This window comes from Chenopodium album, chromosome 4, assembly GCF_948465745.1.
Source record: "Chenopodium album chromosome 4, dcCheAlbu1.1, whole genome shotgun sequence".
Taxonomy (NCBI): domain Eukaryota; kingdom Viridiplantae; phylum Streptophyta; class Magnoliopsida; order Caryophyllales; family Amaranthaceae; genus Chenopodium; species Chenopodium album.
The window spans coordinates 55,869,239-55,941,327 of NC_137837.1; the positions used below are offsets into that span (position 1 = coordinate 55,869,239).

The 72,089-nt window shown below is 36.2% G+C and overlaps 3 protein-coding genes across 5 annotated transcripts; 2 read left to right on the top strand and 1 right to left on the bottom strand.

The window, feature by feature from the left end:
• The first annotated feature begins 9,648 nt into the window (after positions 1-9,648).
• LOC145629143 (ubiquitin carboxyl-terminal hydrolase 25-like) lies at positions 9,649-34,251 on the top strand. Of its 2 annotated transcripts, XM_081681675.1 has the most exons (9): positions 9,649-10,134; positions 10,657-11,146; positions 11,231-11,306; positions 11,401-11,493; positions 19,038-19,124; positions 19,236-20,095; positions 20,795-20,920; positions 33,649-33,792; positions 33,914-34,251. In XM_081681675.1, the coding sequence occupies exons 1-8, from the start codon at positions 9,957-9,959 to the stop codon at positions 33,752-33,754; spliced, it is 2,016 nt and encodes a 671-aa protein (XP_081537801.1). In that variant the 5' UTR covers positions 9,649-9,956; the 3' UTR covers positions 33,755-33,792; positions 33,914-34,251. The 2 variants fall into 2 exon arrangements, with proteins under 2 accessions (XP_081537801.1, XP_081537800.1); XM_081681674.1 differs by having other exon boundaries at positions 33,649-34,251.
• A 972-nt stretch (positions 34,252-35,223) lies between these two features.
• LOC145629144 (glutathione S-transferase U19-like) lies at positions 35,224-50,957 on the top strand. 2 transcript variants are annotated; one of them, XM_081681677.1, is made up of 3 exons: positions 35,224-35,718; positions 36,081-36,134; positions 50,297-50,957. In XM_081681677.1, the coding sequence occupies exons 1-3, from the start codon at positions 35,404-35,406 to the stop codon at positions 50,591-50,593; spliced, it is 666 nt and encodes a 221-aa protein (XP_081537803.1). In that variant the 5' UTR covers positions 35,224-35,403; the 3' UTR covers positions 50,594-50,957. The 2 variants fall into 2 exon arrangements, with proteins under 2 accessions (XP_081537803.1, XP_081537802.1); XM_081681676.1 differs by lacking the exons at positions 35,224-35,718; positions 36,081-36,134 and adding an exon at positions 48,771-49,178 and having other exon boundaries at positions 50,249-50,957.
• LOC145627015 (glutathione S-transferase U25-like) lies at positions 41,423-43,168 on the bottom strand. The gene is made up of 2 exons (XM_081679429.1): positions 42,795-43,168; positions 41,423-41,867 (listed from the first exon to the last, which is right to left on the bottom strand). The coding sequence occupies exons 1-2, from the start codon at positions 43,119-43,121 to the stop codon at positions 41,517-41,519; spliced, it is 678 nt and encodes a 225-aa protein (XP_081535555.1). The 5' UTR covers positions 43,122-43,168; the 3' UTR covers positions 41,423-41,516.
• Positions 50,958-72,089: the final 21,132 nt, after the last annotated feature.

The following is a 72,089-nucleotide window of genomic DNA, read 5'->3' on the forward strand; positions in this document are numbered from 1 at the left end:
CGACCCCTATGCTTGCCTTATACTCGTATTAGGTTTGTTTAGGTTGTATAAATTGTATTTGATCTAGGGATAGACAATTGACGACGCGTTTATTCCCTTGTCAAATTGGCGCCGTTGCCGGGGAACGGCTTCCATTACCGTCATGTTATCTTATTGAGACTAGTCCATTGTTTATATTTTCTTTTGATTTGTTTTTGTTCTCTTTGTTTTGTTTGAGAAAAAATGGCTTATATTTTTATTCCTCAATTTGATAATGAACCGTTTTGGGTGTATTTCAATAGACTTGAGGATTTCCTAGATGGTGTTAAAGGTTTAACCAAGGGTGATTATTGTGAAATCATCAATTTGGGATTAAATGAGAATTTTAGAGGAGTAGTTGATAATATGTTAAATGGTAAATTTCAAGACATGTCTTCGGATGAAGCTTGGGATTTCTATTCATGGTTAGCTAGGGATAATTATGATTGGGAGAGGGCCAATCATGAGACTTATGTTCGGGATTCTCATGCTTTTAATGTTGATGCTAATTGTCATGATTTGTCTAATATGAATTCCCATGATGTGCTTGATGCTCCCCATAGTGACCATATAATGCATGATTTCAACTCCCCTCTCTCTATAGCTCAATGTAATGAGGTACATTCTAATGATGATGAAGTGCATGCTCTTTCTCATTTTGCATCCGATTTTTGCATGAATTCTAAAGGTGTGCCCCATAGTCCCCTAGATGATTCCAATGAGCAAGCTTTTGACTCGTCTATCCATGATGATTTGGACTCATTTGAGATTATGGCCCAAATATTTCTTGAGTTTCAAACGGTAGCCCATAACCTTATGAGTGAGTTCATTGATAAGGCTTCATTAGAAAGAGATGAGTTTGAGAGAAATTTGCCCCCATTCACTCTTGATTTTGAGATAGTAGAAGGAAAGGATGTTTATTGTGTTGAAAAGGAGGATAAGGTTGATTACCTTGGAGTTTTTGAGCTTGAGGGAGATGTAGAACATGAGGGTTCTTCATTTGAGGATTCCATGATTGATTTTCATTCCCTCATTAGTGATGTGAAATCTTGTGATGAGGGATTAGCTACCCCTTTTTGCCTTTCTCATACACCTTTTTCCCAAAGGTTTAACCATATCTCCTACTATCCTATGTTCCTCCCTTCTTTTCTCAAAGAACCTCTTAGGGATCCTCTTCCTTTTCATGCTTCCGAAGCCCCAAACTCTTTCATTGTTGATGAGGAAAAGAGTTATAATGGCAACCAAAAAGATTTTTGTGAGGATTTTTCTTTTTCTTCTTCTACTTTTTCTTCTTATTTTCTTTATTTTTCTTTTGATTCTTTTACTTTTTCTTTTCTCCCTTCTCTCAAGCATAAAGTCTCCTTGTGCTTTATGTTTGCTTGTCATATGAGCATCGCGTATGCTCTATTTCTTTATATGTTTGCCGGTGCATATGACAAGCTATTGCGTTCTTTGTCGGGTTATTTACTAGATTGGTCATGCTTGGACGTTAAGCAAGCCTTTGCGGGAAGTAACCCGTGTTTTATTGCTTTCTTTTTCTTTCTTTTGTATTTCTCATTTTTGTTTACTCTCTTGTCTATGTGTATAGGTACTCGATGCATATACTCATGTGCAAGGATTTTGGATTGAGCTCCTTGAGAAGAAGCACACCAATGATTGCTTGCATTTGGAAAAGCAACAAAGACGAGGAATTAGATGAAATTGTGGACAATGTGCTCAATTGCGGGTTTCAACACCCACCTCACATTTGGTTTACTCTTTCCTTCTTCCCTCATCTTGGATTCGCTTTCTTAATTGCATTTGGATTGAATGATTATGAATTGTTGTGTGAATGAGTTTTCTTCCTTCCCCTCCCACCCACCCTTTGTGCCTTTATTTTGAGCATTGAGGACAATGCTCCATTCTAGCTTGGGGGAGTAGCTATTCGCTAGCTTGGGGGGGTTATCTATATCTCTTGGTGGTTTCTTAATCCATAGTCTCATGATTGCTTGATTTATTTCTCTCATACTTGCCAAAGTCTATTATTGAGATTGGTTTTCTATGTTTGGATGGCCATGAGCGCCTTATTGAGTTGACTTTTGGTATATGTAGTTTTGATTGATCATGCTTTCATATTGCACTATTGTATATGCATTCTTGAGTATTGTTGGTTTTGTGAATATTTGTGTGTATAGTGTCTTTCCATGGCATTCAAGGCAAGTTTCAAAATGTTTTGTTTTAAACTTGGACATAATTGGGCTTTAGCACCTAGAATACCCTCTTTTTAAATTTAGAGGGTAGTTTTTTTGATAAATTTTTTTAGTGGGTAGTTGTTTCCAAATACCCCTATTTAACAAGTAGTTCCTGACAATTTTTCCTTTCAAAAACAGAGAGAACGAAAAAAATTAAAACTAACCGCGACACTAGACTTTCCACACTTTCACTTCATTCGGTTATGATTCGACGTGAAAGGTATTCATCACTGGGTTTGGTTTTGGGGAGACACAAATGGGTGTCTACATCATGGTATTAGCTTACAACCAACTATGAATCAGAGAAAGCGCCAATTTTTGTTACCCCTACCGCCTTACACATGCAGATACCGGCTAGCAGGGCTTCATATTCTGTCTCGTTGTTTGAGGCTTGGAACTTGAACCATAGTGCATACTCATATTTGTCCCTCTTATGAGACTGATATATTATGCTTACACCATAGCCGTTCATAGTAGAGTTCCTGTCTACATACACTTTCCAAACCTTATCAATATTGTCCGATGCAACCGGCCTTGTCATTTTGACAATGAAGTCGGCGAACGCCTAACCATTCACTGCCTTTCTCTGTTCGAAAGTGATTTTAAAACTTTGAATTTCAATAGTTCATTTGAGCATCCTACCAGATGACTCCAAGGTTGTCATTGACTTCTTGAGAGTTTGGTCTGTGTAGACCACAACCGAATGTGCCAAGAAGTAAGGTTTCAACTTCTTAATAGCCATGTAAAGAGTTAGGCCAAAAATTTCAACCATAGGGTACAACAATTTAGCACTTTTGAGTACATGGCTAATAAAATAGACCGGGAGCTGAATGTCATCTCTTTCAGCAAGGAGAACAACACTGAGGGCATGATCTGAGATGGCTAAGTACATGTAAAGCGTCTCTTTGGGCAGAAGGCTAACAAGCCTTGGCAAAAAGTGTAAATGTTCTTTTAGTGTCTGAAAAGCCGCCTCAGCATCATCCCCCCATTCAAACCTTATCTTCTTTCTGATCACCCTGGAAGAAATAAAGGCACTGTCACCTGACCGGTTGAGGAATCTCCCCAAAGCCTCCAGACAATCGGTAAGTTTCTGAACTTTCCTTACAGTACGGGCTGACTTCATGTCTATCAGCGCCTGTATCTTTTCTGGGTTAGCCTCTATCCCCCTTTAATCAATAAGGTTTCCGATAAACTTCCCAGACTCAACACCAAAGATACACCAAAGGTTTCTAGGAGGTTAGCAAGATAATCCATATGTTGCTTGGAATTCACTATCATGTCATCAATGTACGCCTCTGCATTCCTCCCAATCTGGTTAATGAAAACAGTACTAATCATCCGTTAGAAAGTAGCAAGCTCATTCTTCAAGCCAAACGACATCACAATATAACAGAATAACCCCATATCAGTGACGAAAGTCATCTTCTCTTGACCATTTTTCCACATGGGTATCTGGTGGAAACCTGAGTAACCATCCATAAAACTCATCAAGGCATGCCCGGCTATAGAGTTAACCAAGTTGTCGATATTTGGAAGCGGGTAACTGTCCTTTGGACATGCCTTGTTCAAGTTAGTGTAATCTAGACACATGCGCTAGATACCATTCGACTTATTTATAAGCACAATGTTGGCAACCCAATCAGGAAAGTTACATGGCCGAATGAACCCAGCACCTAGCAGTTTTTAACCTCGGCAGCTGCTGCCTGACTTCTCTCCTCGCCGTGATTTCTTTTCTTCTACCAGATGGACTTCTTCTTAGGATCAACGACGAGTTTGTGGAAAGCAAGATCCGGGCTGATGCCTGACATCTCTTTCACTTCAAAGGCAAAAATGTCTTTGAATTCCTTCAGCATAAGGTACAAGTATGCACCCAATTTTTCAAAGGCAACTGTCCCCACTTTAATAGTTTGCTCTAGACGACTGTCATCCAAAGGAATATCAATGTGATCACCAATTGGCTGGGGATAGAGTTCATCTAACCGTTCCCCGGTCAGTGATTGTTATTTCTTCTCTTTCTTTACCTCCTTGGCCACTCGTTGATAAGATTTTCTTTTCTTTTTGGCCGCTGGTGGGGCTGGGTCCAAGTCCTTGACATCGTTAAGGTCTATTGGCTCATTTCCTGGCCTGACTACTGCAGCCGTGGGCTTAACGTATGAGAGATAACACTCCCTAGCCGTCTTCTAATCCCATTTCAGGGAGCCAACATAGCTATCATCCCTTTCATATTTTAACAACATGAGAGCTGGGATGATGATGGCTTTGTACTCATTCAGCATGAGGCGGCCTAGAATAATGTAGTAGGAGGTCAACTCTTTAACCACCAAAAATCGGACGACCATATGTCGCCCTTTTCCCTTCTCACCCAGCTGGATGGGTAAGTCAATTTGTCCGACTGGGTGCACGACCCCTCCCCTAAAACTAACAAGAGGGTAGGAGACATCGTGCAGGTTATCCAGCTTGTACTTCATCTTGGACAGACACTTATAGCTAATGAGGTTAGAGGAGCTGCCCATGTCTATAAGGATCCGACCAACTAGTTAGTTGGCGATCTTACATTCAATGACAACCAGGTCGTCATGGGCCGGAGGACTTTGCCCCGATCCCACTCAATAATAACAACCTCTGGGAAGGTGCTGTCGGCTAACGCCTTCCCCTCATTAACTGAATTGACCATCTTTTTTAGGTGGTCTTTGGTGCCACGAATGATCGGGCCACCTCCAGCAAACCCGCCTGCTATGGTGTAGACCGACTCTTTGTCAGTGTCCGAGCTACTAGCAGGCTCGACAGTCTTGGATGACTGTCGAGGGTTAGTCTTGACAGTCACTTTGTACTTTATGATGTACGACTTCAGAACCCCCTTGTCAGCTAGACGGTCCAGCGTCCGCTTGAGGCTATGGCAGTCGATGGTGTCATGGTCGACTTCTTCATGGAAGTGATAGTATAAAAAGGAAGAAAATGCCTGCAGGAAGAATCGAACCTCAATCCTTTCCCTTAGACCTTGTAAATAATATATTGCTCTTCAGTGGCAGAGCCAGGAATTTTAAACCGGGGGGACAAATGAAAATCATAGTTTAGTTTGACAAAAGTATTATATTAGAGCAAAAATCTACTTAAATATTTTTTACAACATAAGAATATATAGTATGAGTACTTAGTTAAAAAATCAACATCACGTATCATTTTTTTCTCCATAAAGGAAGAAAATGCCTGCAGGAAGAATCAAACCTCAATCCCTTCCCTTAGACCACAAACACATGCAATTCACATTGACCGCTGCGCTAACTCCATTGATGTATTGCTAATTGTACAAAATATTGGATTTAAACAATTTTTCGTTTTGGGAAGTGGGTGGACAGCTGTCCCCCCGTGTCCCACGTTGGCTCCGCCAGTGCATGTGCATAAGGTTCATTGGTGTAGGGTTGGTGGTACCATCATAAGCACCAACCAAGACATTCTTAACCTTGGCCGGCTATGCCGCCTCGATTATTTCCCTAGTAAACGCAGAGGTTTGTTCACCAAGTCTGAGCAACCGGAGCTGCCAGTCTAGGGGCTGGACATTATATGCCGCCTGGCCTCAGAAAAGGGTCGGCTGCATGAATTGTGGGGCATATTGCCTGTATAGCATATGCGGCACATACGGGGCAGACCCGATCATTTGAGGGCCAGTATGGACGGGCTTGCCGCCTATATGGCTCTCATGGAAGGATTGAGAATTCCTTGCGGATGTGTTTTTAAAACTGTTTGGAAAGATCAATGTAGAGGCTGACTCAGACAGTTGCTGGCTCCGGTTGTGCTCGATGATGTGTCGAGCATCGGAGAAGGTTTTCTTGCTGCCATCCGGCTGAACTGCCCGGATAACTTTCCTTTTTCCCGTTGAGGCAGAAAGATTTTGGACCTGTCAATGGCAGGGGTGGCCGCCTTATCCTTTGGACGTGGAGTGGGCTGACTATCTCTAATTGGCTTTCTCCTCACAGCTTGAGGAGTCTTCTTCGCCGACTGACCCTTTCTAAAGCCGACCGTCCTTTTGTTGACCGGGCGTTGAATTCACCTTTGAAGCTTATCATGAAGTTTTATGAGTTTGTCTCGGGTGATAGGAGCCTGACCCCTTGCCGTTTGGGTGTTCCTAGGCAGTGGTCCAACAGGCTTATTGGGACCCGCTTCATTGTTGCCCCGTTCTAGCTTGCCTCTAGGACGGAGGCACTTTGAGATGAGTGACCCATCAGGGGCCACATATGTTTCGACTTCGTGGTAGTTATCTAAATCATGGTCCGTATGGGCCTCCCTGTTGGCCGTAGGCCGGTTAGGTTCAGGTGGCGGTACATAATCTTGAACCATCTTAGAGGTGCTCTCCCTACTAACGGCGCCAAATGTTTTGGGTGTTTTTGGTCCATCGGGAGAGACGTCACCAAGACTGGTCCGACGCGATCTGTATCTACAAAGCACGGAAACTCTTGTTGGTAGGAGCTCCGCCTCCGACGATCAAGTTAGTATTGGTCGTAGGAGATGAAAAGGTGCGGAAAAGGTAAAAGTGAGATCTTCTTGGATTCCGAGATTGGGTGTTTTTCTCTAATGTGAGAGAATGATGTAGGGTTGTTGTAATAATTGTATGTGTCCCAAAAATGGGGGGAATCTCCCGATTTATAGGGTCATTAGTAAATGTACCCCTGATTAGGTCACTCTGACCTAAACCTGATGGGCTGCGCCGCATTGCGGCTTTCTCGGGATTTGGGCCCTAAAGGTCGTCTTTTCTCCTGAACTCTGTGAGTGCCACATGTCAAACAGGGATAGGTCCACTTTGGCCTTATTTTGGGCTGACACGTGCCGCCTGCTGGCTGGACCACGTGGCATGGGTAATTTTACCCAAAACAGAAAAGAATTACAATATTTTGCTTCGGCATGAGTTGCAATTTGTTGGTGAGGTTCAGCTTCCAATTAGGTGTAAATAACAAAAAAAAAAGAGAAAAAAAAAAGAAATGAATGCTTGAAAATCATAGTTAAAGCCTGAATAGTACACACATGTTTCATTTTACAAAAAAATGCAAGTTGGTGGTTTATGTTTGCAAAAAACGCTTTAAAAGGTTTTTTTTCCGTAAAATGATGCTTTTAAAAGTTTTTTTTTTCTTTACTAATTTTCCGAAACAAAATTTCTTTATAAAATTAAAATTGTTTTTTCTCCTCCTATATAAATTCAAAAAAATAAGAAAAAAAAATTAGAAAATAACACCTAAAAAAAACCTAATTTTTTATTATAACACCACAAAAACCTAATTTTTTTATTATAACACCACAAAAAAACTTTTATTATAACATCGCAAAAAAAATCCCAAAAATTGATTTCACCACCACTTAACGGTTTTTTTTTTTTATAAAACTGTTAATGAGGCCCTTGAAGACATGTGTCAAGTGTCTAATGGTTTAAATAAATTATTAAAAAAAAAAGAAAAAAAAAACTATAACTCCTTACCCAGCCAGCCCACCACCCCACACCACCTCAGCCGCGTCTACTGCCAGCATCCCTTGCCCTCAAACCGTCGAAAACCACCCCTTCAACCACCGCTTCACCTCTTCCCCCCTTCCCCCTCCCCAAAATCCACCCAGGCCCTTTAAACTACCGCAAAATCCATACATAACTGCAATGAAATCCACCACCATTTCTTAAAGTGCTGCAAAATACACAGCCATTTCCCACATTTTTGCGAAATCGGCGGCCGAAATCGACTAATCAAGGGTTTCATGGTCGAGTTCGACCGTTTGAGGGTGAAAGGTAAGGGAGGGTGGTTTTCAGGGTTGATGTTGTTGTGGTAGATGGTAAATTGCTGTGGGTAGGTGGTGATTTCTAGAGGTTAGGCAGGGTTGGGGTGATTTTTGGGGAGGGGGAAGAGGGGAAGGGGGGGTTTCACAACTTTTCGTGGGGGCAGGGATTGACGACGACTTAGGTTAGGCTGTCGGCGCGGCGGGTGAAGGTGGTGCTGTTGATGGTGGGGCTGGCTAGGTTTGAGTTAGGATTTTTTTTAATTTTGTTTTTTTATGGCCCCATTAATGGATTCCATCAAAAAATTTGCAACTAAATCTGTAACTAGGTGGTGAAATCAAATTTTTTAGGACTTGTTTGACATCGTTTTTTGTTTTCAGTTTTCTGTTATTTAAAACAAAAAACCAAAATTAGGAAACAAAAAAAGGGTGTTTTTACTTTTCTGTTGTCAGTTTTTAAAATTACCCGAGTTTAATAAATTTGAGTATTTTATATTCATTATATGACATATATCATAAAGTTTTGAAAAACAAAAAACTAAAAACACAAAACGTGAGTGATGCCAAACAAACCCTTAGAGCAACTCCAATGGTAAGCTAATTGTGAAATTAGCTTGCCATGCCACCTAGGATTGCAAAGCTAATCTACCTTGTAGCTAATTAATCCCACAATGGTTAAGCTAATTTTCAATAATTTTTTTTATTTATTTAATTTTTTTTAATTCCCACAATTTGCTAAGCTAATTAAGCTTAGAGCAACTCCAACAGTGTAAAATTAGGACTAGCTTGCAATTTATGAAACTAATAAATAATTAGCTTAACCATTGGAATTGCATTACCAAATTAGCTGGGCAAAGCTATTTGCTTAGTTAAGCTAATTAGCTTAGCAAATTGTGGGAATTAAAAAAAATTAAATAAATAAAAAAAATTATTGAAAATTAGCTTAACCATTGTGGGATTAATTAGCTACAAGGTAGATTAGCTTTGTAATCCTAGGTGGCATGACAAGCTAATTTCATAATTAGCTTACCATTGGAGTTGCTCTAAGAGCAACTCCAACAGTGTAAAATTAGGACTAGCTTGCAATTTATGAAACTAATAAATAATTAGCTTAACCATTGGAATTGCATTACCAAATTAGCTGGGCAAAGCTATTTGCTTAGTTAAGCTAATTAGCTTAGCAAATTGTGGGAATTAAAAAAAATTAAATAAATAAAAAAAATTATTGAAAATTAGCTTAACCATTGTGGGATTAATTAGCTACAAGGTAGATTAGCTTTGTAATCCTAGGTGGCATGACAAGCTAATTTCATAATTAGCTTACCATTGGAGTTGCTCTAAGAGCAACTCCAACAGTGTAAAATTAGGACTAGCTTGCAATTTATGAAACTAATAAATAATTAGCTTAACCATTGGAATTGCATTACCAAATTAGCTGGGCAAAGCTATTTGCTTAGCTATAGTTTTTTGTGGTGTTACAATAAAAGTTATATATATATATATATTTTTTTGAATCCAACGTTTTTTTTTATTTTGTAGTGTTATAATCAAAATTTGGTTTTTTTACGGTGTAATTTTATAATTTTTCCAAAAGTGATAAAACTTCACACATAAACACATTCTTAAAAAAAAAAAAAAAAACAAACAAACAAAAAGCACAACCTCAACAACAAAACAGAAAGAGAGGAAAAAAAGAAGGGGAGAGACGAAGACGAAGACGAAGAGTGTATAACGGCAGAAGCTACTGCTGTATTCGACCACCACTATCACACGGCCAACCCCACATAATCACACGGCCTTACCTTATTTCAATTCGGATGCGCACGGGCGAATCTACGGTGGCGAAGCCGAAAGTAGAAATTGAAGATCAATGAGGGGCGAAGACGCGACAACGAAGACGAGAAAGAGTTTGAGTTTATCTTTCTTCGATGGTGGTTGTAGTCATATTGTTATTAGATGGCTGGCTTGCAAATGAGTTGGCAGCCAAGTCTTGTTCACCAAAAACGCAAAAATGGCGGCCCTTTAGGGTTGAAGAATCTCGGCAATTCCTGTTACCTTAATTCTGTTCTTCAGTGTCTTACTTATACCCCTCCTCTTGCCAATTTTTGCCTCAAGAATCAACATTCTTCTCATTGTATGTCTTTCTATATCTTTGGTTTCGAGTTTTATTGTGGTTAATTTTTGAATTTGTTGTGTTGATTGTTTTCATCCATTAATTGTTGAATTTGGTATGATTGCATCAGTTATTAATTTGATATGGTTTTATTAGGTTTATTATTTGCCACCATTAGTTTATTGGATTTGTTTTATGCTTGTGTTAAATTTCTCTGTTATTGTCTTATTGAGCTTATCTAGAGAATAATTTGGCAAATTCCTGTTCTTGAACACAATTCGAAATCGATTGTATAAGTTATATGGTGGGTGATTTCTCATATTAGGTAATTCAATGAAGATCTTTATGTGTTAATTGTTTGGACTTGTTGATTTGTAATTTAGCTAATTATTAGAATTTTTGAATGTTTTTCTGTGATATTTTTCAATATAAGCTTTAGCAAGGGTTAAAGTTGCTACAATTTATTGTTTAGTTCATTGGATTTAGTCGAATTAGCTGCCGGAATTCTTTATGGAATTGATGGGTTAAATATCATATGTGCAGGTGATTCTTCATCTGAGCCTGATAGAAAACGAGACTGCCCGTTCTGTATATTAGAGAAAAGGATTGTTCGGTCATTGAGCCTTGATTTAGCACTTGACGCACCATCAAAGATTGTGAGCTGCCTCAGGTTGTTTGCAGAGCACTTTAAGTGTGGTAGGCAGGAAGATGCTCATGAGTTCCTCCGCTATGTCATTGATGCTTGCCACAACACGTGCCTTCGCTTGAAGAAATTGCAACAGCAGCGTGCTAGGAAAGTTTCCAATGGAAGCGGAGGAGAGAGTTTTGTTGGGGCTTCCATTGTGAAGGAGATATTTGGGGGTTCTCTGCAAAGTCAGGTGAAATGCCTTTCTTGTGGAACTGAGTCAAATAAGGTCGATGAGATCATGGATATTTGCCTTGAAATATCTAACTGCAGTTCACTTAAAGATGCCATGAAAAGATTTTTTCAGGCTGAAATTTTAGATGGTAATAATAAATACAAATGTGAGAGGTGAGCTATTTCCTTCACTTAACTTATATTCATAAATATCATCGATTTCTTCTCTGTTTATGTAATTTACTTTTGCCTGTTTAGATGCAAGAAACTAGTGGCTGCTAAGAAACAAATGTCCATTCTTCAAGCACCAAATGTACTTGTAGTCCAGCTTAAGGTGGGTTGATTATGCTTCATTTCCCTTTTCACTTCAAATGTTTATTTGGATACTAGTAAATGATAATGAGCTGTGCTGTGTTTTGAATGGGCAGAGATTTGAGGGAATTTTTGGCGGAAAGATAGATAGGGTGATTGCATTTGAAGAAATTTTGGTTCTTTCAAGCTTCATGTGCAAAGCAAGTCAGGTGAGCTTATATCCTTCGCTTTTCTTACTAAATACGACTTAGTTTTGTCACCTCTTTTGTAGAATAGGCTAGTAATTAAATTCTTGTCACCTGCATGCCTATTGCTTAGTGTTTCAGAGGTTGGAGATTGGTTTGGTGTTAATTAATTTCAAAGCAAGTCAATGATTTCGAACATTAAAATACGTATTTCAGTTGCAATTGTGGGAGTACATGCCTATCAAAAAGATGTTTGTATGTACAAAATTTGGAGTATTCAAATACATTATTCAGTTGCGATTGTGGGAATAGTTGTGGCATCTCGGGAGATGTGTTGATCATATCATGGTTGTGGTGATGCTAATTTCATTTCCAAGTCTTTTTAAGATTTCATAATAATTGTATGTTGTTGGATAGAGTAGAAAAGTGGAGGATTGGAGTCATTAGTGGGGTGACATGTGGAATCATTCACTTCATCAGAAGTAATATTGAGGGAATCATGGTATGTACTATGTGGCAATCAGTGCAGGGTGATCTGGTTAGGCAGGTAGGAGGCGAGTCACATAAAATATCTTTTTCAATTTCACTATTCTCCCTATAATAATCAAACAAGAAGTAGCCCATGGCGCACATTTTGTGTGTTCCCAAAAGCGACCCGAGCACTACTCACAACACCTTTTGTAAGTCGCTTTGCCTAGTTACTTTGATGCGTTTTTCCTTTCGCGCCTTAAGAACACTTCACATGTAATGATGCATAAAATGAAAATATGGAACATGTTTCATAAGAGTCAAACTTAAGAGTTGGCCAAATAAGTTGTTATTGAAAACAAAGGGCCAACCCATCTAAGGCAAGTTAGTTATAGTTAGATGCAACAAATACTTTATAAATGTTTTAATTTGCTTACCTGTAATTTACTTATGGACATGAAGGAGCTAGTTAGAAGTCTTCCAATCTTAGCTATCCTTTTTTAGTCCACACAAATATATCCAAGTTGGAATTAGGGAGTATTATTTTATACAAATTTACTTCGTTCTGAATATTTCTTATCTTATATTCTAATTACCACTAGGTATTGATTGCAAGACATTTTCCATCTGTTTATCTAAGTAGTCGTTTCTAATAATAATTATTTTTAAAGGACACAACACACAAGCCAAGTTGAATTACATATAGATTTATATGATGGTTATAACAAAATAATTAACAGCCAAATACTACAATACAATGTTTAATATGATCATTGCGATATTGCTAGGCCACATATTAGCTGTTTCTTGAAAACATGAGCTCTGGCATATGTGATTTTTTAAAGCGTTTTAATATTAAGAATTGCAAGCGCATGAACTCTCTAAGAATTCCTTCTTTTTTCTTTTTTATTTATTTATTTATATTTATTTTTAAATTTTAAGTATTTAACTATCATCCTTATTCTAGTACCATATCTTTATATACCTAGGTCCTTCCTGGATTATAGAAGGTAAAATTTAAAGGGGTAATAGTTATGGGCTTGTAACCTTGGACTGGATTGAGTTTAATCTTTTGGCCTTGTAAAAATTTCTTCTCAAATGAGGGTAATATATTACTCCCCCCCCCCCCCCCCCTCCCCAAAGAGTAACAATTACCCGGTCAAATTCTAACTTACCCATTTTCTTTGTTTCCCCCTTTTTCCAATCTGTTCCCAAATTCTCTATCTCCTCTATCCATAGCCATGAAATTGCAATATAAATTCAGTTTGTTTTCAGAAATGGTATGTATTGTGATTTTTTTTTTTTTTAAATTCAATAATTTATTAATTTCAATTTTCATTTATTATAAGTACTCTAATTTTGACCTTGATTTTCAGTTATAAAAAAAATTGTTGACTTGATTTTCAATAATCAGTTTATTTTTAAAAAATTTAACTTCAATTTTTAACTTGATTTCTTCAAAACAAATTTTTTTTCTTATAAATTTCGATGATGGTCCGAATTGAATTTTGAACTATTCTTCTTTTTTCCCCTCTCTTTTGACGAGATTTTTTTGTGAGATTTTTTTTTTCGTTTTTGTTTTTCAGATTACTATTGTATAAATGTACCATAAATTTAATTATACTCATAATTTTTGGACGAGAATTTTTTAAGTGATTTTGTTGAAAAAATGTAAAAATGTGATTTGTTTGTTTTGACTTAATAATATTGTGATATTTAAATGATTTTAAGGAAACAAAAATAATTATAGAAGAAGAATGTGCAGCAGGAAGTAGCAGGACTAGCAGCTAGTGATTGCTCCATATAATGCCAACCACAAGAATAAGTTTCCCTAGTAGTAAGTTATCTTGTGCCAAACTTACTTTAAATGAGTCCCCTTAACAGTTTCCCTTCGTTAATTACTCCCCCCTAACAAATTCCCTCCTAATCATTATCCTCCTAACAACTCCCTTAAATCTAGGCAAGCCTCTAATCTCATAAAATTAACCCCCACCATATTGTTGTCCGCACTTACACTCCATGTTCGTCTTCTCCAACCCTTCACCATCATGCTCATGTTTTCCAACTTTCCATTCAAACTTCAATGTTAAAAAGAAATTAAAAAAATCAGGCAACCATCTATATTATCTCCACCTGAACCTCTCTTCACCACCCCCTAAGTAGGGATGAGCAAAAGGCAGGGTACCAGGAATGGGAAGGAACCAAAACCATCAAACTTGGTTATGGCCCTTGTGGGTAACAAAATGGGCAATGTGTTGCAACAGGTTCCGGAAGTCGAGTGCCCAAAAATTGGAATCACAACTGGAATTTGCTATTTAAACCCAAGTCATAAATTAATGCCAGCCCATTCCTAAATAAAAAAAAAGAAGATAGAATCACAATATAGGCTCAAATCATATAATAATATCTATGCTCAAACTATGTAATACATTGTTTTAATGAGATGACTATTCAAGTTTATGAAATGACATGGTATCTTGAATCTTAATCTAAATCAGGTGGTTCCAATTCTGGTTCTGCTTTTGAGGAACCCGTTGCAACTATTCAGATTTAGGAAAATTTTGACTGTGCGGTTCACCCTTAGAAATAAGAACATCCATCACAATGGCACCTGAATATTTTGAAGGTAAGATATAAAGACAACTTATCCCTGAAAGGGTAGACGTAACTAATCGATTATTGGGCAAAATATGGCCACTGGAAAATTAACAAGCTCCCATTCACTCTTTCCCCTCTCGATTATCTCCACCTGAACCTCTCTTCACCACCCCCTCTTCTATAGCACTACAGCAATGAGGTCGAAATAAGTAGGGATGAGCAAAAGGCAGGGTACCAGGAATGGGAAGGAACCAAAACCATCAAACTTGGTTATGGCCCTTGTGGGTAACAAAATGGGCAGTGTGTTGCAACAGGTTCCGGAAGTCGAGTGCCCAAAAATTGGAATCACAACCGGAATTTGCTATTTAAACCCAAGTCATATATTAATGCAAGCCCATTCCTAATAAAAAAAAGAAGATAGAATAACAATATAGGCTCAAATCATATATAATATCTATGCTCAAACTATGTAATACATTGTTTTAATGAAATGACTATTCAAGTTTATGAAATGACATGGTATCTTGAATCTTAATCTAAATCAGGGGTTCCAATTCTGGTTCTGCTTTAGGAACCCGTTGCAACTATTCAGATTTAGGAAAATTTTGACTGTGCTGTTCACCCTTAGAAATAAGAACATCCATCACCTAGGTTGCACAGAAACGGATATGGGTACAAAAACGGGTACGGATACGGGGACGAAAAACGGCAAAATAAAAATTCTAAAAAACGGGTACGGCGAGGATACGGCAAAAAAAAAAATCAGAAAAATTAAAATTCAGAAAAATGATTATAAAAAAACCCAACTGATATATTTTTTTTTGAGGAAACCCACGCCTTAGTTTAAAAAAGCGCGCCTGAGGCGCGCCTAGGCGCAAGGCGCAGCTAGGCGCCAGTTTTGGGGCTTTTTTCAGGCGAGGCGCAGGGTCCCCTGGAAGGCGCTCCAAATGCGCGCTTTTGTGCGCTTTTTTGTCAGGCGCAAGGCGCAGCTAAGGCGCGTTTTATTGACTTGAGGTGCAAGTCAGTTTTAAAATTCAAAAAAAAAAAAAAAGAAAGGTCACGTGATATATAGAAGAAGAAGATAGAAACTTATAGAAGAAGATAGAAATAATAATTAAAATAAAAAATAGAAAGTAAAAGAAGATAGAAGAAGGGAAATAGATCGACATTTGAAAGAAGAGAGAGAAGTCAGAGAACTTGAGAAGCAAACCCTACCTTGGCTGCCATCTCCACTCGCTAGCAGATCTGCCGGAGCTTCTGCCGCCACCTATCACCGGTAAGTTTCTCTTCTTTTTCCTTCTCTCCTTTTTTTTTCCTTTCTTTTTTCCCTCTTCTTTTTACTGTTCTTCTGCACTTCTTCTCTGTTTCACGTTTTTTTTTTCTCCCTCTTTTCTTTCTATTCTTCTTTTCTTCAATATTTTTGATGTCAAAGTTTAAAAGTCATTTAATTTGTTGAACTTTTGCACTTTTGCGTGTGATTACTAGATCATCAAGGAGAGATACCTCGGGAACTTCAAGAGTTGATAAAGGAAAAGGAAAAGCAAGTGCTAGTTCTACTCCAAGTGTTCCTCCTAGATCTATGGGGTTAGATGATGATGATGATGATGATGATGATGAAGTGGAGGAAGACATAGGTGGCGATCAAGATTATTTGGGAGATGAGGATGACAATGAGTATAATGAGGGTGATGAGTATGATTTGGATTAGGTTATTAGGATTATTCTAGTACTTAGGGGCTTAGGGCAAAAAAAGAAGAGCTTGGAGGACCAAGTTTGCATTTCTTACCCTCTTTTCTTTTCATTATGTCATGTTTTAGACTATTACCGTCTTTTTTAATATGAACTATGCTTTATTATGTCATTTATGCATTTATAATATGATTATATGTTATTTTGAATATTATATATGATCTAGTTTTCAAAAATGAAAGTTTTAGAAAATTTAGTGCGCCTCACCACCTCAAGGCGTGCGCCTTCGCCTTGCGCCTTGCGCCTAGGCTCCGGGGACATAATGCGCCTCGGTGCGCCTTGCGCCTCTTAAAACTAAGACCCACGCAATGTTTTTAAAAACTACTGAGTACGAATCGTAGTAATACTGTAGATAAGTAAGACTAAAAAAAATTTTAAAAAAAAGGAGAGTGAAAAAAGTTAGAGAATTACAGCTAATTTACCCTTTTTATTTAATTACAATTACTGCAACTTTACCTTTTACCTATTGAAATGTTAGATAATTAAAAAAAAAAAAAAACCATCTTCTTCCTCATCTTCTCGAAGGTTCAGAAATGGCTGCTTGTAGATCGCCAACCACTAGTGTCATCTGCAAGTGGTAGCCTCCAAGGAATCGTGGGGCGCAATATTGTAGGTGGCTTCTTCAATTTTTAGGGTTTTCAAGAAATCAAAATCAGGCAAGTAAAATTGGGGTGTTTTAAAAAAAAAGTGGGTTGGGCTTCAATTGGGGACGTCAGAAATGGAGGTGATCCGTCCCCGAAACGTTTTCGAAGCTGCTCCAAGCTGTCCCCAAATTTTCTCACCGTAAAACTTTTCAAGGGTACGCCTTGGGGACGTATCCGGGCCGTACCCGTCCCCAATACGTCCCCGGTATGGGAAACGGCAGGAGGTTGGCGTACCCGTGCATCATAGTCCATCACAATGGCACTTGATTATTTTGAAGGTAAGATAAAAAGACAACTTATCCCTGAAAGGGTAGACATAATGAATTGATTATTGGGCAAAATATGGCCACTGGAAAATTAACAAGCTCCCAATCACTCTTTCCCCTCTCGATTATCTATTTTTCCCTTGTCCCTTAATTTTTGTTCAATTTACTCACTCTATCAGTCTACTTTAGGTTACTTGACCCGGGGGGGGGGGGGTTGGGTGGGTGAGTTAGTGGGTGGTGGTGTTAGGGTTTATGATGGGTTTTGATGGGGTGGTGGTGACTACCAGTGGTGATAATGGTGGGGGCAATGGGTTGGCAGTGGAATTTGGTGGGTAAGTGGTGCAAAAATGGATGTGATGATGGGGTTGATGAGGTTTTGTTGGTGGTGGGGCATTGGTGATGGTGTTGGTTGGTGGTGGGAAGTCTGTTGGAGGTGCTACTGGGGCAATGGGTCGTGTTTGGATTGTGGCAGTGATATGGGGTGGGTTGCCAGACTGCCTTTCCTCTAATCACGTGGACGATAACGTAATTAAGTCCTTGCATATAATCCCTTGCAATTTCTTTATGTTTCATCTAATAAGAGGAAGTACAATTTATGTATTAGATCAATTTCTATCTATGGTGCTCAGGGACCTATTTAAAAGTTTTACTACTTTATAGTTTCAATTGTGTAATATAGACAAATTCCCTACTTAGTTACTTTTTAGACTTTCTGTTTAAAGGTTTGCATGTCATGAAGAGAAGTACTAGCACTCAAGGAAGCCTAACTATCTCATAACCTTCAGCTGTAAAAGTTATTTATTTATTTTTAATATTTATCACCCCATCTTATTATTTGCACAACAATTAACCTTGTTTCTATGTGTAAATACCTCAACATGTGGTCCCTGTACCTTTTTTTTTTGTAGTTTGTAGGCTGAGATGGTTGTGTGGAAACACCTTAATCAATATAATTAAGAGTGAAGATATTAGGAGGATAGTTGGAGTTTGGTTTGGGCATGTGAGAGTAAGACTTAGAAGATGTGCTGGTGGGGAAAGTAGAGGGTTTGGATCATGGGGGTCTTAGAAGAAGAAGATGGAAACCAAAGGTGACTTCTATGGAAGATTAGAATAGATACTAAGAGTTTGGGTTTATAAGTCTTATACGAACTTGATAGGAAGGAATGGAGGGATGATCATAGCAGCTCACTATAGGAGAATAAGAAGATACAATAATGTCTCATGTAGCCGACCCCATCATTCTGGTTAAGGCTTTTATTGCTGTTGTGGGGTTAATATTTTTGAATTGTAAATAGTATATCTTGTACTTTCTGTGTAACTGTCATATTTCAAAGTAGCTGTGGGTCTTTTTTGTGGTTCTCAACTTCTCATCACTCTCCATTTAAGGTTAGATTATTCTGGTTATACACTTTATTCCAATTTTGGCATACTATGTTAACCACCACACTCCTCTTACCCTGCAATCTTTACCCCTTCCACAACCTCCTCCTTACTATATCTTACACTCATACTATTTTTGACACTCTCTTACTTTATCTTATGTTCACCTACTTTCTTACACACAATCTCCAACTTTTTCTTACACCCACTCATCTCTTTCATCGTTTTCTTAAATTACGTATATTTAGTGAGTTGATAAAAAATACAGAGGTAGTATTCACTGTGAGTTGATCATGGGGGTCTTGCTTTTGGTGCTTGTTTAGTGGTCGATGTCAATTTTTTGTATGTTTTAAGAATTGTTACTTTTTGGTCTAGTTGGGGGACAGGAGATTGCATCAAAATTGACCGTGTAACTTATACTGTTTCTATTATTTGTTATATAATCTGTATGTGAATTTTGCAGGATCCTCAGCCTGAGTATAGTCTTTTTGCTACCATTGTGCATTCAGGATTTTCACCTGAGTCTGGACATTATTATTCATACATTAAGGTTCACTTTTGACCTTGTACATGCATTATTTGCGGACTTAATGAATGGATCTTTCATTGGTTGCGTATTATCTTTTTATTTGGTTTTCCTTTCTTTTTATAATATATGCAGGATGTTATGGGTCGTTGGTATTGCTGCAATGATTCTTATGTGACATTATCAACTTTGCAAGAAGTACTTTCTGAGAAAGCTTATATTCTTTTTTTCACCCGGAATGGCCAGAGACCTGTTGCTGTTGATAATACTGCTGTGTTGAATGGAGTGAAGCCTTATGGGATTAATGGCAGCAACATGCCTGAATCTCCGAGGAGCTCTATTCCTGCAAAAGCAATGAACATGAAATCATCTAATGCACCTTCCCTCGTTAAAAGATTTCCATTTGCCAGTAAGAATGTTGATGCTTCTGCTATTCTACAAAATAAATTAAGTGGCATCACAAATTCAATTGCTAAAAGAGTTTCTGGTCGTGATAATGGGACAGTTGATGTTCAGAAAAAAGAAGCTATGAGAAGTAATGGAAAACCAAACCATTCTGTTTGTAAGCAGATGAATGGAAACAATGTGCATTCAATGCAAGATAACAATGGAAAGTGTAGGAATGGTGAACATAATGCCGTTACAAGTAGCCAGGTTTGGATAAATGGTGATACTCATCTCAAGAATGGGAATCTTGGTCCTGTAAAAGGAAGTCTTTGTGAAGACAATGGCTTAAAAAACAAAGAGACTACCAAGAAGGTGATTGATAATGGCGTCATCCATAATGGTCAAAGAAATGAGCGCAGTGATCTCTCTGGCCTGAGAAAGCTGGAAAACGGAGAGAATGCAGGGAAGATGCTCGACAATGGTGCCTGTCATAATGGTCAGAGTTATAATTCCTTAGGCTCCAAGAGAAATTTGGAAGACAGGGACTCATGCATTTTGTTAGCCAAAGATGCCAAATCGCGGGCTAAAGTTGAAGAATTTAAGGAACTGTATGTGTTTTTATTCACAACGCTCTCTTCTTCTTCCATCCCAAACTCATTAGTAGGATGTGTAAACAAACAAAGGAGAGTCAAGTTTCCCTGCAATCCCCCCCCCCCTTCCCCACAACCCAACATAAGAAGTGGATTTATGCCCCCCTCCCCCCCCCCCCCCCCCAAATTGTAGAATTTCTTACGTCATAGAACATGTGGAATGATTCTCCTGACCAACACACTCCTTTTTATTTAATGTGATAGCTACTTTCGAGTTACGAAACAACGTTCGTAAATAAAAACAGAAATATATGAATATTAATTGGTGATGAATAAGAAGAAAAGGATGATATGCTTATTTACAACTGAGATTGTTATAAGTTTGTGCTTGTTGCACTCTTTGTTACTATTGTATCTTTGTTTTGACATGATGTCTTTTGAATTTATTTAGGTTTGAGCTGAATATAATAGTGTATAGATGATAAGATATATTATATAATTTGTTTAGGTGATTATTACATGATATCCATATCATATGATGCTTATTCAGATTTACTTCCAAGTCGAGTAGAGTTATGTTTTCTTGTCAATTTCATGTAAGAGATTGCTAGTAGTAATTCTAGCTGAATAGCATATGCTTTTGTCCACCAGTTTACTTAAATGCTGAATTTATTTCTCAAGAGTTTTTCTTATGTTGATATTTTACTAAATCTCCAGTCTTCAAAAGGAGGCTGCATTTGCTCTGCAAACATGTGGCTGGTCTGATAAGGTTTATGAATACATGAGATCAAAGAAGAGGGTGTGTGTGGATGCTTGCAGCTCAACAGATAACAAAGAGCCAAAGTAAGTCTTACAATTTTAAAACTAGATCAGTATTCTTATCTTGAACAAGATTGGTCAAAATTGCAAAGTTATTTTATATTGAATTGAATTGGGTGAAATGCTGAACATTTACTTTTACACTGGTTATTTTTACATAACTTGAACAAAGCTGTTTGCTCTGCAGTCAAAGCTTTGCATCACACATTGTTTTTAATTTGAATGAAAGTACAAAGTGTTGCATCTCACATTGTTTTTAACTTGAATGAAAATACGACTCTCTAATATTGGGCAGAGTTAAGTTGTTAGGTTTGACTCTTATAGAAGGGGAGGGCATGGTCATGAATATTGCATTGTAAATTGAAGAACAAAGGAGGCTCGTAGATAAGCGACGAGAAGGAAAGATCTCAAATTTGACAGTTAGTGGCAGTAGTTCTTAGATTGTAGACAGTTCTCTTTAGTGATTTACTAAGAGGCTTGCATATGCTCCTGTGCCTTCTTCAAGAGAACTAGTGTTCACTAGAAACCCCGATATTGTTACACTGATATATTTATGTTCATCCTCGACAAACACCTGGATACAGTGATACACAATAATTCCACCTTTGACGCGTCTGAGATATGAAAATTTTCCCTTAAGTTCTGCCGCTAGTGTATTGAAATGCTATCTTCTTCATAGAAGACTCATCTTCACCTTTAGGGCTGGAACCTTGTGCTTCATTACTCTTGTTTTGGGTAACCCGGTAAAACTTAGTATGTGTAATTACCGTATTAAGAAGACGTTTGGTATGACTGATGGATATGGAGTGGAAAGGAAACAAAAAAGTGGGAGGAAATGAATCATTTAACTCATACCGTTTGGTTTAATCATGGAAAGTAATCACTTAAACCTATCTTCCTTTATTTTTGTTTGAGGAGGGTAAGGGTAATTGTTACCTTAGGTTTTAGAGAGGTAACAATTGGGTGGAAAACATTAGGCTTGAGTAATGGTAATTGTTACCCAAACCTTCCAACCAAACACTTGGTAACGGTAATGGTTTATTTAAATCCGTTTCCAATCAAAAAACACTCTAACCAAACATGCTCTCATTGTTTTATATGCACTCCTCTTTAAAGCAAGTGCACCTAATTGGAAAATAGAATAATGTTGAGATATTAAATTTAGTATGGACTATGAAGATTATTACAATACAATATGCACTCCTGTTTTTTTACCTATTCTCCCTTTCATTTTTTGTCTAAATATCATCTCCTATTCTACCCCCTCCCCCCCCCCCCCCCCCCCCCCCAACTTTTGTCCTCTTATCTTCTCTTCAATGCTTCTAGTTTCATTATTACTATCTCCGGCCATTATTTTTTCCATTGACAATAAGCCCTTGCCCACTAACACTTTATCTTTCTAGCTGTCTAAGGCCTAAATTTGTAGAGTTGATGTGTTTGAATATCACCATAGATCTATATATATACTGGCTGGCAAAGACTGGCGATGAAATCGATTAGAGTTTTGAAGATAGAGGAAAATTAGTGCTGCTCCATCTATATCTTCCCTACCCAAGTTGTGACACGCAGACAAGGTTACAAAACGTTGACTACCTAGTCATACATGCTTTAGTGAGCATAGCACAATGTCTGTGATTTCCCAAGGCGGTTTACAGCTTTAGTACCATATTCTTCTTTATAAGACAGACAGGAAGAATTATCTGCTTTTCAACAGCTTTTTTCTGAGTTCTTTTCATGGTGAACTTAACAATAGTCTTGGTATCCTAAGGGGCCTCTAACTAGGAAATCCAGTCTCACCAACTTTCTTTATGTTACTTCAGCTGTTCTCAGAAGTGTAGGCTGACTGACTGAATGCCACCTGTGAGTGGCTCTTAAACAATATATACTCTTTCTACCTGATAAGAGAGTAATGTTAAGGTTTTTTTTTTTTTTTTTTTTTTGGTAAATAGGAATTTTATTACCAAAAGAAGAATTACAACTTACAATAAAGCTAAGCTGTAACACCCAAGCACTACAAACCCAGCAAAGCCAACAAAACAAGTAAAAACTAGAATCCAGTTTAGCCTAGCCACCTTCTAGGAAGGGTTCTAGGCAGAACCAGAAACACTACCTGGACTCAAGACTTAGCCACCTTCTAGGAAGGGTACTAAGGGCAAGGACCAGGACAACAAAACTAGACAGAATACATCATATACCTATCACTGCAAGCAACAAGAAAGATTATATCCTTTGCAGCCATATATTGTAAAAGAAGCACATGACAATAAGTTTACTTCTAACATCAGTCTTCCTGCAATACTTTGAAATCCAAGCCAACTCAGCAGAAAAACTTAGCAAGTCAAAAAACAAGTGGCTCACAGTTTCATTTGCACTATTGCAGAAGAAACAACAAGGATCACATTGAATTTGCTAGGCCAACAGCCTATCTTTAGTAACCAGTCTACCCAATACAGCAAGCCAAGTGATAAAAATGCTTTTTGGAGAAGCTTGATTATTACAAATGATTCTCTTCCAGGGAACCTTAGGACCATGAGGTTTGATGATACTGTAAAGCTTCTTAATCTGCATTTTACCATTTACAGTAACATTTGACCATCCACCTATGCTGTTCACAATATCTCTAGAAGCAAGGATCTTTTTCAAGATCCAAGAAGCTTTTTTGGGAATAGGAGCAGTCCACAAATTTTTTCCAGCAAAGTAGTATATGTGAACCCATTTAACCCATAGATTGTTAGCTTTACTAGCAAGATCCCAAAGTATCTTGGTAATAGCAGCCTTGTTCCATTCTTCTAAAGAAGTTAAGTTCCCGCCACCACAAGACTTAGGCAAGCACATAAATCTCCAAGCCACTAAAGCTTTCTTTGTGGGGTTACCTTTCCCAGTCCATAAAAAACATCTAAATCCGGACTCAATTTCCTTGATAATTTTCTTTGGCAACACAAAAATTTGAGCCCAAAAAGCTTGGATTCCAAACAAAACACTTTTAACCAATTGAAATCTTCCAGCATAAGATAAGTGTTTAGTAGCCAAGTGTCAATTCTGCCTGTAACCTTTTCAATTAAATGCCTACAATCAGAGATAGTGAGCTTTTTAGAAGAGAGAGGTACACCAAGGTACCTAAAAGGCAAAGAGCCATTAGCCATCCCAAGAACCCGCTGAAGCTCAACTCTCTCTTGATCTAAGATACCTCCAAAATAGGCATCACTTTTATCCAGGTTTGCCTGCAAACCTGAAGCCATAGAAAATATCTGAAAAGCCTTGAAAAGAAGCTGAACAGAACACAAATCAGCTCTAGCAAACAACAAAAGATCATCTGCAAACATCAAATGGGTAATCCCAAGTTTTTCACACCTAGGATGAAAGTTAAAATTTGGATTCTTAGTCATGTCCTGCAGACACCTAGAAAGATATTCCATACACAGAGCAAAGAGGAAAGGGGACATGGGATCACCTTGCCTTAGCCCTTTCCTTGCCTGAAAGGGAGCAGAAGGGTAACCATTGATCATAACTGAATAAGAAACAAAAGTAATGCACCCCATAATCCAGTTAATAACCTTGTTAGGAAAACCAAGTTCACCCAGCATAGTATTAAGGAAGCTCCACTCCACAGAGTCATAAGCTTTCCTTAAGTCTATCTTCAACATACATCTAGGGGTAACATATTTATGAGAATACCCTTTAATCAATTCTGTAGCAAGCATAATGTTGTCACCAATATGCTTCCCAGGGAGCATCATTCACAACTGACCCAACCACTTTTGCTAATCTAGCAGTAATGACCTTAGAGATCAATTTATAAACTAGAGTACAGCAAGCTATAGGTCTGTAATCTTTTGCATAGGAAGGGTTCTGAATTTTTGGGACCAAAGTGAGAGTAGTACAACTCCAAGACTTCTCTATCACACCAGTGTCAAAGAAATGCAGACAGCTTTGTAAATATCAGTTTTCACATGATTCCAAGTTTTCCTGAAAAACACAGCATTGAACCCATCTATACCAGGAGCTTTATCATCTCCAATACTAGCCAAAGCATGATCAATATCAGAGTGAGAAACAGGAGAAGAAAGATTAGCAATATCCTCAGAAGTAAGATGTTTCCCAGCCATAACCACAACAATATCAAGTGCTAGCAGCAGACCAGCAACTTCTTATAAAAGCCAATGATTTCATCTTGCACCATAACAGGATCCTTAAGCAGAATATCATCTGTATTATAAATGGAGGCAATTCTATTCCTGTTTTGCCTTTGCTTAAGAACAGAAAAGAAATAATGAGAATTAGAGTCTCCAAGCTTGATCCAATCCACCCTAGATTTCTGCTTTAAAATACTCTCATAAGTATTCATCCAATATTTCACTTCTTCAATTTTAGTAATTTTAGTAGCTTCCTGAGCTTGGAGAGAAATATTAGTACTGCTAGGGACTGAATCTCAGCTAAAGAGAGTCTAGCTTCTTCTAGTCTATCAGTAACTTTAGCAAAATACTTAGTGTTTAGACTCTTAAGGCCAGTTTTGCCATATCCCAATGAGAAGACACAACTGCAAGAAACAGGGCCCTGATCTGAAAGAGAGGGAGGAAGGTAAATTGCCTCTGACCATAAGCCAACAACCAAGCCTCATTGACCAACCCTCTGTCAATTCTAGAAGCAGTTCTATCCATACCATGACCCTTATTATTCCAAGAATAGAAGGAGCCCTTGCTCTTAATTTCAACAAGCTCCAAAGTCAAGCACAAAGCCCTTGAAATCCTTAACTTCATAATCAGTGACTGGATTACCATTAAACCTATCTTCTGAAGAGAGGATAGAATTATAATCACCAATACAAATCCAGGGTAACTGAATATTACCTAGAGCTTTGATTCCAGTCCACATAGAGGACCTATGCTGAATGGAATGCAGGCCATAGACAAAGGTGCAACAACCTGATGCTGTAGATCTTTAGTAGTGATAACTGTATGAATGAATTGTTCATCAACTGCATGAATATCCAGAGACACAACATCTGGTTTCTAGCCAACCCAGATCCTACCCTAGAGTAAGTATAATTACAAACCCACTCCAAAGCTCTTCCAAATTTCTTTTTCAGAGCTTCAAACTTCTGCAACTTAACTTTAGTTTCAAGAATAGCCATAACATCAATAGAATGATCCTTAAGTAACTGCTTAACAGGAGTCACCTAATTAGGGTCATTTAGACCCCTAATATTCCAGGTTGTAATAATCATGGCACAAGAGAGGGATTACCATCACCCCCGTTAGGAATTATTTCAGCAATCTCATCTTCCAGCAGAGTAAGCATTATTAGTTCTAGGAGCATTCTGATGAGTAGCTACAGCATGAGACCTAGCTCTTTTGCTTACCACTCTCCAATCAGCATCCGAAAAAGCAGCAAAAGAGGTATGAGCAGGAGTAATAATAGGCTGAACATCAGCAGTTTGATCCTTTCCCTGATCCTGTTCTGCAGCAGGAACTGGAACAGGTTGCTTCTGAACCCAGATCTTCTCCTGTGTGGGCTTAACTGGTTGAGCTACAGCTTGTTTATGAATAGGCTTAGCCTTAGGAGCAGCACAGTTATGCCCCACTTTGTCACACTTCTTACAAAATGGTGGAGACCATTCAAAATGAACTTTCAACTCAAGTGTTTCACCCACGGGGCTTTAAACAGTGACACTGGTAGGGAGTGGCCTAGTTATATCAACTTCTATAAGCACTCTAGCAAAGGAAACTCTGAGTTGCCTAGTAGTACATTCATCAGCAAACAAGGGCACCCCAATTGTACTACCAATTCTACTTAAAGTATCAGCTCCCCAGCAATTCAATGAAAATTGGGAAACCTAACCCATAAAGGCACAGTTCTAAGTATCTCAGCTTGAAAATTGAACTTATCAGTCCATGGCTTAACAATAGCAGGGTTATTATTAAACATATGAGGTCCTGAACTTAGAACAACATTCTTATCATCACTTGAACACAGATTGATTATAAAATAACCATCATCATGCCAAAAAATTTCCGGCTTAGCAAAATTACTCCAGTTTTGGGCAATGAATTTATGAACAGCAGCAATTGTGGGATAAAAACCAACAAGATAGAAAATAATTGCATTGCACCACTTAGAGTTACCTGTTGAATCTCCTCTGCCTGTATTTGAGCTACAGGTTTGCCACTCTTCAAAATAGGCGCCACAAAGTTCAGAGTAGCACCCTTAGCAGTCAGTTTACCTCGAAACAAACTCGACCAGTTCTCAGAATTCTTGGCTTGATTTGATGATCCAGGGTGTTCAGGATGACAAGTAGACCCAGAAACAACCGGAATCGCATCATTTGGTTGCACACTCGTAGCTTCAGGCAATGGAACAGTAACCGGGTAAACCCTAGGAACCACTTCATTGGATTTCTGCAACTGAGTAGCAGCAAAGGAATCCTCAAGAATCTTTAGTTCAGCCTTAGTAATCCTTCCTCCTGATGGATGGACTAGATGAGCTGGTGAGAAACCAGCTCAGTTTCATCTTCAACCTCAGGGATAGTGTTCACATTCAAGTTCTTCAATCGATTGAGATCAGTAGGGGAGAGAGATCCAAAAGCAGGAGATCGAGGGAGTGGAGTAGCTTGTTTCTTCTTCTTAGCCATGATAATCAGAGCTGAGTGAGAAACCAACCTCAGATCAGACTACCATGCAGATCACAGATCACAGATCAGAGCTTCTCTCTCTAAAAAGATTTGAGTAATGTTAAGGTTTGAAGTATGTTACCTGTTTAGACTTTAGAAAGACTGGTTTAGATCCCGTACATGGACGGATATTACTCAGATCCATTTTTACTTATAATTCAAAATATATTATAATAAGAAATGCAACAAAAACAATTGACGTATGATTATGCCTCACATTTTGTGCATGAAAAAAAAATTGAATTAGTAATTGTATACAAATAAGAAATTATAGGTCTCAAAATGATATTAGTTTATACATTTTTTGTTTTGTTTTGATGATTAAGAGTTTTTATAAATGTTTATTGTCTAAAATTATTTTTCCATAACTTTAGATTTGTTTAAATATAATTGAGTTCCTTATTGTTGATGATTTATAAATTAACATGGACATGTTTTCTTTTATTTACTAAAATAAAATATATTATTTGATTCACGACAAAAATGGTAATTTAAGATATGTTAGATTTTGTAATAATAAATAAAATAATAAAAAGAATAAAATTGCAAAACAATAAATTGGAGGGAAAACTTCTTATCAGAAAATGTGTCATTCTAAGCAGCACGGAAACAGATATGGGCACAAAAACGGGTACGAGTACGGGAACGGGATACGACAAAATCAAAATTTCAAAAAAGAGTACGACAAAAAAAGAAATCAGCAAAATATAAATCCATGAAATGTAAAAAAAAAAAAATTAAAAATAATCCATAGAACACAAATTATAGTACGAAGTACCATTTAAAACCAAAAAGGTAAAATAAATAAATAAATTGATTTTCACACCACTATAAACAGTGACCTCAAATTAAAATAAAAAAAAAAAAAAAAAAAAAGAATCACATGCTACTGTTTGTAACATACTCCATACTAACCAATAATTAATCACATTATTCACATAAATAACCAACAAAATAAATAAAATAAAATAAAAAAAAAGAAAACAGAAGGTGCGAAGAAAGAGAAAAAAAAGAGCTAGAAGAAAGAGGAAGAGTAACAAGTCGAAGCCTCGCCGGTCGGAGTGATCGCCAGTGGTCTCCAGTCACCGCAGAGGATTGAATTAAGTTGCACCTCTAAGGTAATCGCTACTCGCAATTGTTAGGGTTTTTGAGGATTGGGGGAAATAAAAAATTAGGTTAGTACTTCAATAATCTGGTTTTTTTTTTTTTTTTTTTTTTTTTGAAAATATGGGCTGAAAATCTAAGGAAACATCAGAAAATGAGCCAAGTCGTCCTCGATACGTATCCGAGCAAGAGGCTAGCCGTTCCCAAATTGGCTTTCCGTACCACTTTCGAAGGAAACGTTTCCGGTACGGGAGACGGCTACCATCTGACGAATCCGTGCATCCTTGTTTCATTCTTGAAGTGTTGTGGCTTGTGAGGCTCTTTGTAATAAATTAGTCGTTGAGGTTGAGGTCTGTATATATACCAATTTATCATCACTTTTACGGTTCTTCATATTCTCTCTTTTTCTGTCCTTTTGGTTTTTGTGATATTAGAATCACCACAGTGATTTTAAGAAGGCCTTATGACCTATGTTTCCTAGAACAAGTTTTTTTGCTGCTGCATGTGTGTCAATATGACACATAAGAATGAGGATTTATAAGAACTTGACCTTTAAATTGGATACTTTTGCTGCTATGAATCACAAACAAAATATGGTAGGGAGGTTGAGATCATAAAGAAGACTAGAAGAAGCAATCTCTCTCTTATCTTGGCCTCTAGGTTATAAGGTTATTGTTCTCGTAAGTTTGAGTGGTTTTAATGTAACTAAATGTGGGTCAAATAAAGCTTCAATTAAAGTAGCTGACAGTGATTAAAAATATAATTGTTTGGATTTTGTATTTTAAGTTTCCTTGGAAAAATTTCTTTGGCCCTCTTTTCCTTCAATCTAGTTGCATGTTTACATATTTGATAAAAAAATTGTTTGTAGAATGTAAAATGTTGTGCCCTATTTTTTGTGCCCTGATTGAGAAGAGTGTCTTCCTGTTTTTATTTTGCGCCATGCTATTTAAAAGGATAGTATTTTGTAGAATTTTTTCCCATATTTGACATTCATGCCAAATCTTTATTATATGGTTTGACAATGGGAACCTGGATAATTTAATTTCATAAGCTCTATTTGGATTGATAGGTCATAGGTTTGATGTATCATGTTGCTTCAAGGTTGTATTGGCTCGTGTCTGGTCCGTCCTTGAAGTTGGGCTTTTTAGTGATGTGAGAGTTACATATATTGAACAGTCTATCCTTGTAGGTTGAGATCTTCCCTTTTACACAAGAGTTGTACAGTATGCCCTTGAAATTTATTTTTGCAATTTTTTTTTTTGCCAAATTTGCTACTGAATTATCATGGACACGCTAGAGGGATTTATTTGGTATCAGAGATGTGGGTGGTGGGGGAGAGCTATGTATCTAATGATCCATAAATTTGCCATTTCATATGATGAATTATAGTATCCAAAAAGTCATGGTTGTGCTATGTAATACCTCATGTCCTCGTGTATCTGAATTTCCTATGTTGGCTCTTAGGATGTACCTGTCACTAAAACTATCACCCTAATATGATCTCTAAGGATGATGTTGCCATAATGTTGGTTTTGGGTTGATGTACCACTTGTCTCGAGCGCTAAAGGAGTGATGGGTTACCTTGCACTTTGTTGTGACAACTAATGGTAGATTCTATTTTAAGGCTCCCAGTAATGTTCAGCTAGTCGTCTAATCCAGTTACAGACTCAGTTTCTGATTTTATTACATGAGTTGTTGGAGCATAAGGATGTTAATGTTTGTGGTACTAGTGATATATTTCTATGAGTTGGTTTGAACTAAATGAAAGGATTTATTGGATTGGGTGGGCTAGTCTTATGTTCTTTAGTTCCCCCTCTTCAGCTCTCCCTATTCTTTCTTCTTTCTTTTTTGGTTGGTATTTAGGAGTGAAGGACACAATCTTGTTAGCTTCTAGCTACACTGATGCTCACTAGGCATTCCCTAATTTATTTCAAATAGATTTAACATGTGACTGGAACTTTTTTCATCCCTCACATATTTGTAATTTTGCCGAAATATTGATTCTATCTAGTTCTAAATTCATTCCTTAATGGCACTAATCTAATTCAGGATAGGGCTGTGCTTTTTGGTTTGATATCGTATTTTTTTTCTGTTTTGATTGAAGTTATAACTGTGATACAATATAAATATGTAAAGGTATTGTTATTTGAAAAATCAATGAAAGGTGATAAACTCTGTCATCTAGAGGTGCTGGACAATGAAAAATTTTGTTATACTGGAAATTTTATTAGTGTAGCTTCATGAGTTGGATACTCTGATGATAGAGGGAAGTGGGTAAAATCAATGAGCTCTCTGCTACCTTTATTATATGCTGTGTGTTTCTTTCTGAGTTAGCGTGTATTTAAGAGTACCACGGGTTGTTCAAAGGCCAGTCAAAAGATATTTTAGATTTTGTGCCATTGTCTAACTAGTTAAATTGCTGGAGAACAGCCTATTTCCCTTATTTCTCTTTGCTGTTGTATCTTTCAGTGGACATGACTAAGAATATCCATGCATTATACCTTGTGATTTGAGGATTGGGTAGATAGGACTCGTAGGAGGGAAATTTCTGAGCTGAGGTTTGGTCTGTGCACCAGAGGATTTCCATGTTAAAAAGTGTTGCTTGAAACATTTTTTTGATTGTGAAATGTGTTGGATTTTGGAATTTTCTTCCATTCCTCTTTGGAGCCAATTTAGTGCGACACCAGGGGGTCGGGACGTGAGATCATCTGCAGCCTGTACTCCTTAGAATAGGGATTAGCTGTTTTGGGATAATGCTTCTCAGTGTATGTTTCCTGTGCACCTTAATTCCTCTGTCAAAGTGTACTAAAAATGGGATCAATACTATTCTTGTGGGAGGATTTTGAATGTCTTATTGATTTCACTTAACTTGGTGCACCTACCTCCACTTAAGCTTAGAACTGCCATGCCGGTCAATATGGATGTTACTTTTTGGTTTTGGGTTTATGAATATGCACATACAATATGGATCTTGTTCAACCGGGGTAAAATAACTGGTCAAATGTGGTTTTTTAATTTTTTTTTTTTTTTTAAAAAATTCCTTTTTTGACATGTTATTTCAGGATTGGGCACGTTTAATTTGGGTTATGTATATTGAGGTCTGGTCTTTTTTGGGTTCATGCCGGCTTTCAAAATTATCACATTTGGGTTGAGATATGATCAGTTCTCATCCACTTAAGCTTAGATCTGCCATACTGGTCAATTTGGGTGTTACCTTTTGGTTTTGGGATGATGAATATGCACATACAACAAGAATCTTGTTCAACCTGGGTGAAATAATTGGTCAAATGTGCTTTTTCTTTTTTTTTTTTTGGTAAAATCCTTTTTTGACATGTTATTTCAGGGTTGGATGAGTTTAATTTGGTTCATGTATATTTAGGTCTGGTCTTTTTTTGGTTCATGCCGGCTTTCAAAATTATCACATTTGGGGTTGAGATATGATCAGTTCTCATCTCCTCAAGCTTTATTAATTTTTGGTTCATGTTCAGATTGACTTGTCTCTGATTTGCGTAGTCTTATTGCAATTGCATATCACTTACCGTGAAGTCAAGTTCTTATTTATTCCTTTATTTAGAAACCCTGGGCCGTGTAAGTTGTGAACATATAGTTTAGGCAACAAGTTTATAAAAAGAAGACAATACTTCCTCCATTCCCTGCAACATGGGAAGGGAGCATGGATTTTAAGAAGAGGAGAGAGGTAGAGAGGGATAAAGATAGGAACCCATGTGATGATGAGAGAGAAAGAGAGAAAACATGTGCAAATAGGGAAATGTTGCAATATGTGAAACTTTCTAAAATGGTAATTGTTGCAATATTTGTGGAACGGAGGAAATACTATGCTAGGTTGCAATTATGGGGAACAACTAAACACATAAGTCTAATATGTTTGTAAATTGTAATTGGTATTTAAAAAAGTGGGCACTTGACTTGTTTTCTGCATCTTCCTGCAAACTATATTTAATCCAGCTGTTTTGACAAGTCTACTCATAGCTTAGTAGACTGCAGCATGCGTATGCTAAAGTTAAGAGATCTGAGATGTCTATAAGTTACTTTGTTTGTTGGCATATTGCTGAAAAGAGATTATATAATTAGTCTTTGCTAGTAGATCGCTGGCTATTTGGTTGGAATATGGGGGAAGTAATTTTCCTTGGTCACTTTAGGGTACTGAACAGTTTGATTTTGTTGGGTTTTAAAAGCATCCGCTGTTGAAGCTCTCTGTAGTATCTCTATTTTATGGCAATCTGGAGGAACTTTGGTGGTTACTCAGATATATTCCAAAAGCATTTAAGTTAATGCTAATTGGCTGTAGATGGTTCTCTTTTTCTCCCCCTCAATCAAGCCAAGCATTTGGCCAAAGCCCTAGTTGACCTTTGTGAGTCTTAGATACAAGTGTTTTTCACACAGTTAAACTAAATGTTGCTTGTAAGGTGGCATCTTATCTGTGAAGATGCAGAGTTGTTAGCAAAAGGTGAATATAGTTCTAGATGTTTTGTGTAGGCCAATTTTTTGGCATATTTACATGTTAAAACATAGGTTTTAGGAAAAACAAGGAGCTAGGGTTCTGCATAACTTTGTAAACATTTTGGTGTATTTGACTTAATTTAACAATAACATCCAAGCCCATGCTTCTTTCCCATGGAGAATAAAATGGGGGTTCTACCTTGTCGCCCTGGTGTGGGTCGATTTAAAATGACTTGTTTGCTGTAAAATTTCCTCAATGCTCTGCTGTAGCAGATGTGTTCTTCAATTCGTAAACGTTGCTTTGCTTAAAAAAAATTTTCTGTGTTAATCAAAAATAGGTTTTCAGTGGTAGTTGAACATCTGATAAATTGTTTTCAGTGAATGCTAAATCATGCCTTGGATGCCCTCACCTACATCCATTTTCTCTGTGATGACCTGCTATTAGAGTCTATAATTTACAACTTTGTGACTAAGGTGCTTTGGTTTTGAAACTAATTTTCTTATTGGTGCTGTATCACAGGAACATGTTAATTGCTGATGCCAGATCTACGTTTATTTCACAAATTCCTGGATCTTTGAAAGGAAGCCTTATCGAACACATTAGATCATTCAGCAGCCAGAAGTAGTTCATAGTTATTATTCTCGAATCGCATGGCAGAAGAAGGTATCTGGCACTTTCAGAATTTCATTAGCAGACTCCACTTTAATTTGGAATGGGTTGTAAACTTAATTGTAATATTCGGGGATGCTTACTATGCGGCCTCCCCCGTATACATTTTATACAGTTGCCGGTGGATGCATATCAAGTAGACGGCTATTTTCTGCCTATTCTGCTGCTGAAAGTGATTGCTACCAGTCAGATGGTAACGTTTCAGGGTTAGGCTTTGATGTACAAATCTTGAGGTAGGTTTTGCAGTTGTTTGATGGAGATACTCAGAAATTGATGTATTCAGCTACATTTATAGTATCCTTTTTGTTCTAAACTTATCCCATTTTATGGATGTGCAACAATTTTTATCTGTAAAATGTGGCCGGAGAGATGAAATTATACCCCAGATTTGAGGTTCTGTATTATTCTGCTCTGTGCAAGAGTTGCATTCATTATTATTATTGTTATTGTTATGATTATGATTATGATGAATATAAAAGCATAAAATAAACTGACAAACATGCACGTTAATTACTAATTTACTATTAGCACATTACCACCATTTATTACTTACTACCTTAGTAGTATCTTTAGCAATTTATTTTCATACGTCCAGTAATTTGGCTTTTTGTTTTTGTTTAGGGTTCGTTTGGCATTGCTGTGGTTTTCTGTTTTTTGGTTTTTTGTTTTTAAAAAGTATATTATATATGTCACATAATAAATCAAAAATTATTTAGACTTGTTAAAATCATGATAATTTTGAAAACTGACAACAAAAAAGTGGAAACACCTTTTTCTTGTTTCCTGTTTTTGGTTTTTAGTTTTCAAAAAAACAGAAAACTGAAAACAAAAAATGATGTCAAACAAGCCCTTAGTAATTTGGTTGGTTTATCCTTTTAGTGGTGGTATGTTATTTTATAGGAGGGGAATTATATAATGCTTTGTGAGAGTTATAATGATAGGCTTGGTCCCAGAACAAGGTCTTGTAGCCATTGATCAGTAGTCAGTACGTTCAAGCAATCATAATCATCGTATTGGCTCGTACTAGAGATTTCTTTGGGCTCTCAGTACCACGGTTTCAAGATCATTCTCCCGTATGTCAATTGTTTAAAAATAACTGCAAAAGTTGAATGTATAAGGTTCATGACAATCATTAGGGTAAAAAACATTTAAAATGTTGTACAAGGTTAGTTGGAAAATTAATTAAATATAAGCAAATGAATTAGAGAGATAGTAATAAACTACTCCCACCGTCCCTTATTTATATACCTATTTCTAACATTTATTACTCACATAATAAAGAGAAATAGGCATGTAAATAAGGTACAAGGGAGTAATTATCTTATAAGTTATTTAATTACATAGCTTCTCTTTTACTGAGCTTCTAGATACACTAATACAACATCCTAGAAGTAGCCAAGTTGAAGAAAGTTGAGAGATGAGAATAAAGGAAAGTTCTAGTGCTTTAACAACTCAAGTACAAAACTCTAGGATCTTCTTCTTTGTTCTTCATTCATCCCTTTAAAATAGCAAGAATATATTTCAACACAAACCACTTTATAGTTTATATATCATACAAATTGAAAAAGAAAAAGAAAAAAAAAAAAAAAAAAAAAAGCAAGAAAAATGGGAGATGAAGTGATATTGTTGGACTACTGGTCAAGTCCATTTGGAATGAGAGTTAGGATTGCATTAGCTGAAAAAGATGTAGAGTATGAAGAAAGGGAAGAAAATCTTAACAACAAAAGTCCACTTCTTTTGAAGATGAATCCTGTTCACAAGCAAATCCCTGTTTTAATTCACAAAGGGAAGCCTGTGTGTGAATCTATGATCATTGTTCAATATATTGATGAAGTTTGGGCACATAAGGCTCCCCTATTGCCTTCTGATCCTCATCAGAGGGCGAATGCTCGGTTTTGGGCTGACTACATCGACAAGAAAGTAAGTTTTCTCGTCTGTAGTTTGAGTTTTCTCGTCTGTAGTTTGTTACATTGCTTCACTTCTTCATGATTAACTAGTGAGTAGCCTGTTCCCCGGTTACTACGTTACTTTTAAAGTTGTGCAACTGCTAATTTTAAAGAGAATCTAATAGTTTGTATGTAGTATATGTCTTCAATAGTTTGTAGTATAATATTATTTATTGTGCAAGGCTATATAATAATTGACAATTAGCCTAATGGTTAAACAACAACCTTTCTTGTAAGAGGTCAAGTGTTCGAAGGAGTACAACAGTATAAACACATCATAGTTATGTATAACAATGTTAAGTATATGTGACTGACTTAATTTCGGAATTGTTGCAGATATACAACATAGGGAAGTTAGTGTGGGCTTCTGAAGGTGAAGTGAGGGAACTAGTAATGTGCTTCAAATTGTTGGAGACAGAGCTTGGTAACAACCGTTTCTTTGGAGGTAAAAATCTAAACATTGTTGATATAGCTCTTATACTGTTTTTAAGGGTTTTTTTTCCCTCCTTTTCTTATCATTTTTGTTAATGTTTATCGTATTAGCTTTCTAAGTTTGAAAATTATGCTACCCTACCAATGTTTATGTAGACAAGTTAATCCTGAAACATGTACTTAATAAAGAGGGACTAGTATGTTTGTATGTCTTGTAAATGTGTTCCTTCAATATTAGTACAATTTTAACTTGCTTTATAAAAAAAACAGCAAGACTGTTTTTTTTTTTTATGTGTTCCTTCAATATTAGTACATATTAGTACAGTATGTTAATTTTATTATTGGGATTTTACTCAAATACTCTATTCCAGGCAAGCGAAATGCTGAAAACAAAGATGTTTATTCATATATAGAATTATAGATTGTATTACATGGTCTTGTTGATAACTACATTCATGATTGTTTAGTACATAAAACAAAGAGGGCTGCCCAGTTAATCTTCTTGATTGCTGAACTTTGTCAATCTTTGATGCCATGTCAGAATGTAGAGTACGCTCATGATGAATCAGCAGCCGAGTCAGAATTAGAATGCTACACATAGGCAAACTGATATTAAACGGAGCTACTTATGCATGATATTTATTAGGTAGTTAGTGGGGCTGTTACTTTAACGTGGAAGATGAATATTATCTTTGCATTTATTGTTGGTAGGTGCCTAGGTGGTGGTTTATAGACCATTTAAAGATAAGTTTGACTCATATTACTTCCATATTATAAAGATGAAAATTTCTTGTTTAGTAAGATCAAGTGTGAGTGATTTAATGAGTTGGTGATATTATTTTGAAAAAACACGTCTAAGCTATAGGCTGAAGAAAGTGAATACGTGGATCAGCATACAAAATTTTTTATGAAAAATTTTACCAAACTTTTTTTATCACCAAGTTTAAATATCACAATTCAAAATTTTTTTATCACCAAGTATTGCAATAACAAACATTTTTCTTTTGAGAAAAAATAACAAACTTTTTTATCACCAAGTTTAAATATCACAATTCTATGTGAGCACACCAACCATAAAATTAATCATCAAAATTCAAAACCCTTTATGTAAGTATTTTAATATCACCAATTATTTATTAATGCGACAATATACATGTTTAAAATAAATTAGTGATATGATATAAGATTGTACAAAGCAATACGTGTTTAACAATTCTATCTATAATTCTCTTAAATATGCACTATGCCATATAATTTTGTACATAAACTAACAAACAATAATACAATATTCAATGACTATTGCAACAATACATATAGAAAAAGAATTAAGTGGTTGTAGATGATTGAACTTAATTACATTATTACCAACATAAAAGTTTAAAACAAAATAGTGGGGTTAATATTTTATTATTGAAAAGTATTGAATGTGATAGGAAAGAAATAATATGAAGTAAAAAAATACTCCTAGTATAAGTGGATTTGGGTATGGTTGGGGTTCATGATAAAAGAGAGCATAATATTAAAATGTACTCTATCTGTCCCTTAATTACATTCCTGCTTATCTTTTTGGATGTTTCAAAATTACATTCCTACTTTCTCTTTTTAGTAAGTGATTTTTTACCAAATATCCTCAAATTATCCCTAAATAGTTGTGATGTGACATTACTTTAATTATTTTTCTGTTTTGCAATTAATGGTTGCACAGAAACCATAATTTTCATTCACCCTTTTGAACATTCTGAATCCATGTGCAGCACTATAATTGAATAATTCATCCTTTTATTTTTCATAAACTAATGTGATTGTCCTTTTTCTTTTCAAAGGATCGATGACATGTGCTTCATTTAATATCATTCTATCTTTGTTTTATTCAAAAACACCAATAAATGTCTTGTAATTTCCATTGTACTTTCTAATCATGAGTTTTAAGGTTATTCCAAGTTCCTTAATTCCCGTGTAAATTTAGAAATAGGAATGTAATTAAGGGACGGAGAGAGTATCTTTTTGCCAAATAAGGAATTGTAATACTCCCTCCGTCCCTATTTGATAGTCACTTATTCCATTTTTGGTGCCCCAAAATGTTAGTCACATTTGCTTTTTTTCAATTACCATTAATAATTTTTTTTTACCAAAACTCTCTCTTATTTGCCAAAATATTTGTGCAAATTTAACTTTCCCATGTAAATTTTGCTTTGCCATGCACTTTAATTACTTTTTCTCTCTACTTTTTTGCATACCCAATGTAAACTTAGTTTTTCAATGTATTTTTGCTACTTCTTATTCATTTTTATTAATTTCCGTAAAAATTGGCCAAAAGTGACTATCAAATAGGGATAGAGGGAGTACGTACTAAAACACGGTCGCATTTGGAAAATGTAACAATTATTAAAACATGAATAGAGTATAAAAGATATACTATAAATCACAAACTAGATAATTTGAAAAGTAATATAAAACAAGTAATATTATAATCTACTCCCTCCTTTTTTAAACACTTGCTCATTTTTTCCATGTGCGGAGTTTTAGGAGAAATTGGAAGAAGTGCTCCCTCCGTCCTTTTATTTAAGAGCTATTATGTCTTTTTGGGGAGCCCAAAATTAAAAACATATTTCTATTCTAAGGTTGTACTATACGAAAATACGAGATCAAAATCCCGTGTAATGCACAATTGTTAAATATTTTTGACAATAATATTACAAAGGAAAATTTGTCAAGAATAAGTAAACTTTTATGTATTTAGCTTAAAATAAGCCAATCTTTCGATTAACTAAAAAAAAATCTACTTTTAAGGGGTGTTTTCTTTTAATAGGCCATATGACCTACAATTTACCAAACAGGTCATTTTAAATTAAAAATAATATATTAAAATTAATTTTTATAGATAATATTAAATTTAGCTAAGTAACTATGATTATTTTAAATAAACAAATTAAAAAAAAAAAAAAAAAAAAGCCAACCCCTTCCATTTCCCACTACCAACCCCTATAATAGACGTGTCGCATACCTAACAAAAATAAACCTAACTAGACCACTATTATGTAGGCGGGCAAGTAAGGGTCGGATCCCAAGACTATGGTTCAACTAATTAAATAGACTCAAGTAAATACTAAGCAAGTAACCAAAGTAGTAGTGAGAATTAATAACTAAAGAGCTAATTAAAACAATTAAATCTAAGTAATATGACAAATTAATGCTAATTAAAAACATCCAAGATTAAGCATCACCACGAATACAATAAATGCAATAGTCGTTCTACCCCTAACATATAATACAATTGATTAATGAGGAAAAGTAATCCCTGAATAGTACCAATAGTCTCTCCCGAGTTATCAATGGCTTCTCTAATCACAATCAAGCCTATTTCCGTGGAATCATGTAAATTAAAGACTTTGAACACATTACTCTAACTTCCTAATCATCCATTCAACTACTTCCGTGATGAACTTCAAACCCTTAATTGATTTATTCAAATCCGTCAAAACCCAACTCCCGTTGAGATTAAAACAATGGATTAATAACAATACTAATTATCCATAATCTAGTATTGGCATGAGCACAATCAATTAAGCATATTAACCGCAATTATCATTAGAGAATTTAAAGAATTAAATCATACATTAATCATATTCGGGTTTCGCTAAATCTTGGAATAAGGAAACTACTCACACATATTAATGAAAACAAAAACAATATTCAATGAAGAAAACATGATTAATAAACAAATAAAAATAAAAGAAGAAGTAAAGATGAATATCAATCCTAGTGTTTGTTTTAGTATTAGTTATTGATTGATTGGATTTTTGGGTTTGTGGCCCCAAAGAGATCATAGAAAATATTTTTTTTATTAGCGGTCTCATTCCATATTTAGTAACGTGTTAGGTATTTTGGGACGGACGTACAAAAATGGGAATTGTGTCAAGCTAGGATAAATGGACACTTCATTCAAATGTCGTGTCCATGTCGGACACCGACACACGATGATATGTCTCGGAATGTATCCTACTATGATATGGGTTGTTCAACTTTAAATGAGAAAATTTATGAAAAGTAAGATAAATAAATAAGGTAATTGTTAAATAATATGGGTGCCTTCATATGTACGCCATTGTTGATATTATACAATACGATCTAATACGAGTACGAAATGACAAATATATGGTCAAATTCTTTTTTTTTTTTAAAAAAAAAAATAAATTTTATGAATTTTTAACATCCCGTAATCGTGTCCCTTAGTTTGATATAGATTTTGTCCCGTATACGTTTCGTACTCATATCCGTATCAGGATCCGTTTTTGTGCAACCTAGGTGTCAAGTATATGAGATGGCAAGAGTATATAATTAGTACTACTCCGTACAAGTTATATAGAATAGGGTATATGATAGAATGTAATGATGTTTAATTTTTTTTATATGAAATTTTCTTTATGTTATTTTTTAGAATTTGGTTTCAAAAAAAATATTTTTTAGAAGTTAAAAAGGAGTTACCTGGTAGTTAATGAAGACAAGTAGACAACGAAGAGGAAATAAGAGTTGACAGAAATTGTAAGTAAAAAATTTCATATAATTGTCACCCAAATTACTGAAACTATGTGTCAGAAAAAATAGTTGGGAAATTCTCTTTGGTAAACCTCTAATTTTTACTTTTCTCAGTGGTAAATTGCAAAAATTCTTATTATCCTTTGTAAACTTTAATTTTTTATATTTTTTCAATGGTGAACTTAATGAAGCAATTTAGTTAATATTTAACTATGGTTAACATTTTTTTAAAATAAAAAAAATTCCTACAAAATTCCGGTTTGATTTTATTAATATAAAATAAAATATTTTTATAATAATTTAATTATTAAAAAAATAAAAACTAACTATAGTTAAGAATTTTTATTAAAATAATACTTATCAATGGTAACCAATAATTTAGGTTTACCAAAGATAATAAGAATTTTTGCAATTTACCACTGAGAAAAGTAAAAATTAGAGGTTTACCAAAGAGAATTTCCCAAAATAGTTTCAAGAATGAATTCAGAGTTTTGGAGGGGTGATTTTCTCTAACTTAGAGCCTTAGAGATAGTCAAAGGAGACAGACTATCGTTAACAACGGCTATTAAATGGCGTGAACTCCAACTGGCAATCCATGTTATGACGTGGCTGCTCAGTCAGGATAGGTGTCCTAGTCATGAGACGGAATTTACAATGGTATCCTCAACTTAATAAGATGAAATACCAATGGTGCCCCTAGATGAACCAAGTTCAGCAATCAACAAGATTAACTTGGATTTTGCCTAAAACAAAGCTGCCTCTTAAGTAAGAATGTAAATTTCTTACAAAGTTCAGCACTTCCAGTTACTCGATTCCCAAATGTTGTTTCCTTGCCTCCAAGATCAATTCAGAAACTTTGTGCATTTCAGGAAGAGATTTCTTTACAGCATCTCTTTGTTCACAACGTTTCGCCCAAGCAATAATCTTAGGACACTCTGCCTCAATACTGAAATCGCCACAACTTTCATATGTATCAAACCAGGAGTAAAATGGAATAAGAGCGATGTCCACGAACCCAAAGTTATCACCTCCGAAGTAGCATTTATCTCCAAGTTCTTCCTCTAACAACTTCAGACTTTCAATGAACTCTGATTTAGCTGTCTCTCTTTCGGTGCTTTCCTTCGTTCTCCACAATGTTTTACTTGCTGGATAAAACTGCGTAAAAAAAGCAAAAGTGGTGAATTAATCACAGGTTTGTTATTCAAGGGACATCCAGACAATAAATCAGACTATACAACGTCTTGATTACAAGATTATTTTAGTCTACTTCCAATTTATTAGATGCAATGACTATACGACGTCTTGATTTACAAGATTATACAAATCAGACTTATGAACTTGATTTTTCTCGGTTATTCAGTTAAACTAAACAAATGGATGGAGTATTTAATTAAAAAAAACCCCCCAATTAGAAAAACCCATTACAAGGTATAGCCACTGATTGATCTAAATTAGCTATTCTTACAAAAAAAAACTAACCCATTATCATTTTTATTGGGGTTAATAAAGGTTCTAGAAATAGTACTAAAACAATGAGGAATCTCAGATTCTCAACATTAGTAGCAAAACAATTTGTTGTACCCCTGATTCAATTATTGCACCATTTTGTATTCCATGTTTGTCAACACATAATTTTACATATTGATATTTGTTTTGTACTGTCCCTTAATATCGAGATAGTATTGTCACTCACTCTCCCTTTAACCAATACATCTATACAAATCTAACATCATACAATCAAATCTTATAAAGATGATTTAGAAATAGAGGGAGTAATCAACAATTTAGTATTACAAATTATTATAATACTCCTTAATTATCTTATTCTAAATATATACATGTATAATTTCATAGAGTTCAATTTCTGAAGATCTACATAAGCATCTTTCAAAACTTCTTAGTAGCAAAACATAGGTCAAATCTAAATATTTTTGTTGAATACTCAAACATTATCATTAAAGCTAAAACAACACAAACTCCTTAAAAAATTCATAAACTTCAGAAAATTAAACCAAATTCAATACAGAAAAAGACTAAAATTAAGATAATTGATAATATTAATTAGTAATAAATAGACTGTACCTTTTTGTCAACAAAGTCAGCCCAAAATTTAGACTGAGATTTCTGGTAAGGATCAGAGGGCAATAAGGGAATTTCCCCTTTCCAAACTTCATCAATGTACTCCACAATTATCAATGACTCACAAATGGGTTTTCCATGGTGGATTAGAACGGGGATTAATTTGTGAATAGGGTTCATTTCTAGCAACAATGAGCTTTTTTTGTCACCCATAAGATCTTCCACTCTGCAATCATAATCAGTGATATTTTTCTCAGCTAATGCTATTTTGGGTCTCATACAAAACATGCTTGCCCAGAAATCAAGTAATATTAGCTGCTCATTTGCCATGGTTGAAGTTTTTTTTTTTTGAGTGTGTTTGTGAGAAAAGTATGACTAATATGTGGGTTACTGATATGTGGGTAAGGAAGCCCAGGTTTATCAATTAGATAAACTTTAAATGTTTATCAAATGACAATTTGGTTATTATCTTGCATAGAATTTCGTGCTGGCTAATTAAAAAATATTTTCATCCTTTTTTTAATCATGTGCTGAAGATTGGTCCCTAACTGACGGAAGTTACTCATCTTTTCTCTCTAAACAGAAGAAAGAGAAAGAAGACCCAGGTTCTCCATTCAACAATGGAGGAAGGTACCATTTTCATCACCATATTTTCTTCAACAATGAAGTCGTCAATTAAAATAATGATCCTTCTTCTTCCTCTTTCCTCTTCCATTGAAGCTCACATCAAAGGCGACACCATTGAAGACGGTGACATTGAAGATGACCCCATTCGGCGCCGATATAAACGAAAAACCCTAGAAATAAGGGTAAATTAAGGGCATGGTCAACCCCAAAGGGTAGGATGACCATGTCCTCCATTAAAGCTAAAATTGGGCTTGAAGATTGAATTTCTCCATTATAATTTTCTGAATTTTTTCCATTATACATACACCAAATTGGAAGAAAAATCGACTTACAAACTCACTGGCGTTTGGTCGACTCGCCGACTTTCTCTAGTGAAGAAGATGAATTTGCTTGTAAATTTTGACTAACGACAAGGCTAATGCTGTTAGTTGAATTTGTCTAACAAAAATATTAAATGGCAAAATTATCCCTACTATTCATGAGTAAATAGTCCAATATACCCTTTGATAAACAACTCATGTTTATCATATTGATAAACTTGAATTTTCTCTATATATATGGCACACCAATTAATTTTTCTGCAAGTTAAGTACTACTCCCTCCATCCCTTAATACAAAGCCTATTTGTATTACTCTCTTCGTTTTTAAATACTTGCTACATTTCTATTTTTTGCACTATTCATTTGTCCTGACAAATGTTTGTGATTTATACATAAGAAAAAATATAATCTTATGGGTATTTGTTGGAATCATCTCAGTGAGTAGATTATTAATTTTCAATTGTTAGAATTTATTCTTATTGATAATTAAAGATATTAGTGATCAAAAATTAGCATCAGCATGCGTGTCCAAGAGAAATGAAGCAAATATTTAAAAACGGAGGGAGTATTTATTACTCACATTTTTTTTGAGGAAATTTATTACTAACATAATAAAGAGAATGAGGTTTTGTATTAAGGGACAGATGGAGTACTAAATCATGGGAATATAAAAGTTTATCATCATGACAAAAAAAATATTTATTAATTAAATATGGGCATTAAAAATGTTTATTTATTCACGAAAATGTTTTGATTTGTTTACATAAATATCATTAGATAAACTTTTATTATTATTATTATTATTTATTAGGATAATAAACCAAAGCTTCCTCATCTAATACGTTGTATTTTCTTTTTCTTTGAAAAGGTAAGATAAATAAACATTAGGAAGTCTTTCTCACTAAAGAAATTCCTAATGTATATAAAAAAAAAAAGTAAATAAACTAGAGCTATTACAAACATCACTGTCCATACTACCAGATATTAAATAGTCTATATTAACTATCCAATGTGTTGTGCGATTTCTCTCTCAGTATATGTGATGGATGCTTTGATAGTGAAACTGAGTGAGAAAAGAATGAGTGTATTTGATAATATGCTCGACCTTAGCTTCTACTTCAAAATTCTGAGTGCCACATTGAAGAGTTAGTTGGAACCCTTTATGATTATGCTATGAATAATTTGGTGTTGTTGAGCTTGAACGTAGATACATTAATGAGCACTCTATTGTTATGTGTGATGATGACTCCTAATGTTGCTGAATTATTGTGAGCCAACCAAACCATCAAATTTAAGTTTAAGAGGTTGTTGGAGACATCCTCCATGATATAAGAGTGGATGATGTGGAATGATCATGAGAAGAATGGTAATAGATCAAGGAATGGAAGATCCCATGAAAGAAAAGGTATCCACTTACACTAACACATTTTATAATAAAAGAAAAGTGTTGGGATTATTATGAAATGAAGGGAGTATAAAAAAAATCACGCCAATTTGTTTCAAGCTATTTTCAATTCAAGTCTATTTGGGTTTAAATCGGCTCGGGTCACTTCGGGTATCATGTAAATTTCGGGTTGGATAAAGTCAAATCGAGTCACTTAGAGTATCGCGTCATAAGTGGGTTAACTCTACTTCAAGTTGTCAGATATGATTTCGGGTCAGCTCTGATTTTGATTAGTGTTTGGGTAATTGTTTAAGGTCCATATCAGGTCTCTATTTTACCTAGTGGAGTTAACTTGCTTTTGACCCGATACTCAAAGTGACTCGATCCTATTTTATCCGACTCGAAATTAACTAATACTTGAAGTCAATTTGGCCCGATTTTAATGCGAATTACACCCGAATAGAAAATAGCCTAAACCAAACTGATTATTTTCAATTTTTTGTGGTAATATGTAAGTGCAATGGATCCGAGCTTGACCTAAAGTCTCGATCCAATTTTAAAATTGCCTCAAAATTCTAATCTGAAATGACTAGACTCAAACTTGGCCTGAAGTCTCGACTAATAAGATTACCAATCCAACCGAAACGACTTGAGTTCTCGATGTATATATTTGTACCCAAAGGTGTCAAAACCGAACCGACCCAAAAAATACTATCCGTTTCGAACTATAACCGTTCTGATTTGATCCGAGAAATTCAAGACCCAAACCCGATTGGTAACAGAACTGAACTCAACCCGAATCCAAAAATTGACTTGATTTGAACTTAACCCGACACCGATTTGATCCGATCTGAACTCAACCCAAATCTGATTTGACCCGACTTGAACTCAAATCGAACCGAATTGATCCCAAATCGAACCAAATTGATCCGTCCCGAGCTCAACCCAATCCGAAATCGACCCGGCATATAACCGATGTAATCCGATCTGTTTTGACCCAAACTGATATTAATAACCCGACCTGATTTAACTCGATTTGATTTTTACCGGATCCGAATTTAACCCGACCATAATTAATTATTGACTTTATATTCAATTTCTTATACTATTATATTTACTAATTATTAATAAGTTAACGTTTTTTACTACAAAGAAGTAATCAGGAGTAACAAGTTTACTTCAAGTTTACTTTTTTTTTTTTTTTTTTTGACAAGATACTTCAAGTTTACTTCATGTATATACCAAATATATAAAATTACTTTTTAAGCTTTATATTCGTCTCATCTAAAATTTGCTACAAATAATTTATGATACTTGAACATTAAAACCTCTTCTTTCAACTCGATAAAAAAATGATACGTAAATGACTTGATATTGACCCACTAATAAGATAATAACTCAATAATAACTCTAGTTTAAAAATAACCTTATTTGGATATGAATTGGGTCAACTTGATTAAAATCAACCCAAACACAGAAAGGAGTTGAATTGAAATTGACCAATTAATAAATCAACGGATCAACCTTATCTTAACTAGGGTAGCCCACGCGCGCGATGCACGCGGATGGCTAGTGGTTACATTAGGCTCTTTTGGCTTTCGTTTACACTCCATACATAAGTAATGGATTGGTAATGAACTTTTCACTATATGTCTTCGGTTATAATGTGAATATATAAAGTGAGACATATCGTCTTATTAATTTTATATATTACGAAATGAATGGAAGAATGCTTTTGGCACATTAGAACAAAAGCATCACAACTTCACAAGTAAAGTTTAAACCTAGCAGACTATTTTTTCGAAAAACAAACCTAGCAGACTTTAGATAAACAATTTATAAATAAGAACTTCTTCACTTAAGGAACATATAATTTGTTTTTCTGTGCTCTTGTGTATTAATTGCTTTTGTATCTCATGAGCAATACTATGTTTCTATTCAATGTGTTTCTAATTGTAGCATTGTGAAATACGACCATAGTTATTATGTGTAATGCAACTACAAAAACGCTTGAAGATGTGAACCGTAAGTTAAGCTAATATTATAACCAATAGGCTATTTAATTGTATGACAAAAGAGTAAAAAAAGTGATATGAGTCTTTTCAAAAGCAACTATTACAACTGATAGCTCATAAGCAAAGTTTAATGTTGCTAGTACGCAATACATGGGTCCGAAAGCTAATAAAAAAGTACAGTCTTTGCCAATGTTCTTATAAGAAGCCACAACGTGTAAGTATTCATTTTAGTGCAATAGCATAGCTTGCTCAAAGGAAATGGCTTTCACAGTTCATTTTAGAGCCCAAATCTATTCAGGTTAGTGGTTGGTGCAATCTAGAAAAACATGGGCAGCTTAGTCTCTAACCTGGTAGCTATCGCTTCAAATTCCAGTCAATCACCCTGTCCAGTTATATAGTTGCGTTAAGGGAAAAGACAATGGAGTTAATCAAAGAAGCTACGCTACTGTTAGACATTTTAGTTCAGACAACTTTAGCAAGCTTTAGAGTAGATAAGCAAGTGCATATAGTTTAGAATATGACATATATAGAAAATAGATAGTATGTTAAAACTACATACAACTCTCAAGTTACGTTCATATAGAGATTGTAGTAGGTAACTCTACATGGGTGTAGAAAAATGCTAAATGTGACCACTATTATTTTCAAATTATCTTTTCCTAAGATTAATTATTGCATAAGTTTGGGTTAGGAATTTTATAATAATAAAAGATTTCTTATGAAAAGTTATCTAAGTGGTTTAGTCAACATATTGTGTAAGGAATAATTATTTTTGTATTATTTTTGCTAAGAAACAACGAAAGTTAGAATACAAATGATGCTAATTCTATCTTCATAAGATAATAAACCAAAAATAAAAATAATAATAATGCATATTTGGGATACTTGTATTTCAGCATTTGGGTACCAAAAAAAAAAAAAACCATTTTATAAAAATAAAATATTTAAAACTTTATTATTCCATTTAATTTCTCATTAACTGAGTAGATGTTTCAAATTCATCCATCTAATGGTCTAAGGGTGTTTTGTGAAAAACCAAAAAATGAAAATCTCTAATAAAATTACAAAATAAGGGTAAAAAGATAAACAAACATTTTAAAGGTCATAAACGTTCGTGCACTATTCATAAGTGTAATCTTCCATTTTTTATAAGGTAGGGATCAAACCAAACTTGACCGAACCGAAATCAACCCAACCCAAATTTATCCGACCCAAAAATAACTCGATTAAAACCGTTTTGAAACCGATCCAAATTTATCCGAACCAAACATGAACTGATCTGGAGTTAACCCGACCCATATCCAACCTAAACTCGATAGACTATGACCCGAATTTGATTCGACCCGAATTTGACCCAACCTGACCTAATTTGTATTAAAAGAATAATTTTGACATGAACTGACCCGACCCAAACTCCATCCAATTATCGAAATTCACACCTTTATTTGTACCTACCCATAATAAAAATATTCTTATATCCCCACCGTTTTAGACTACTCTTTACGCAATTAGGCTCCTTATAAAATTTTATCCATTTATTACAGCCTAAATGCTACGAAAGCGATGACATCACGGATCAATAACTTAACCACTATCACCCTAATTCCTATCGTTTCACATATATAAAATAAACTAACAAAAACCATTACTATAAACCAAGTTCAATAACCAAAATCATTCCAAAAATAAACCCCACAAAATAAATTTCATAACCATGTCAAACAATAATCTGATGTTATTAGATTTCTGGTCTAGCCCTTATTCTGCAAGAGTCAAAATTGCGCTACAAGAAAAGGGTATCGTAGACTATGAATGTCAACATGAAGATTTATTCAATGCTAAAAGCTCACTTCTTCTGGAGACGAACCCGGTTCACAAGAAAATCCCGGTTTTAATACATAATGGTAAACCGGTTTGCGAGTCACTCGTAATTTTGGAGTACATTGATGAAGTTTGGAATGATAAGTCTCATAATTTGTTGCCTGTTGATCCTTATGTGAGGGCTCGAGCTCGATTTTGGGCTGATTATAATGATAAGATGGTATGTGTTTTTCCCTGCATTTCAACAACTTTTAAGAAGTTACCAATTTAATTTTTTTATTTTTATTTTTATTTTACCTCATCCGTTTATAATGTTAGTCCCATATAATATTTTGGGCGTTTTAAAAAGATATATCTATATTGAATATATTTCATTTATAACTTGATTTTTTTAGAATAAATTGATTGAGGATTAATGACATGACTCTAATTAAGGAAATTTTTACCTTAAATTATGCAATTATAACTTGTGCTTTCCTAATAAAAAAATAAAAAAAGTTAAATAAGGTAAACTAATTATGAATTATGTTGTACTTTAATGTTATATTCAATGTATCTATTTTCTTATTTTATGTGATTGATTTTATATGAGAGTAACATTATAAAACGGAGGAAGTACCATTTTTTGCTTAGGATTATTAGCTCTGTCTCAAATTAGTTTTGAAGTTTGTTTAAAAAAAAAAGTTTTGAAGTTTATCATGATGCAAAATTAAAGATAGAGGTGTTTAGAACCAACATAATCCAACCCCACCCGTCCGAAAGTAATCCGATTCAGATTAACACGTATAATTTAAGTTGGTAAGTTATTGTCAAATTATCAATTGTTATCTTATTGCTAGACTAGATTTGCTCTAACCCATGTTGTTTAATTAAAATGAGGTAAAAGGAGGGAAATTTGTCGGTAGGCCTCACTGAAGAAATTTGGTGTTAAAGATTCAAATGATTAAAGTGAAGGTAGCAAATTAAAAGTGTTTGTGTTTAAACTTTAAAGTTTACTCTTTTTTTTTTTTTTTGAGCCACAAAGATAAATGAAATAGATGGGATTTTGAGTGGCACTTTTCATGACTTTAACAAACACCAAACTAATAAGCTAGTTGATCCACAGTATAGAGTTTATTTACTACAAATAATTTGGACTCTTTTTATTCAAATCATCAAAACTCATGGCCATTTTATATTTCATCTTTTGATTAGACGTGCATTTGTGCATATACATTTATATTTTACTCCGTAATATTATTCGGTTTGCTATATATGATGTAAATCTCACTTAAATCTATCATGGATCAGTTCTTTAATTTTCTCCGCAAGATATGGCGACAAAAAGACGAAATTCAGCAAGATGAAAAGAAGGATTTCATAAGTTTTCTAAAGTTGTTCGAAGATGAGCTTGGAGAAAAGCCTTATTTTGGAGGAAACAATTTTGGATATTTAGACATTGCACTTATTCCAAATTATAGTTGGTTTTACTCTTATGAGAAATTCACTAAATTGAGCCTAGAGGCCGAGTGTCCAAAACTTATTGCATGGGCTAAAAGATGTATGGAGAGGGATAGTGTGAATAAGTCTCTTCCTAATGAGCTTAAAATCTATGAGTATATTTTCGAATTGAAAAAGAGGTTTGGAACAGATTAAAAACGAGGTGTTTTGAAGGGATATTGTGAGGTCTCGGGCTCACTGACGAACGAATTGTAGGGATATAACGGTTTAACAATCGAGGGGTTGGCAAAAGAAGGGTCTACTCTTTATAGTGTTTTATCTGGTTTTTGTTTAACTATATCTTGTTGTGGTGGTTGTATAATATAAGAGATTGTTATACAATTGGGTGTATGGTGCATCGAAGGGTATTTATTTGCTCTTTTGATGATAAAATAAGCACTAATCGTCGAAATGAGCAAACAATAATCTTGGGTGCACGGTGTATAACACAATTTCTAGTATAATACATTCAATTCTATGTTAGTAATTTTTGTTTTGGAGTTTATGTGGGTTTCATTTACGATTATAAGAAAATTAAGTAAATAATTAAAAAAATTCAAATGTGTCAGTAATATATATATATATATATATATATATATATATATATATATATATATATATATATATATAAAGCTAAACTTTTAGCCAGATCACGAAATAGCGACACTTGACATTCCAACTTTTCACCAAGTGTCATGCCACCTTGGATAGATTTAAATAGACTTCATATGATAAAAAACCGTCAAGTGTTGCGCCACCTTGGATAGATTTCATAACATAAAAAAAAAAATAGGTAAGAATTCTATTTTCAATCAAATTAGGATAAAATTTTAGAATAAGATTATTAGTTTAGAGTTATATTTTCGATAAAATACCAAATAATAAATTTATAATAAGGCTACAAGACATCATTTAGCGTTTTAATTTTTCGCCAAGTATCGTACCACGTTGGATAAATATAGATTGACTTTGTAGCAAAAAGAGTTAATTTAGAATTATATTTTCAATCAAATTGAATGATAATAGTAGTATAATTTTATCTTAAAAGTCCATAAACTACCCGGGCATCGCTGGGGCACAAAACTAGTATATATATATATAAATTATATATTATACTCCCTCCGTGTTTTTTTAATTAAGTGTTACACTTATCAAATCCGACCGTGTTTTAATAAGTGTTACACTTCCTTTTTCGGCAAAAAATTACATTAAAATATTATATCTCTCTCCTCTCATAGGCCCCACCCAAACCCACTACTATTTATATTATATCTCTCCTCTCACATTCATTACTTTTCAATAAACTATTGACTCCACTATCTTTCTTTTACAATTTTTTAATACTCCAACTACCCCACTAACCTCTTATTTTATTTAAGTCAATTAAATTGCCTAAAACTATGTACCGGTTAAACTGGAACACTTAAAAAAACATGGAGGGAGTACACACACACACACACACACACACACACACACACACACACACACACACACACACACACACACACACACACACACACACACACACACACACACACACGGCTAATATGGAGCAAATTAAACAAGTTTTAATGATTCTATATTGTTAAATCAAATTTAAAATAATAATTGACCCATAATTAAATTATTCTCCCTCCTAATTGAATTAAAATTGTGGACTATTAAAGAATTAATATTCAATATATGAACATGCATAAGCTAACTAATATCACCTGTAGGAGTTTATAGGTACATATTGCGGAAACATGAATCATATTCATATAGCACCTAAACCCAAAATCATGCATAACACATAAAGGATTAGAATTAATACCTTTGAAGCGTGATTCCACGTATGATCGAGCAAGAACAATTAGAAGAATAAGAACCCCACGTGTGATTCCTCTACTAAGTCCACGAGCACGGATCAAACCTACACTAATGCTAGTTAGTTATGATCGAACACTTCAATCAACCTTTGACGGAGATGTGAGTCATGAGCACACCACGAACCACCCAAGAAACTACCACACGCGCCACCCAAGGAGGAGGGCTGTACGGACAAGGAGGAGAGAGAGAGAGCCGAGTGGAGAGAAAGAGAGAATTAGGGTTTTGGAGTTTGTTGCTTGATTCACAATTAACTGTTAATTGTTATATCTAAAAACCCTAGGCATGTATTATATTTATAGATCACATCTCTAAATAAATCCATGTCAAGCCCAAAACACATTAAGCTCTTCTAACTATTCTAGCCCAACGATCAATGTGGCATGTCATAAACTCATGAGGCCCAATAATGGACCTCTAACTTGTTTGACCCAATACTCTTGTGTGTGACCTCATAGGATCCATTCTATAAGGCGTTGGACTACTCAACTAACCTAAAAGTCAATTGTCATATCTAGCACAAAACATTGACGACCCTATAGAATGAACTAATTATCTCCATAATTGTGATCCTTGATATATCTAGTGATTGCACTTATCGAAGACAGAACTCCTTCAATCTCCCACTTGTCTGAGACAAGTGCACAATATTCAAATTCCTTAAGTCAATGTGTGTCGATTTGATAATATGATTGCATCTCATGTCGTGATCATATTTATCTACAAATCTTTTCTTGAAAACTGAGTTAGAATTACAAAGTAAATGATTACTATGTAATCCATTTGAGCACAACCATGCATTTTTTGAATTCTCCCTCCTCAAGGGGCCGAGACACATTCCTAATTAAATAGGTAGACTCAATCCAATCTTGTGGCAACCAAAGCTCCCACTCAACTCATGAAGTAACCAGGAAACACACTTTATAATCTCTAGTTACGGGCAGACGTTTGAGTGTACCACAGTTAAATCAATCATTGAATGGAATCAGTGTTCCACTCATGTCAAAGGAATCCACTAATATATCCTAAAGTTCTATACTTGAACTTCAAAGTAGGTCTATAGTTCGGTCATGCATCATTCATGCATACCCATGTGATTGACCGAGCATCATCACTATGCCCCTATAGCCCATGAAACTGCGCTATCCAATCAATCTTACATGCTAGTCCATTTATTGAAATCATTTATGTCCACTTTAATGATTCCGAACTAGGAACTCAAATAATGTATTGATTTTGTTCATCTGTGGGGTTTCATTCACCAGGTCATCAACTTGATGAGCCCCTCAATCCATAATTATTTTGAACATTTTATTTAATATCATAAAACCATAATTAAATAAGAGAAATGATGAATTTCCGATTAAACATAATTCTGCCAATAAATGTATTACATATGTAATAAGTTTTTCTCCAAAAACAAAACAACTTAAATTACATCATCAGCCTCAATCCAGTTGCAATAGCATGTTTCTCATGCTTGGGCAATGGAAGGGGTTTAGTAAGTGGATCAGCGATATTCTCATCCGTATGAACTTTGCACATCTTAACATCCCCTCTGCCAACGATTTCTCGAATGAGATGATACTTCCTCTCAACATGTTTGGATTTGAAGTGTGACCTAGGCTCCTTTGATTGAGCAATGGTGCCATTGTTGTCACAATACAACTCGATTCCCTTTTGAGCACTTGGTACAATGTCCATCTCAATAAGGAATTTCTTAATCCAAACAGCTTCCTTAGCTGCTTCAACAACAACTAAATACTCTGATTCTGTAGTAGAGTCTGCGATAGTGCTTTGCTTTAAACTCTTGTAGCTCAATGCTCCTCCATTCACACAAAAGATGTACCCAGACTGGGATTTAAAATCATCTCTGTCAGTTAGGAAACTCGCATCCGTATAACCTTTGACAACCAACTCATCTTCCCCGCCATATACTAGAAACATTCCTTTAGTCCTTCTCAAGTACTTAAGGATGTTCTTGGCAGCTGTCCAGTGTGCTTCTCCGGGATTTGCCTGAAATATGCTACACATGCTTAGAGCATATGAAACATCCGGCCTTGTACATATCATAGCATACATGATTGACCTTATTGCCGAAGCATAAGGTTTATCAAGAATACGTCTCATCTCTTCTGGCGTTTTAGAGCACTAAGATTTATTGAGTGTAATGCCACGAGACATGGGGAGAAATCCTCTCTTAGAGTCTTTCATCGAAAATATGTCAAGAACCTTACCAACATAAGTCTCTTGACTCAATCTAATCATCCTTCGAGACCTGTCTCAATGGATCTTGATTCCCAATATGTACTCGGCGTCACCCAAGTCCTTCATGGAGAAACAACTCTTCAACCACTCCTTGACTGACTCAAGCATTGGTATGTCGTTTCCCATGAGCAGTATGTCATCTACATACAAGACTAAGAAAACTATGTTGCTCCCACTGGACTTCTTGTATACACAAGGTTCCTCTTCGCTTTTGAGAAAATCAAACTATTTGATCGCTTCATCAAAATGAGGGTTCCAACTCCTTGATGCTTGCTTCAATCCATAAATGGATTTCTGAAGCTTGCGTACCTTTCTAAGATTTTATGTATCTTCAAAACCCTTAGGTTATACACTTCCTCCATCAAAAACCCAATCAAGAAGGCGGTTTTAACATATATCTGCCAAATTTCATAATTAAAAAATGCAGCAATCGCTAGAAGAATCCTAATGGATTTAAGCATTGCTACTGGAGAAAAGGTTTCATCATAGTCAATATCATGAATCTGTCTGTACCCTTTTGCAACAAGTCTTGCTTTATAGATGCAGGCATTTCCATCATTGTCTATTTTAATCTTGTAAACCCACTTGCAACTAATAGGTTTTACCCCATTAGGCAATTTTAACAGGGTCCACACAACATTTTCAGACATTGATTCCATTTTGGATTTCATGGACTCAATCCATTCATTTGAGTTAGGGCTCACCAAAGCTTGCTTGTAGGTTGTAGGCTCCTCATTCTCCAATAAAAAGATTTCAGAATCCTCAGTTAACAGAACTTCAACAAACTGTTTGTTTCTGATTCTGGCAGACCTACGTGGGGTAGGAGCAACAATAGAAATGTTCTCTTCAACTCTTTGAAGATTTTCGCAAGAATTAGATTCAAGTGGGACGATATGAGTCTCGCTAGTTGAATTAGCTTGCTCCGACGCATGATTATGTGCCCTCGCCTCTGATGTGGTGTTATCCACATCCATTTGTTGCTCGTCTTGAATTTCTTCGAGAACTACTTTACTCCCACTTGGCTTTCTATAGAGGAATTCCTTTTCTAGAAAGACACCATCGCGAGCAACAAACACTCTGTTATCTTTGAGATTAAAGTAATACCCTTTTGTCTCTTTGGGGTAACCCACAAAGAAACACTTGTCTGATTTAGGGTGTAGTTTGTCGCCTTGTAAACGTTTTACATAGGCTTCACATCCCCAAATCTTGAGAAAGACAAACTTCGAACTCTTCCATTCCATATCTCATATGGTGTTTTTTCAACTGCTTTGGACGGACTTCTGTTCAGTACTCTAGCAGCTGCTTCTAATGCATATCCCCAGAATTATATGTAAAGATTAGTAAAGCTCATCACGGACCGAACCATATCCAGTAAGGTCCCATTTCTCCTTTCTGACACCCCATTTAACTGTGGCGTCCCCGGAGGGGTTAACTGTGAAAGTATTCCACAATTAATCATATGTTCATCAAATTAATGGGTTAAATATTCACCACCACGATCAGATCGTAATGCTTTAATTGTTTTCCCAAGTTAGTTTTGTACTTAATTTTGGAATTCTTTGAACTTTTCAAAGGCTTCCGACTTCTGCTTCATTATGTAAATATAACCAAATCTACTTAAATCATCAGTGAAAGTAATGAAGTAACTAAATCCACCCCTAGCCTTTGAACTCATTGGTCCACACACGTCCGTATGTATGAGTCCCAAAAGGTCACTTGCTCTTTCACCTACAACCGTAAAGGGTGACTTAGTCATTTTACCAAGCAAGCATGACACACAATTTTAAAATGATTCATAATCAAATGTTGAAAGGAGTCCATTCTTATGTAATTTCTAGATGCGCTTTTGGTTAATTTGTCCAAGCCTACAATGCCATAGGTAAGTTAAGTTTGAACCATCTGTTCTTTGCTTTTTATGATCTATGTTGTAGACATGAGTTGTATAATCTAAGACATAAAATCCATTAAATAACTTTGCTTTAGCATATAACATATTTTCTTTGGAAATAAAACAACACTTGTCTCTTATTTCAAAAGAAAAACCTTCAGTATCTAAAATTGGAGCTAAAATAATGTTTTTGGTAATTGTTATAACATAATAACATTTATTAAGAACCAAAACTAAACTAGACGGAAGTCTCAAATGATAATCTCCAATAGCAAGTGCAGCAACTGTTGCTCCATTTCCTACTCGGAGTGTGACTTCCCCTTTTGCTAACTTCCTACTCCCTTCTAGGCCCTGCATGTTATTAACAATGTGAGCACCACAACCGGTATCGAATACCCAAGTTGAAGAAGAAGTAAGATTAATTTCTACAACAAAAACATCACGTAACTTTTTACCTTCCTGTAGACACCTAAAAATGTCTCCCCAAAACCAAACCCAATGATGAACAACCTTTCACTGCCATTATTGGTCGATTTGAGTATTTAATCTTGGAGTTCTTAAATCCATATTTCCATTTCATAAACAAACCCAATTCCTAGCCCATTTCTCCAAACCATAACTTATTTTCCTCTTTTTGTCTCTTTTCGTGTCTTTTAAAATCATTCATTTCGTGTCCTTTTTATAAAAATGTTTATAACAGTTTATTTTTGTCCATAATCTGGGTCCAATGATTGAATATTTGTATGGGGATTGAAAAGAGATTTCCAACAATATTTTATAAGCCCAAATCCGAGTTATAACGAATAAATTATGGCCAAAATACTAAACTGAGCCCAAACAGAACCTAAGCCCACCTTACCTACGACCCAAATATCATGATGAGGGTCCTAAAGCTTTAATCCAATTCCTAAACCAATTAGGATTAATTGGAAGCTTCCATAATTTTCTAAAACATCTTAATTATCCTTTTTGAAAAGATAAGATTAAAGAGTTTGGAATTGAATAAAACTTTTTCTTTTTGAAAGTCCTAATTCTATTCGAATTGAAAGACGTTCAAATATAGACAGAAATTATTTTAGTGCCTCATATTTTTTTTATCAAAATCTTATAAGGTTAGATATCCCTTGAAATTATCTTTCCAATGATATATTAGAATATCAATTCCGAGCTATAACGGAAAAGATATGAATGAAATATCAAACTCTATCCAAAACTGAAACCATCTCACTATTTTGGCCATATCTTTTTTTCTACAAATTTTTTTAATCCGATTATAACTGGTTTAGAAAGTAGACTTCAATATCTTTCCAAATATATATTATTTATCTTATTCCAATTTCTAGATCAAAAGATATGATAAAAACAAATATTCAAAAAACTGTTGTCTATTGCAAGAATTTTATTCCAATTCGAATTCATATATTTTCTTAATTCTTTGACCCTTCTTTTTCCTTATAAATAAAGGTCATATATCCCCTTTTTCAATCATTAACAAGCTTCATCATCAAATTATTCTCTTCTTCCTCTTTAGCCTAAACACTAGCCTCTCCATTCTTTCACTATTTCTTCCTTAAAGCACTCCAAGGAGTCCATACAATACTTGAAGTTCTATACTTTAACTAAGGCGTGATAGGTAGAAATAACTGAGGGTTTGGACCAAATCAACTCTACTTTTTGTTTAATTTAATTGTTTCAATTTGATTTATATTTTTTATTTAAGTTACTAACAATTTATTCATGATGTAGCAATTTAAAGGAATGCGCAGAACGTGAGTAATTAATTAATTTAATTACTTATTTTATTTTAATATTGCTTGTATCATGATTAGGTTAATTTATATTTTATTTGACTAACGATATTATTGTTAAATTGCTTCCAATATTAATGTTTATTCTATTGTTATTTTGATCACCATATTGCATGTTTAAAGGGAATATGTAATTGAAAATCACGACTAATAAGATAATTTGGACAATGGGTTTAGGTTCCTTTTTTATCTTGTTGTTTAATCAAGTGCTCACAAATATTTTAGAATTATATATTGCATTAATATTCAATCAATTTAGCATAATTATAGTTTGGAGCAAATTGAATCTTTGTTTGCATGCCTTTGAGATAGCAGCAATCACTTTTCACAATAAGAATCGAGTAGAGGACAATACGGGCGAATGTAACTCCATGACTCACTTCATACCATCATCCCCGATCCTCCTTTTGTGGTTCCGAACCATATGAAGTTAGTAATCTCATGGATTATGAATGAGGTGTAACCTTTACGGGTCAATCGTTGTTGCCTTTCGTTGTCCCTTTATCGTGGTTGCCTTTTATGACCCGTGAACGGTTTACAAGTTTCTTAAAAACTTGTTGGCGGCTCCCTACTTTCCTTGTCCCTAATAGTATATGTCAATTCCCACTTCCTATAAGTGCCAAGCATATTCACAACATGCTTTAACGTAGGTGCACTTTAAATGACGCCTACACTTCCGTTTTCACTGGTGTGTAATGGGGACACCCAAGTACGTGGCAAGACCACCTACCGCAATAGAAGCAGTGGCTTCCCTCCTTCTTCAGGTACTCCTCTGAATGGTTGACCAAAAGTTTGACTAATGTCACTATCGAGCCTTCATCATCATGAATAAGCTTGACTAAATCAAATCCATCATGGAGCGATAACAAAATAGTGTCATGCCCAGAGTCATCATCAAACGGTTTATCAAGGATATCCATTTGATTGAGTAATCCAATCAGTTCATTGTCACGGGTCCTAACTGACTGACCAGGCATGAGTTTCTTAGCCATAATCTTACAGTGGATATTGTAAGTCTCAGACCTTACACTGTCAGTCCAGGAGTAGTAAATCTGAGGGATTGAATTAACGACCTCTCTTACATTGTGGTCGTTGATGCTTCAACTTCTTAATGCCCTAATGCCACCTCGATAGATGGCACGAAGACATTCATACAGACTGGTCAACTCATAGTGCTTGAACCTTCTTTTCCAACAAGTTAGAATAGATTCTAAAATGAGATTCTTGATTTTCTCTGCATCTAAAATATCTTTCGCATGCCTTTCAGGAGTAAAACCAATAGTGTATATGCTCTTAATGGGTATGTATAAACGAGCCTCAACCCTTTGACTTCTGAGAACATTTCTCAGCTCATTTTCCCATTCCCTGAAGTTTCTCAGATTCAGCCTTAATTTCAATTTGTTAGGCAAAATAGTGTTGTCATAAAGGTTATTCATCTACAAACAAAAACAAAACGAGGCAAAGTTCATTACTTATGTTTAATAATTTTAAAGTACCATAAACGATTTAAATTGGTAACTTTAAAGCATTTATTCAATATTAAATTGACCTATTGAATTAAATGATTCCATGACCCTTTATTTGTGTAAAAGTTGACTAGACTGAGGCCCTACTATCAAGCATTACATTTTTAAGGTGAGTAAACTCTTTACTGATCACAACTCTTTGTAATTCTTGGTTGAATAATTAATCAACACATGTTTAATAATTACCCTTAGCTTCAAGGTTCTAAACTCTTTAGGTAACCTTGTTGAGTATAACCAATTAAATATGTAGAACGTGATCTACCCCACAATTACCTATGATAACAAGTGACACTCTGCTGAGGCCGACCTATCACTCATGATCTCAGAATTGTTGGGTATTCAATTGGAAAAGCTACCTCAATATTACTGGGACCTAGATTCATTTATGTTGTGATTATTTAGTGAACTCTAGCGCATTATCAATCCCGACATAAAATAAATCTAACATGCATAATCTACTAATGCATAAATAAAACATGACATAGTATGGTCCCTTAATCCTAAGAAAACTAATAAAGCAGAAAATACTCCCACTTGAATCTTCATGGATCTCATTCATCTTATTCCTTTGGACCTCCACTCCATTGGCTTCTTGGATCAACTGCAACCTGTAATATTATTCTATTCTATCTACTAATTAAATAAAATAAAATAAATTACAAAAATACTTAACGGTACGCATTCCGTATTTAGATAACAAAAATATGAAACGATGCGCAGATCGTATTTAGAATCTATGGGCCATACTAGTCTATATATTGCAATAAATAATATCATATATTATAAAGTGCCACAGAATAAATCACTCATCATGCTTTCCTTAACTACAACATCAAATGTTCGCAATTAAGGAAATATGGCTGTAGGGAATATTTCAAGCGTTAATCCCCTAGCTTGAACCCCACTGTGATCATACACTAAAGTACGGTGGCGTCCAAAAGGGAAGAAGATGGAGCAAAAGAGTCGCCAACAAGTTTTTTTAGGAACTTGTAAACCGTTCACGAGGTGAAGGTTACACCCCTTAACGATCCAAGAGATCGTCAACTCCATAAGGTCTTGAACCAAATAGGGTTCGGGGATGAAGGTACAAATCCAACCTAAAAGAGATTGAACCTGCCCTAATAATAGGCCTCTACTTTATTCTGATCGTATTCATGTGGGCTTTCTGACTAACATACAATCAATAGGATTAACCCTAAACCTGTTTATCTATGTTGGTTGAATATTAATGCACAAATAAATCTATTATTGGCGATCACTGGAACTATAATCAAATTAACCCTAAACAAGATTATTAATTATCTCATTAAGCGTGATTACAAGTACCAATTCCCTTTAAACATGCATAAAAGGTGTGATCAAGCAATAACAATAAAATATCAAGCAACATAATAAATAATCATCATAAAATTATCATAATAATAAACATGTTCATGTTAAAGTATAATAATAGCAAGATCCTAGGTATGATACTAACAAGATTAATAACAAACCTTAGTATGTCACTAAACATTAAAAATCATATATGTAGCCCTAACATGATACTAACAATCATAAATATTAGGAAGAACATAAAAGGCATCATAACAATCATACTTGACATTAAATTTACCCTAGACATGATACTAGGAAGATCAAAACGCCCTAACATGACACTAGGAATCATAATAACAACCTAAGCATGAACTCTATATCATAATATCAATAAAAACCATTAAAGTACTTACTTTGATGCCTCGTACCTCTTTCTAATAACAAAATACACGCGTTAGTAATTTCAAGGAAAATAATAAACAAAAATTAAATTAAATAATTGAAAGAGAGATTTGGGACCAAACCCTCAGAAATTAAAACTTTCACGTCTAGGGCGAAGGCAACTTCGAATATGGCTAGGTGTATCTAGATCTAATGAGTGCGGAATTTTTATGTTTGAGAGAAGCTAGTTTAGAAAATAGAGAGAGAGTAATCAAGAAAATCTTGATGAGAGTTGGTGAGAACTGATAATTGTAGGTTGTAGATGAATCCAAAACGGAGTTTTACGACGTTATTTATAAAGAAAATCAGCCAAAAGATAAAATATCAAAAACAGAGTTCTGACGCGAAAAACTGAGTTGGCGCCAAACGCTGACCTTAGCGCCAGACGCTAAGATTGGCGCCAGGCGCCAAACGTAGCGTCAGGCGCTACAGCTGGCGTTTGGCGCTGACTCAGAAATCCACGCGTTTTCTTAAAGTCAGATAAAAATTGCCGTACAGGAGGATAAAATCGTATTTTTCCTCAAAATGCACTTTGGTTCTAAATAAAACTCTGAAAAGTCAACAAAAGTCAATTTATCAATGCTAATTGAATTAGGAATGAAAAGAACCTTCTAGAAGAATCTAGAAGACTAAAACCATTCCTAATTGCATTGGAATGATAAATCCATATTAGGCCCTCCCCTAGATCATTGGGCCGCATATAAGGCTCAAACCGGGCCCAGTTTAGTAAATTGGCCATAACTTCCTCAATATTCATCGGAATTGGGCTTATAATATATCGTTGGAAAGCTCTTGTCATGCCCCATCCAACTACACTACTATTGGACCCATATCATGGACCAAACAAACTAGATTGGCTGTTTTGTTAAAATAAGTTTTCAAAAATAGAGAGATGAGAAAAGAAATTAAAACTATCCGCAACACTAAACTTTCCACACTTTCACTTCATTCGATTATGATTCCACGTGAAAGGTACTCATCACTGGTTTTGGTTTTGGGGAGACACAAATGGGTGTCCACAGAAGCCCCCACTTTGACTGAGTTTGGAGAAACGCAAGTTTCGAAAACAAAAGTCAAAGTATCGATAGGGACGGAGAATGATTCAGAACGTTCTGCGATCCTAAACCACTCTTGTAACGGCGATACCTGCAAACTAGCGTTAGTTAAACAGATAAAAGAGTTAAGAAATGCGTATCTTGCACCGTCGAGCACACGCCTCTGAAAGTAACTGATTTGCTGCTGTATCCTTGTTGTTTTGATGACCTCCTGTTAAGAGAACGTCATCCCGCTTGAAAACTGCCACGCTTGTAGCTGCTTCCAATATTGAAGATTGCTTCGCTTGGAACAATCCTCTTCTGCTTTGATAATACTCCACGTCCAAGGGAATACTATCGAAGATTGCTTTGCTTGAAACAATCCTCTTCCGCTATGATAATACTTCACATCCAAGGGAATACTATCAAAGATTGCTTCGCTTGAAACAATCCTCTTCCGCTATGCGACCATCATCCACGTCTAAGGGAACATGATCGAAGACAACTTGCTTGAAATCACCTTCAGCTGTTTGTGACAACTCTCCACAATCTAGGGAATGCCGTCGAAGATATCCTCGCTTGAAGTTATCCTCACTCGTTGTGATAAATTCCCAAAGGAAATTACCGAAGATCTCCGCTCGTCGATCTTTTAAAAGTTCGCTTGAACTTTGCTTCCGCTATGCCTGTACGTCGGCGCTTTTGTCGCTTCTGAACCTGTACGTCGGTGCCTTTTGTTAATGAGCCAATGCTTAGGCGCTTTAAGATAAGTGAGACGATCTTTCATCAGGTCGAACACTTTATATAATTGTAATCAAGTTGATTACTAAAAATCGTGTCAAATTGCTTAGAGGGGCTAACTGGCGTACCAAGGAACCCAAAACATATTGCAAAAAATTAGAACAACCGTACTGAGTGGCTGAACATTCTGGCGCCGCTGAAATAAAGTCAGCGCCACATAACTGGCTGTAGCGCCAAACGCTGTGATTGGTGCCAGGCGCCAAGCCTATCTGTTGACGCCAAGGTCTAGCGCTTGGCGCCAGAATAGGGTATTCCTTAAATACCCTTTTCTTCTTCATTTTCGCTGCTGCTCGTTGCGTTTTTGCTCGAAAATCTCCAGAAATTCATTTGCTTCGTTCTTGCTCGTTTCTCAACCAAATTTACTCAAATTTGTTGCAATTCAAAGCTCATTTCATCCATTTTCCCGATCTATGTAAGTTTTCTTTGAACTCACACCGGTTTTTATGAATTTTGCATGTGTTTATTTTCGAATTTCATGAAATTTCAAAACTTAGAATGCTTAATTCTCTTTGTTTGTCAAATTTTATGCCATGAAATTGCTTTCTTATGTTTATATACTGCCTTGGGAGTAATTTGAGACTTGTTTGACTCAATTTGGTGAAGAAATGAACGATTTGCCATTGTTGGACCTCCTAAGGTCAGGAATGCAATGTGGCTCGTTCTTGATGTTTTTTCTAGCAATTCTTGTCCAATTTGTCACAATAATTACTATAGTATTGCAAGAAATTGTTTGATTGCTTGAAAAATTCCGTTATGCTCAATTTGAATTTATGCTCTGTTTTAGTACTACGTACTCTGTTTTTTGCGAACATAGTATCATGCAGCTAGGCGAACCTTAGATACTATAGAACCTTAATTAATAATGATTCTACACAATGTAGCATGGCTAGACAGCGAGGTTCTGGTTCACGGTCCCGAGACATTCGACGGGAGCATGAGCCCGTGGAGGACGACGCCGTGCCGTTCACTTCGCTTGGTCGACTCCCCGAGTGGGATGAGCGGATCTTTTTTTTTCCCCTGTCCACCACATTTCCGAGAGAGTGGGACGGGGTATCATTGTTGGGAGGACGCGCTGTCATGGCTCCGGCTGTGACGGTTTGGGCGATCTGTACAAGATGTACATCGCCAGAGATGTTGAGACGAGACTCCTATGGGAGTCCTACGGTCTTACTACACTGTACGAGACCTTCGAGGCAATGGTTGCCTCCAGCGGGGGTCATCATGTAGTACGTGCTCTGGTGGAGTTCTTTTGGGACACCACCAACACTTTCCACTTTCCTTGGGGTGAGATGATGGTCAGTCCTACCGACTTAAGTCTCATCACAGGACTGGGGATTAGCTCCGTGCCACTTCCATTTGACAGCGAGATCGACGTCTTTTCCTCTGAGGTCGAGGAGTTGTTGGGGCCGATTACCATTCGGGCTTGAGCTGAGGTAGAGTCGTCTCAATTCAACGCTAGGGGGATTTGCCGCTCGACTCTGGAAGCGGCTTTTGACGATGGTGCGCCCACCCGAGAGCAGCGGGTGTGCATCTTTGCGCTTATTTTGTTGTCAGGGACGTTCTCCCCTAACAAGGGTAGTAGGGCGCTGCTTTACTACCTTCCTGTCGTCCGCGATCTACATCGGATCGGGACTTATGACTGGGCCAGCTTAGCCTATGCTGACTTCATTCGAGCGCTGAGGGACTCGTGTCGACACCGGTCCTTTGGGACGAATGTTGCTCTGTCCAGCTTTTGGAGGGTCGTAGAGGTAAATATCATTCCCTATAAAGTTTAGCTCTACACTTTAGCTAGCACTTGCTGATAATTTTAACTCCTTGTAGATCTGGTTCTACGAGTACTTCCCTTCTGCTGCGCCGGCGAGACCATCGCCGCGCAGGTTTCCAGTCAGCGCTTCCTGGGGCAGCCGCCGTGTGGGGATGTCCACTGCGTACGTCTGAGATTGGATCATCGCAGTATGATTCTTTTCTTATTTGCCATTTTGCGATGTTTTTAGATAGATTCTCGCCTGATTGACGCTCTTTGCAGGAGCCTGAGGTGTTGCACCGGCCGTGGGTCGGCCTGGCAGTCCCTGGGTTAGCCGCGCAGTATTCCGCTGAGCGTCGCTATTTCTTGGGGACCTATGGAGCGACTGCATACCTTGGAGAGAGGGTTGCTAGACAACATTCCTCCGATACCTTTGTCGTTCCTGCTCCTCCACTACGTCACATGTTTAACGCCGCGGGGTTGTTGAGCATGTCAGAGGGAGCTGGTACCCCTTGGCAATCTTGCACGATCCTTGGGCGATGCTATGCGGAGGAGTTACTGCCGTTGTTAGCTCCAGTTCCTGTACCGGCTGAGGATGTGCCGGTACGATTTTTCTGCTTTTATCTTTCGTTAAGTAGCCCCCAAGTAATGCTTCACTGACTTTGTTTTGCTTTATTAGGACGATGCTGCTGAGTTTGTGCCACCCCGTATGTCTATCCATTACCAGGGGACATATGAGCCTATTGAGGAGATGATTCCTCCGGCTCCTGAGGACGAGCGCTTCGTAGAGCGGTCGATTCCTCGCCACCAGACTCAGGTAAGCATATTTATTTGCAACTTTTGTCCATATATATTATGCATGTTTACTGACTTATTTCTTTGACAGTTCTCGCGCGAGGTGGTTTCGGAGATGGCAAGATGTATAGACGCCTTCCGGAGCCAGCTTGTCCGGATGAGGAACGTGGCTACCTACCGTCGAGACGATGCCGTTCAGGAGGTAGTCTTTCTTTCATATGTTTTTGCACTACCGCTTCGATTTTGCCTTGTTTCTGATTTTAATTCCTTTTGCAGGGTCAGCCTATTCCTTCTCATACCCGCACGAGACCTGAGGTGCGGAGGGATCCGACGAGGTCTAGCTCGAGGTGTCGCCGCACTACTTTGGGAGGTAGAGGCGGTCGCTTTGAGGCTGCCCGTACTGATGTGGTAGAGGGCTCAGGTTCCTCCTCTGAGGGTGCTCATGCTGCGCCGGTAGGCCAGGGAGAGGCTACCTCGGCTCTTAGAGGTGGTGGGATGTACGAGGTTGGCTCGTCATCGCAGCAGCCTTCGCAGCCTCAGCCTCAGGTTGATCTTGGGTGGACTGGTCCCACGTTGAGTTTTCCTCCTCCTGAGGAGACTGGAGCTGATGATGGAGCTGGAGCTGGTGGAGAGGTTACTCCTCGTACGACGGAGTTCTATGCGATGATGGGTTTACCTCCCCCGGCGCCGTAGTTTGTACCTGTGCTTTTTGCTTATTTTTGACTTTGTATAGAACTTTGCCTTTTATTTAGACTCATCGTTTTTTAGACATATTTTGTATATACATCTATTATGAGTTTATTTTATTTATCATGTTTTTTCATTTTTTAATATTATTATTATTACGTGCATGTTTTTTCATTTTTTAATATTATTATTATTATGTGCATGTTTGTGTGTGCAAGAAAGTGTGACAAATAATTTTCGCAAAAATTCCGTCATTTTTATTATTGATGGAGGGTAACCGACTTTCTCCCCCAAAAAGAAAAAATGAAAAAAGGAAGAAGTCAAATAAAATATTGGGTTTATAAAAACTTGGAAATAAGTTTAAATAAAATCCAAAAAAATAATATAATTAATGTAATAACTATATTAATAATAATAAAAAAAAAGAATAAATGAATATTTAGAAAAAGATAAGGAAGCCGTAAAGTCGTTAGCAGACTCGAATTGAGTTAAAAACGCAGTTTTAGAAATCGCGTTGTAGACACCTAAAAATGTATCCCCAAAACCAAACCCGTTGATGAACACCTTTCACCGCCATTATTGTTAAAGTTGAGTATTTAATCTTAGGAGTGCTTAAATCCATGTTCTATTCAACATATTTCATGAACCAATTCAATTTCTAGCTCATTTCCCTAAACCATAACCTATTTTCCACTTTTCGTGTCCACATCGCAAAAATGAGAGAAACTGATTTTATGGATATAAAATTTTGATCCAATTATTATTTTTTTGGATAGGCCTTTAAATAAGCTTTCCAACCATATATCATAAGCCCAATTCCGAGCTATAACGAAAAAGATATGAGCAAAACACCAAACTAGGCCTAAAACCAACACCCTTCCACTAAAACGGCCATATCTTAAAATCTACATATTATTTTGACTTGATTTTAATTGGGTTAGAAATTAGACTTGATGAGCTTTCCAATGATATATTATATGCCTCATTCAAAGTTACGGATAAAAAGTTATGATGGTTTTAAAAACGGGTAAAAACCTGGAATCACCGCGCACAGTGCAATTCCACCGTGTCACGGGAAATTGCACCGTCTGACGGTGGGAATCCCCGTGACACGATGCCCTTTCTGTGACGCGGGCCTATTCCGTGTCCTATTTGCGTTCTTCGTACCTAAACAACTCCCGCGTCACGGCATTTTCCACCGTGTCACGGGAATTTACACCGTCTGACGGTGGGATTCCCCGTGACACGGAGCTGTTTTTTCGTGTAACTTCCGCGTCTCCCATACCGTGACACGGTGTACTGTACCGTGTCACGGTGGATACTGCCGTGTCACGGTACCTGTGCCGTGTCACGGGACATTCCGTGTCTTTTCCGCGTAAACCCTTAACGCGTTTTCTTTCCCGTTTTCTGAAAATTTCCCGCGTCACACTAAAAATGTACCGTGTCGCGGGAAAGTTTGCCGTCTGACGGTGGGACTTCCCATGTCACGGTACACTTTGCCGTGTTGCGGGATACTTTTTTAGGGTTTTTATCATTTTAGGGTTCCGTGTGCTCCCTCAGCACATTTTCTCTATAAATACCCCCTCATTTCTGATGTACGGGGCTCCAATAATCATTCTCTCTCACCTTACACCAAAAATCATTCTCTTCTCCCTCTTTAACCTAATTTCTAGCCTCCTTATTTCATAACAATTCCTCTAAGCACTCCAAGGAGTCTATACTTAACCCGAGGTTCCGTCCTTAAACCAAGGCGTGAAAGGTACAAATAACTGAGGGTTTGGACCAAATCAAATCTAATATTTATTTAATTTAATTTCCATTTACTTTTTATTTTTTATTGAAGTTACTAACAGTTTATTCATGATGTAGCAATTTAAAGGAATGCGCGGAATGTGAGTAATTAATTAATTTAATTACTCTTATTTTATTTTAATATTGCATCCTGATTAGGTTATTTTATATTTGATTTGACCTACAATATTATTGTTAAATTGCTTCCAATATTAATGTTTATTCTATTATATTTATTGATCACCATTTTGCATGTTTAAAGGGAATATGTAATTGGAAATCACGCCTAATAAGATAATTTGGACAACCGGTTTAGGATCCTTTTTAATCTTGTTGTTAAATCAAGTGATCACTAATATTTTAGAATTATATGTTGCATTAATATTCAACCAATTTAGCTTAATAATAGTTTGGAGCAAATTGAATCTTTGTTTGTATGCCTTTGAGATCACATGAATCACTTTTCACTATAAGAATCGAGTAGAGGCCAATACGGGCGAATGTGACTCCATGACTCACTTCGTACCATCATCCCCGATCCTCCTTTCGTGGTTTCGAACCATATGGAGTTAGTAATCTCATGGATTATGAATGGGGTGTAACCTTCACGGGTCAATTGTTGTTGCCTATCGTTGTCCCTTATTCGTGGTTGCCTTTTATGATCCGTGAACGGTTTACAAGTTCCTTAAAAACTTGTTGGCGGCTCCCTACTTTCCTTGTCCCTAATCGTATATGTCAATTCCCACTTCCTATGAGTGCCAAGCATATTCACAACATGCTTTTAACGTAGGCGCACTTCGAGCGACGCCTACAATTTGGCGACTCCGCTGGGGAGGATTCTTGATTATTTATCGATTTGAGTGATCGATATTTAATTAATATGAGTGGATGAGACTTGAAAGATTCTTGAAAAAATATTCCTGTGATTAATTTGGCATTTTTGCATCTGCATAGACGTTTTAACGTCGCATTCAGGTTTGTCCCGTAGGAAAAATTGGATAACTTGGTTGCGCACGAAGGAAAACAGGGCACCAGTCAGATCTTCTGACTGCCGTGCCACGGAAAAATCTGCCGTGTCACGGTACAGTGCACCGTCTGACGGTGCACAGTACCGTGGCACGGGAATTTTTGCCGTGTCACGGCAGTCCTAAAATCAGTCCGGTGGCTTATTTTCTCTTCTCACAGTCAACTTCCTTCGATTTTTTTGAAAAAACGTATGTGTTCTACATGCGTCTTAGCCCCGGGGGATTTAAGCTCTATCAACCCAAAAACGCTCATGGCAATAAGGGTTCATCCGAGTTATTAAATCTACCCAAACCATGGAGTCGAGTTCGATTTCATCACGAACTCGCGGAGCCGCCCGTTGGCATACACCCTCAAGGGAGGCTGCCTTGCTAATGCGTCCAAACTCTTAACCATGGTACCTTATTGACACCAAATAAATTTGACCATAGTCGAACATAGAACTTGACCTTAGGTTGCGAACTATTCTTTGCATCATTGTGCCTACGTGTTTTATGTTTGGTCGTTTTGATCCTAACCTTAACGATCTTTCTTTGTCTATGGTGGATTATTTTATGACTAACGATTGCCAATGGACCGTACTCACTTAGTAATTAGCAAAAAAAAAAAAAAAAAAAAAACAAAAAAAGTCTGCCGCGCCACGGGAAACTCTACCGTGTCACGGCAAATTTTCACCGTGACACGGTGGATTTCCAAAAAAAAAAAAGAAGAAAGAAAAAAAAATTCCCCGTGCCACGTCAGCATCCACCGTGGCACGGTGGAGTTTCCCGTGGCGCGGTAAAAATTCCCGTGCCACGGCATAGTCCACCGTGGCGCGGTGGACCTGCAGCAAAAAAAAAAAAAAAAAACCACCGCGTCACGGCAGCTTGTCACGTGACACGGTACAGTTTTCCGTGTCACGGTGCCCTTGAAATAAGTCCAGTCAGCTTTTTTAAGTCGTTTCTGTTAATTTGGTCCTCACGTCAGTCATTTTGGTTATTGTTCACATGTCTAGCCATACGATCATACCACGAGTCTTATGACATCACTTAGTCACTCACGAGTCAAGTATAGTCCACACACTTTCTTTATGTTCCGACTCGAGTCGTGCACTAGGTCGTTTATGATCGTATATTAGGTTCATGCACTTTTTTTTTCGTCATAATAAAAAAATGAGTGAAGTTTTCTCACCTGTTTTCAAATGTCTATTTTTTCCTTCCTTTCCTATCTTGAGCAATGAGTCAAACAATTAAGTGAATTATTTTTATTTCACAGTACTTGGTCAAGGAACAGGGATAGATTAATACGGTTCGAGTCATTACCGCAACAATCTCTCAGATCTAATAGGCGTTCAAAGAGCACTTTGCCATCTCCATTACTCATCACCTTTCAATGGCCACTAAAGAAGATATTGAGAATATCAACAAATCCATCGAGGCACTGTCTGCCATGATGCAAACCCTTACAACTAGGGTCACTACCATGGAACAAAACAAGGTCACTGTTTCCACCTTTGACAAACTGAAGGAACAAATGAGTAAGATTTCTGAGGATTTCACTTATGTGGAACGGCCTCCCACTCCTTTGGATGTGAAGGACAGACTCCCTGAAAAGTTCTCCACTGCTGATATTCCAAAGTTCAAGCCTACTCACAATCCAATATTCCATTTGAAGGCGTTCTCTGCAACCATGGCTCTTAAGGGATTGGACGTAACACACTTCCCTACGGTGTTCCCTCTCTCCTTAGAACATGTTTGCCAACAATGGTTTTATTCCTTAGATGCCAAGCATACTGCGACTTGGCAAGATGTCACCGACAGTTTCATGAATCGTTACAAGTGTAACATTCAAACTAAAACTTCTGAACGTAAACTCTCCATTCTCAAACAGAAAGAGAATGAAGGCTTCACCGCTTACCTGAACAGGTGGAGGTAAAGAACTTCACTCTTGGTAGATCCCCCCAAAGAAAGAGAGATGGTTCGCCTCTTTATTCAAAATCTGACTCATAAATATAGGGAACATCTCAAATTTCTTCCACTGAACACTTTCGAAGCTGTATACGACATCGACATCAATATCGAGGATGAGCTAATAAAGACTGCTGGTAGTAACAATAATAACACTTGGAAAAACAAGAAGAACGACCATCCTTCTTCTTCGTCTTCTAAGCACGAAAATACTACCAACAATATAAGCCTAGTTGATCTCAATGAAGTGTTAGCTCTTGATACTCCATTGCCCAAGAAGAAAAGAACTTACACTCCTTTAGGAATGACTTATGATGCGGCCTTTGATCGCCTTTACAGTCAAGGCTTGATCACACCTATTGGGCCATTTCCAGAGCCAAAACCTGAAGAAAGGAGCGCCAAATGGAATTCCAGTGCCCATTGCAAGTACCATCAAGGAAGGGGCCACACTACGGAGCAATGTTAGAATTTGAAGGACGTCATTCAAGACTTGGTGGATGCAAACAAACTTCCTGTCCCTCCAGGCGGCAAGAAGTAATGAACACAAGGCGCACAACAGATCCTTCGTGCAAGATTTCATGATTTCTTTCTTTATCATTCATCTCCATTCCCCATTCATGTCTAGCATAGGTTTTCCATGTTTCATGTGTTTCGTTCACCTTTTCCATTAATAAAATGAGCAATTTTCCTTTACATCTCGATCATAGAATTTTTCATTCATTC

Coding starts and splice junctions, on each gene's coding strand:
- LOC145629143 (XM_081681674.1), top strand. CDS start 9,957: ATGGCTGGCTTGCAAATGAGTTGGCAGCCAAGTCTTGTTCACCAAAAA. Junction 11,307..11,400: donor TACTTGTAGTCCAGCTTAAG/GTGGGTTGATTA, acceptor TTGAATGGGCAG/AGATTTGAGGGAATTTTTGG. Junction 20,096..20,794: donor GTTGAAGAATTTAAGGAACT/GTATGTGTTTTT, acceptor CTAAATCTCCAG/TCTTCAAAAGGAGGCTGCAT.
- LOC145627015 (XM_081679429.1), bottom strand. CDS start 43,121: ATGGCAAATGAGCAGCTAATATTACTTGATTTCTGGGCAAGCATGTTT. Junction 41,868..42,794: donor CTGACTTTGTTGACAAAAAG/GTACAGTCTATT, acceptor TTTTTTACGCAG/TTTTATCCAGCAAGTAAAAC.
- LOC145629144 (XM_081681676.1), top strand. CDS start 48,852: ATGTCAAACAATAATCTGATGTTATTAGATTTCTGGTCTAGCCCTTAT. Junction 49,179..50,248: donor CTGATTATAATGATAAGATG/GTATGTGTTTTT, acceptor ATCATGGATCAG/TTCTTTAATTTTCTCCGCAA.